The 72,089-nt window shown below is 39.7% G+C and overlaps 2 protein-coding genes across 2 annotated transcripts; both read right to left on the bottom strand.

The window, feature by feature from the left end:
* Positions 1 to 37,826: 37,826 nt before the first annotated feature.
* On the bottom strand, positions 37,827 to 42,693 carry HSP89.1 (HEAT SHOCK PROTEIN 89.1). Its single transcript, XM_079019106.1, has 19 exons — positions 42,441 to 42,693; positions 41,791 to 41,976; positions 41,594 to 41,667; positions 41,363 to 41,488; positions 41,197 to 41,290; positions 41,024 to 41,107; positions 40,801 to 40,944; positions 40,526 to 40,699; positions 40,387 to 40,461; positions 40,205 to 40,309; positions 39,974 to 40,114; positions 39,784 to 39,876; positions 39,615 to 39,692; positions 39,285 to 39,539; positions 39,104 to 39,206; positions 38,847 to 39,021; positions 38,664 to 38,769; positions 38,488 to 38,577; positions 37,827 to 38,183 (listed from the first exon to the last, which is right to left on the bottom strand). Exons 1-19 carry the CDS (start codon positions 42,549 to 42,551, stop codon positions 38,013 to 38,015), a joined length of 2,385 nt encoding a protein of 794 aa, XP_078875232.1. The 5' UTR covers positions 42,552 to 42,693; the 3' UTR covers positions 37,827 to 38,012.
* Positions 42,694 to 44,258: 1,565 nt separating this feature from the next.
* LOC145072855 (uncharacterized) lies at positions 44,259 to 48,081 on the bottom strand. The gene is made up of 3 exons (XM_079019336.1): positions 44,911 to 48,081; positions 44,742 to 44,829; positions 44,259 to 44,640 (listed from the first exon to the last, which is right to left on the bottom strand). Exon 1 carries the CDS (start codon positions 47,739 to 47,741, stop codon positions 44,985 to 44,987), a length of 2,757 nt encoding a protein of 918 aa, XP_078875462.1. The 5' UTR covers positions 47,742 to 48,081; the 3' UTR covers positions 44,259 to 44,640; positions 44,742 to 44,829; positions 44,911 to 44,984.
* Between the last annotated feature and the right edge of the window lie 24,008 nt (positions 48,082 to 72,089).

Raw genomic sequence — 72,089 nt, forward strand, 5'->3', positions numbered from 1 at the left:
ACACAGCAACTGCTACGGCTGCTATGAAGGCTGCCTGGAACATGGTAGCGTCGAAAGGAGGAGGTGGTTGAGAAGGCTGAGGTGGTGGTATCGGCGTTTCGTTATTTGGGTTACGCCTTGGATTTCTGCATGGCGGCATCTTTTAACTATACGTTTAAAAATATGGCAACATGGATAAGAATAAATGAATAATGAGAGTGACCCATGGACTAACTCTCCATAGTCCAACAGCACAATGAATAGTATGTTTGAATGAAGATGATAGCATTTGGATAATAACTTCCATATGATTAGATATCTATCAATAATACTGGAATTACAGATGTAATAAGTTTGGGAAAAGTGGCCTAGAAGTAGGCCTTACATCAACCAAAATAGGAAAATTTTGATAGAACTATGACTATATCAAGATCCAACGGGTCTAAGATTTACAAGGATAGGAAATTAAACCAAAGTTTTTACATAAACTAGCTTATATCCAAAAGATGAGTCGATGAGATTCTATCGGCGACGAGAACTACCAGCATGAGTTCTTGATCCCGACAGTAGGCGTTCTATGTCCCTTATACGCCTGTCAGCTCTCACTTGCTGAGCTCGAAGTTCCCTAACTTCAGCTTGGGTTCCAACAAGCTCTCTCTGTAGAGCTGCATTGTAGACCAGAGTCCTTTCCTGAGCAGACTCTAGTTGGCGAATGCAGACAGTGTTAACGCCAATATTGGCGTCAATCTCCAAGACTCGATTGATAGTTGATTGACCCAGTATCGTGTTTCGAGAAATCCTACGAACCATGATGGGTAGGACCCTGTCAGCAGAACCTCCATCAGTGAGGTTGTAGAAGCTTCTATCTCCATTGTAGGAGATAGGTTGGCCCTGTTCCTGGCTCCATGTATTCAAGTTTGTGGCCCACAGGGGTGTGGGTCCTTGAAATGCGGGACGGGGGTTCAGGTTTGGGTTTTGAGTAGCTGGAGGTAGGTTGTTGACTTCAGGATCCGAGTCAGAACTATCAGAAAAACCCTCAGCATGGTGATCATCCAAAGGGATTGGGTGATCATCTTCTGGTTCTTCCTCTAGCAATCCAGTGTTGCCTTGGTTTGGGAAGTACGAGTCGCCGTGGTGAAATCCAGCCATTAAAATCTATGCGAGAAAAGGGATATAAGAAATAACTAAATATACGAACTAACTAAGATAATTATAAGATGATCTTTATCAGTTGCTTCAATACTTGTTTAGTGCATACCAGTTATATGTAGTTAGGATAGGATAGACCTTCGAATAAGTGACCCTAACCCTAAGCCCCCAACCCAACGAGGACAGGACATAAGGCAAAGATTTCACAGATTCTAAGTCTATAACATCCTAGTACATATAACTTTTGTGTATCCACTAAACAACTATTGACATATTAATAAAAATCTATTTAGTTCTCAAATAGGTAATTACCGTAAGACCAAATACCCCTATGGTATTTCTTTGTAGTTGTGTTGGTAAGTTTTTAGACTTGTTGCCACATCACAACCATTCTTGGGCATATGTTAATCACTCCTCAGACCAGCATAGTTGATCAGGCTATGCCACTCCCAAGACTGACCATACATCCCCAAGCTTACTTGTGATATTCAACAATCATAATACTTCTGTTCTTGTCATTGTGACACTGATTTTAGTATGAATGCAGGCAAGTATACTTACTTAAATATTTTATTATTTAAAAGTATAAACTCTTAGTCAGAGTATTTTAATCCCAATGTATTTGTAGTTAGTATATCTTTTATGGGTTGATATACTATATTCACTATAAACAATGCTCTGATACCAATCTGTCACACCCTAAAACCAAGAACGGCAGAAACGTTCAGGGGTGGAGGACGTCATGTGAAGTATCATAACAGTGTAAAGTAGTAAACAAGAAACAACACCATCCATTGCATTAAAAGTAAAGTTTTAATACATATGTGTTCTTTAATAGTAATAAGACACCAAAATATGTAATCAAAATAAAAGAAGAGTCTTGTATGTGCTCCGTCTTGTCAAAACCTGGTCATCGTACCTGTCTATTGGTGACCTGAGAATACAAGTTATTTTGAAAGAGTAGATCAGCATAAAGCTGGTGAATTCATAAGTATTTAAGTGTCATTACTCTGTTTTGGAAAGCTGTTATGAATGTCATGTAAATCTTTGAATGATACATTTGATATAAGTGTGAAAAACCCTAGAAAATCCCATATTTCCTACTAGTATAAAAGTAGTCTTCTACCAAGACTTGAATGTTTTGAAAGTAGTCTTCTACCAAGACTTGAATGTTTTGAGAGTAGTCTTCTACCAAGACTTGAATGTTTTGCTGTAACAAAGATGGTTTTTCTCATGTATGACTACTATTAGCAATATATAGTCTACCTCATCGTTTATGTGAACGTATCACAAAATAAAAGTAATAGGGAAAATATAGCCATATAAGTATTATCCTTTTGCATTAGGGAAAATATAGCCATATAAGTATTATCCTAATCTTTTGATCATTTGATGGTTTGAAGCCTTACATGTCCCTTAGAAGTATTTCTACTTGATGGTTTAGTCCTTGGAAGAGATTAGGGCACCATTTTCCTCCTTTGAGGAGTTCACGGCCCTAGGACCAATTCCCTTTGTGTTTGCGGCCGTAATCTCATATGGACCATGGTATTTTTGTGCTTTCAAGTCCCATACACATTAAGGTATGATTCTAGGCTAGTTTCACAAGGAAAGGAAGGGACTAGGGCACACTTTTGGCCCTTAAAGAAGGGTTTATGGTCCAAGGTGTTCTTGGGCCGCAAACTATTTGATCTTGTTGTTTCCTCGTGATTTCTTGATGTATAGACATATAACAAGCCCTATTATACTCTAAGATGGAAGCACTTACAATTTGGGACGAAAGGCTGAAGATCCTTGAGAGAGAATCGGGTTTTTCTCTAGTTGAAAATGGAACAAATGAATAAAAATGGCTAAGGGCCATATATATACTCCATGGGGTTTACGACCGCAAACTCAATGTTTGGGTCGTAAACTCCAATTTCTTGGAGTATGGAAAGTTATTGTTGCACAATAAACCCTAGGTCATCCTCTCTCCTCGTATTTGTTTAAGTGTTAATCATAGAATACTCAAACTTATTCCAAATAGTATGAAAATTAACAGTAACTGATCTGATTTCTATTGACTTGATATGTTGTACAGAATGGAAATTTCTGGTTGTCACAAGCACCAACTCACCGAGTCCAGCCGCCGACTCGTCGAGTTGGTCATTTAACACGTGGCCAGATCGCGACTCGACTCGCCGAGTCTACCCATCGACTCGCTGAGTCGACCTTCCTTATTTACACTAAGAACCCTGAACTTGCACTTCTGAACTCGGGGTGTTACAATTCTCCCCCACTTAAATTAGGCTTTGTCCTCGAAGCCTGTAGCAACACATTTCCAGATAATACTCCCACATTACAGCTCCTGGTCTCAACCGACTCAGGTTCCTTCAAATACTATTAACAAATCTCAATAAAACCCAACTCTTCCGTTACAGAGTCATGAAACTTGCTTCAAACCAACCACCGACTTCTTCCTTTTAATGATAAACACATCAACTAAGTATCAGCCGATGATACTTCCATCATTCTAATTCACCCAATCACTTGCTTCTTACAAAAGTTGGGCATCACTATAGACCACCGGGTCGTGACCCGGTACCAAACTGCTATCCCTTTCCTCGACTGACATAACTTTTATCGAATTTCACTGCTAGGACTCATTCCGCTTCCTTTATGAATCCTACTCTTTCCTTCCCACGCTGACAGGATGATACATCCTACCGCCCCTGAGCAGCTCCCATGAGCTCCCATCTACACTCTCATGCCCATATTGTACCTGATCCAACATCCTCGAGCTGGAAAACCCGACACACTGACGATACCTCCATACATCCCTATGATGAATTACCACTACATACATAACCTCCTGATCACAACCATACAGAAAATCCAAGGCTCCATCCTTGCATCACTTCCGAACTCCTCTGGTTCTACACTACCTAAAATTCTTCCGCAACCTCAACAGACACCCAATCCGGATGTGCTTCCATACCACTGGGACGATCACGGTGCTCGACAACCATAATTGAAATACTCTCAATCATCCATTCTCACTTCTGCTTTCACTTCTGTGAACCAACACTCCCTCCCGAAGTTACATACCTTTCCCTCTCCTTATCCAAGGAAGTCTACTTGAACACCTCGTTACTTCAACAAGTGCCACAATGCTCACACCCCACTCTACACTATTCCCTTGTAGAGTAACCGCTATTCCATGCATCACACACACTCTGAATCTGCTCGCAAGGACTCTCGGGTCCATGTACTGCCTTCCACTAACATGATCAATACTCGGGGCCAGACCTACTGTTTGCTATTGCATCGCAACATACTCAATCCATCTCCTCATATAGATCTATCAACACATACAGAGTCTTCAGCATGACTGGACCGCCTTACCATGCCTTCAGCCAATCTGGACCACTCTCAGAACCTTCAGCATGTATGGATCGCCCTCCAGGGCCTTCAGCCTGTCTGGACCGTTCTCCGAGCCTTCGACCTGACTGGTACGCCCACCGGCCTTCAGTCTCCCCGGACCGCTCAGACTATCATACATCATCCCGAACTATCCTTCCTGGGAATCTCTCCCGTATATACTGTTATAGCCTTCTAGGGGTTCCAAACTCTAACTCCATTCCATCTACTCAGATCTCGGCCTAATCCTAGGCCTCACAACAACCAATCACCTTTTCCGAAAACCTTGGTCTGTATCCCGCCCCATTTGTCTGTCACTTACTCATACCAGCCCACACTCTTGGCTGAGTGAAACACTGCTGAATCCCAAACAGCTAATCAACCTCGAATGCTTGTCGATCCTCCTGAGAATTTTCCAATTCTCCCCACTTAGAGCACTGATTACCAACCACCGGTGACTCAACCGACATAAATCAATCATCCCTACTCAACATACTCCTCTTATCCATGAACTGATTTCTTCTGAAACGAGCAACCTCCACAAAATCACTTCCCGGCATCGCACATCACGAACTCTAAGGGAGTTCGACTCTCCGCTAAACACTTCTCAAATCACAATTGCTATACCCAACAACAAGACCATACAACCAAATTCTGACCATCAATTCCTTAGATGCTAACCGCCTACAACTCCTAGTTACTAACACTCCCAACCAAACCATGAAACACGCAAAATGGCAAATAAAATACAACACCACATAAATAATCAGACAACAACGAAATGAAAACATACCCGCAACTGCATCCGGCTCTGCCCTGACCTCCTTTGATGTGAGCTAAAAAGCTCGCCGCTGAGTCCACGGAGGCTCCGCTCCACCCTGACCCCCACCAGTAATCCTCACAGTAGACGGTGCTGGAACCTGCACCAATCTGGAAACAAGTTGTGGACAGTTGGCCCTCAAGTGACTAACCTGATGGCAATGATAACAAATCCTCAAATCCTGAACCGGGGCTGACTGACGGCAATCCCTCGCATAATACCCCTCTTTCCCACACTTGCGGCACGCACCACCAGACCTACAAACTCCGATATGACCCTTCCCGCACTTCTCGCAAGTGCGGCTGCTCTGACTTCCCAAACTAGAATCAACTGTCTTGGACCGTTTCGGCGCCGGCTGTAACTGCGTCGAGGCCTACCTCTGCTCTTTCAACTGCAACTCAATCTTCAACTCACGCCGTCAAGCGGCCTCCTGCAACTCCAGTAAGGTCTCGCACCTCTGCGTAGACACAAACTGCTTGATATCCCTCTTGAGCATACTCATATATCAGGACATCTGAGCCTACTCCGAAGCAAACTCAAGGCAAAACATCGCCCTCTCAGTGAACATCCTGGTGATCTCCATCACCGACTCCGAATCCTGCTTCAGTTCCAAGAACTCCTGAGCCAACCTCTCCCTCTCAACCCGTGGAACATAACGGGTATCGAACATCTCCCGGAACTGATCCCATGTAACCACAGCCCGCTGTGCATCCGAATAAAATCCCATTGTCAACCTCCACCAATCCTTCGCCCCGAGCCTCAAAAGGTTCAAAGCACACCTCACTCTATGATCTGCAGGGCATGAACACGTAAAGAAACACCCCTCCACGTCCGACAACCACCTCATAGCAACGATCGGATCCTGAACCCCATCAAAAGTAGTGTTGGATAAGGTGTCTAAGTCCATAACTATTTCTGGTCAGTACTTGACCCGACCCGGCATGGTCCATTTGGGTTGCATGGCACCATGCAATTGGATAGACTAAATAAGAGAAATAACACTTGGAGATTATTAATATATTATAAGTTCTAATATATTAATAATATTATTTGATTAGTTTGATCAAAGAAATAATTTAGAATTAATTAAGTGATCAAAAGATAACTAATTAAATATATGGGTTGATTATGTAAATCATTCATATCTTGTATAGTGGGCTAAGAGGCTCCATGGATTATCAAGTTGGGTTCCACCCATAGGATGCTCCATGGATGCTCCATGGGAGTTACAAACCCATGGGTCATGGAAATGAAGAGTCATGACACATTAGGGTTTACATGGTGTAACCCTAGATGTGTCAACACTATATAAGAATCCTATTCTCCACCAAAATCGGCTACACATATGAAACAAGAGGGCTAGGCCGATTTCAAGAAGTGTGTATTCTCTTAAAAGTCTTTCCAAGAGCATTTAGTGTTGTGTGAAGCATTTGAGGCATCACACTTGGGGTGCTAGGCTCACAAGGTTTCAAGGAACATAAGCAACAACAAGGTAAGTTATTCTATCTTTCATTCAAGTTAGAAATTGTTCCCCATGTATGCTAGATAGGAATATAACCTTGGAATTCAACTTTGCATGATAATTAGACAAACATAGATCCAAGGTTATTAGGGTTGCATGTACACTTAGGAAGTGTTAGAATGCTCAAAACCCATCAGTGGTATCAGAGCCTAGGCTTGTTTGTTTGTTATTTGTGCTTAAAAGTTGAAAAAAGTCGAAAAGCTTGCTGTCTGCCTGATGAACTCGCCGAGTTCACTTGTATCTTCAACCTACTCGCCGAGTAGGTTCATGCACTCGGCGAGTAGGAGCCACAGAGTGCAGATTTTCGACTTTAGTTGCTAGAAATGGACTAGAAACATTACCCTAAACTGTTTTGGTACTTGAAAACTTGTTTTAGATGGTGTAATGTCTTTGCTAATCCATCTACAACAACTAGTTATCAAAATTACAAAGTTTGAAGTGTAGTTTTGATTCATGAAAGTGTTCATGTTCATGTTCTTCATCTTATGATGTTTAGATGATCATAGGAATTATTTATAACCTATGTGGTAGTTTAATTCTTGATCATAATGTGTTTTAATGGAGTCCATAACTTGTCCTCAAGTTATGGAAAACCAAAAGTCACTTGAGTTAAAACCATTAAAAGAACACAAGAGTTAGAAAAATGAAGAGTCTTCATTTTTATTACTCTAATAAACTCATAAGTTACAAGAAATGAAAAGTTTTGAAAGTTTACAAAACTTGCCCTCAAGTTTTGGAACAAGTAAAGTCATGCTAAAACTTCAGTTCCAACCCTTAGAATTTTAAAAGTTAAAATTCTACCCTTATACTTATAATATTATAAGTTAATATATATATATATATATATATAAGATTAAAGTCGTCTTACCGCTAGTACGCCTCATTCACGAAGCCGATCTATAAGGTGGGTATAAGGTTGTTGCCTATAAAATGGCAACTTAATGGGTGTCCACTCTCACCCACCGCTTGCTTGACTGGTGGAGGGTCGTTAGCCGAACGGGTAGGACAAGGACTTATAAATTCTCATTAAAAGTATGATGAATATTATAAAGTAACTAAATGTTTTATTAAATTCCCAATCTTAGTTACTTTAGGAAAAATGTGAATACGGTGCTAATCCATGAAATTACACTTTACACTTTGTTTAAGTCGTTGGTGGAGCGTGTATGGTTAACCGGAACACTAACTTGGACTTAACAAGGTAGGTAAAGGGGGACTTAAGGTTTATTATAGTATCGGTGGAGCGTTTGTGGTTTACCGGTACATCGATTGAGTGATAAACTTTAAGGGTACCAAGTGATTTGCATGGTTACTTCACACCTCGTTTTGTGATCCTCGGTATCCCAGTCACAAAACTTGGAGGGCACACTCGAGATTGAAACATGCCTTTGAAAAGTTCATTGAATCTCAAAGAATCTAGGAATTTCTAAGAACCAATCAAAAACCTAATATTTAATATTTCGTTTTTCGTGGTGGAAATTTGTGAATCGTCATTCACCTACCTTTCAAATATGTTATAGCTTGGATTACGGCATACCTCTTCTAAGTTATAATATATTGTGATTGAATCCTAGCCTTAATATTACATTTGGGTGTTTTATTAAGGACTCTCTTAATATCTAAACTAATATTGTCCTCTTCCTTCAGATGTCTTCAAACAATGCTGCTTCTGGCTCTAATCCTAATGGCTCCTTTACCCTTATGAACTTGTGTGGGAAAGTCACTTTTGATGGATCCAACTTCAATTAATGGATCAGAAACATCAGGATGATTACCCGCTACGAGGACAAAGAATATGTCCTTGACAAGGAGCTTAAGGAGATTGATGAGACCACTGCAACTCCCCAGGAGATCGCTGACTTTCAGGCACATGAAAGGGATGCTACCAAGGTGGCATGCATCATGATGGCCACGATGACAGTAGAACTCCAAAAGTCTTATGAGCATTTCTACCCTTATGAAATGCACCAAGATCTGATGGAAATATACCATCAAAGTGCACGACAAGAGAGGTATGAAAACATCTGCTCCATGATAACAACCATGATGAAGGACGGGGAATCCGTCACTAGCCACATGCAGAAAATCCAAAGGTATGTGGATCGATTGTTGAAGCTTAATGTGAACTTCCCTGAGGAGCTTGCAATAGATATCATTTTGCACTCCTTACCATCGTGCTATGATCAATTCCGCATGACATATCACATGAATAAGGAAGAGGTCACACTCAACAAACTTCAGGGACTTCTCAAGACCGCAGAAACAGGTCTTAAGGGGAAGTCGGTTGTTAACACTCCTACTACAAACTCTACTTCGGTTTTGGCAATCGGGAAAAGTTGAGGGAAGAAGAGAAAGAGCTCTTCAAAGGGTACCAAGGCTCGAACCCTTGATGGCTCTTCTTCAAGTGGAACCAAGAAAGGTTTCATCACTCCTTCTTCTGACCCAAAAGAGGCTGAATGCTTCTATTGCCATGAAAAATCACATTGGAAGCGGAACTGCCCAAAACACCAGCAAAATGTGAAGGATGGGAAAGTTAAACCCAACCATGCAGGTATTTACACTATCATTTCTAATAACTCACCCCATTCTAAATCTTGGGTCCTTGATACCGGTTGTGGTATTCATATTTGTTGTGACTTGCAGGGACTAAGAAGAAGTGAGAATGTGGAGCAAGGAAGAATAAACCTAATCATGGGGAATAGGAAAGCTTTACCTGTCACCAAGATTGGAGTTTATACTTTATCGCTAAGTAGTGGGTTTAGTTTAGATTTGAATAAGTGTTGTTATTCGCCAGAAATGGCAAGATATATTATTTCCTTTCATGCATTATATAAACAAGGTTTCACATTTTCATTTGATAATGAAGTTGGTTCGATTAATGCTTTCTTTAATAATGTTCTTTATTTTAAAGCATTACCTTGTGATGGCGTGTATGAAACAGTATCTGTGGTTGATAACTTAGGAAATAATGTATTGTGTATTGATTCCATTAATAATAACTTGGATAAAGCATCATTATGGCATTGTCGTCTTGGACATATAAGCAAGAAACGCATAGGACCAACTCCAAAAGGATGGAGTCTTGGAGTCATTTGACCTAAAGTCAGATGATAGTTGCGAGTCATGCTTACTTGGAAAAATGACAAAGTCACCCTTCACAGGTTCTTGTGAGAGGGGTGAAGGTTTGTTGGACCTTGTACACACAGATGTGTGTGGACCATTCAAACATGCCACAAGGGATGCTAATCGTTATTATTCGACTTTTACTGATGATTACAGTAGATATGGATATGTCTACTTGATCAAGCATAAGTCAGAGACTTTCGAAAGGTTTAAGGAATTTAAACAGGAAGTCGAGAATCAATTGGGCAGGAACATTAAGATGCTTCGATCCAATCGTGGTGGTAGGAATTTAAACAGGAAGTCGAGAATCAATTGGGCAGGAACATTAAGATGCTTCGATCCGATCGTGGTGGTGAGTATCTTAGTTCAGAGTTCCTTGACTATCTAAGGGAATGTGGGATAGTCTCACAATTGACACCTCCCAGGACACCACAGTTGAATGGTGTGGCTGAGAGGCGTAATCGAACCTTGTTGGATATTGTTCGTTCCATGATGAGTCGAGCTTCGCTACCAATCTCATTTTGGGGGTATGCCTTAGAGACTGCCGCCCATATCCTTAATCTAGTCCTTACAAAGAAAGTTGCCAAAACTCCTCACGAGATGTGGACTGGTAAAGTGCCTAAACTAGACCACATCCAAATTTGGGGTTGCGAGACTTTCGTGAGACGCGAGACTCATGATAAGCTCGAACCTCGAAGCGAGAGGTGTATTTTCATCGGCTACCCACAGCAATCCTTTGGTTACCTCTTCTACAGACCTAGTGAAAATGTGGTCTTTGTAGCTAGGAGGGCTTTCTTTAGAGAGAGAGAGAGAGTTCATAAGCCAAGGAAACAGTGGGAGGCAAGTTGATCTTGAAGAAATTCAAGAGTCAAGCGGTGAAGGAACTTCATACCCTAGCACTCAACTTGAGGAGGAAACTCTTGTTGAGCTAATTGACAAGTCTGTATCTCTGAGGCGGTCCACAAGGGTCAGGAATGCTCCTGAGCATTACTATGGATTCCACATTACTGCAGAAGGTGATACGCTTATCAGTGATGAGACACTGATAGGTCTGGATGAACCTAACAGTTACGCGGAAGCCATGGCAGGCCCTAAGTCAGCCAAGTGGAAAGAGGCAATGGACAGCGAAATACAGTCCATGTATGACAATCAAGTTTGGAACTTGGTTGAGAATGTATCTGGTCGTAAGACAGTAGGGTGCAAATGGGTCTTCAAGAAGAAGACCGACATGGATGGTAAAGTACACACTTATAAGGCTCGACTGGTTGCAAAGGGCTTCTCTCAAATTCCTGGAGTGGACTATGATGAGACCTTTTCTCCAGTAGCCAAGATTAAGTCTATTAGGGTTCTGTTAACCATAGTTGCATTTCATGACTATGAAATATGGCAAATAGATGTCAAAACCGCTTTCCTTAATGGAAAGTTGGCTGAAGATGTTTACATGAGTCAGCCAGAGGGTTTTGTTAGCAACGAGTACCCTAATAGAGTGTGTAAGCTTGAGAAATCCATTTATGGATTGAAGCAAGCACCTCGCAGATGGAATCTTTGCTTTGATGAAAAGGTCAAGGAATTTGGCTTTTCTAGGAGTGAAGATGAGTCTTGCGTGTATGTCAAGGCCAGTGGGAGTATAATTAGTTTTTTTGGTTTTGTATGTGGATGACATACTACTCATAGGAAATGACATCCCAACTCTACAGGAAGTCAAGTGCTGGCTTGGGAAGTGTTTCTCTATGAAGGACCTAGGAGAAGTTACCTATATTCTAGGGATAAGGATCTTGAGAGATCGGAGTAAAAGACTAATTGGACTTAGTCAGAGTACCTACTTGGATAAGGTGCTGAAGAGATTCAGCATGCATGACTCCAAGAAAGGAGAGTTACCCATCCAGAGTAACGCCAGATTGAGTAAGACACAAAGCCCTAGCACTGAGGCTGAGATAGCAGAAATGAGTCGAATACCTTATGCTTCTGCTGTAGGATCGATCATGTATGCAATGACGTGTACTCGACCTGATGTAGCCTTTGCACTGAGCATGGTTAGCAGGTATCAGGGGAACCCTGGCAAGGCACACTGGACTGCGGTAAAGAATATCCTCAAGTACCTACGGAGGACTAAGGACTGGGTCCTTACCCTCGGTGGGAGTGATGACTTGAGAGTTGTAGGGTTTAGTGATATTTGCTTCCAGACTGATAGGGATAATTTCCGCTCTCAGTCGGGCTGGGTCTTTACCCTAAACAAAGGAGCAATTTCTTGGAAGAGTTCCAAGCAAGAGACAGTGGCTGATTCAACTTGTGAATCAGAGTATATTGCATCTAGCGAGGCGGCAAAAGAGGCGATATGGCTGAAGAACTTCATTGGAGACCTTGGAGTTGTACCAGCTATTAAAGAGCCAATGGAAATTTTCTGTGATAGTGAAAGTGTTGTTGCCTTAGCCAAGGAACCAAGGGATCACGGGAGATCCAGACACATCGACAGAACATACCATTTTATCAGACATCGGATAGAAGAAGGACTCCTTGTGGCAAAGAGGGTATCATCGGATGAGAACCCAGCAGATCCCCTCACGAAGGGACTGACTCGGGTTAAGCATCTCCAGCATGCTCGGAGCATAGGGCTGAAGGATGATATTAGATTTAGTAGTTAGATAACGTAGAAATTTGTAAAGTGTAATTGACATTAGATGATGAATAAAAGGTGTTTTATTTATGAGTAAAGTGTTGCTATCTCTTGTCGATCGTTTACTATATTTCTTTTGCATGTTTTGACTTCCAGAATAATTTTGTTTGGTATAACATATTATTCAAACCTCCAGAGTCGTTCATATGTCGGAAGTAGGTATGAATCAAGACTATCATGATTGGTTGCAGAGGTCTAAGGTGTTGGACAAGGCTACAACAATCATGAGTGCTCATAAGTTCTGAGCATTGGACTCAACCCACGCTCACTGGTATCACTTCATGGAATTTATCTCGAGTGATCGTGAGACGGTAATATCATATAAGTCTTCAAACCTAGAGATATGATTTGTTACTTACAAGTTGGTTATGCATTGATTGTACGAAAACGCATTGGTAACTCGATGTTATAAAACGTGCTTTTGTGTATAATTCAATGAGTGGTAGAACAAACATAAGAGTCGAAGTTTATCTGTTCCTTCTTGGATTAGAAGCTGATATATGGTCCCCTCGATGATTTTGTTTTGACCTATGTACCGGGCCCGGTCAGAACTAAGTTGATGTGTTCAATTAAGTTCTTTGTCAAACAAATCGGAAATCGGGAAACAAACTGTCGGACAATAAGTAATACATTGTTCCATGTATTTGTTCGGCTGATATCTAGAACAAAGGATTATATGATCACTTATCTTAAATGGCGTATCAACATCTTCTGAGTTCCGAGAGACCTTGAAAGAGCTACGATTGCTGGTCGGTTCCTGAAGTACTGGAGTTATAGTTATTAGACTTATCCAAGTGGGAGACTGTTGGATAAGGTGTCTAAGTCCATAACTATTTCTGGTCAGTACTTGACCCGACCCGGCATGGTCCATTTGGGTTGCATGGCACCATGCAATTGGATAGACTAAATAAGAGAAATAACACTTGGAGATTATTAATATATTATAAGTTCTAATATATTAATAATATTATTTGATTAGTTTGATCAAAGAATTAATTAGAATTAATTAAGTGATCAAAAGATAACTAATTAAATATATTGGTTGATTATGTAAATCATTCATATCTTGTATAGTGGGCTAAGAGGCTCCATGGATTATCAAGTTGGGTTCCACCCATAGGATGCTCCATGGATGCTCCATGGGAGTTACAAACCCATGGGTCATGGAAATGAAGAGTCATGACACATTAGGGTTGATGGGTTTTAGCCATAAGAACTTTCCTATGTGCGCATGCAAAACCCTAATGCTCGGATCTAGGCTTTCTAATTAAACATGCTTTGAATCCAAGACTTCTAATAACTATTTAGGCTGAATAAAAACATTGAAAAAGATCTAGAATCATACCTTTGAATTCCTTGTTGACCTTGTTGTCTTGGAGCTTCTAGAGTCACAAATGTCACTCCTCTAATGGCTTACAAACACCAAAGCAAGAAGGATGATTTAAGAGAGAGGAGAGGGAAGGAATTTCAATCAGAGGTTCCTTACTTTAGGTCAAGTGTCGAATTCCATCAGCCATAGGGTCTATTTATACTTGTAGACTCCTTAAGGGTTACAACCTAAACCCTAATTGGATAATCTTCTCTTAAGGCTATCCAAATCCATTCCTAGATAACCCATATGGACGATTTTAGCTATCCTATATCTCTTAGAATTCGTCCAAAGCATATCCCAATGGATTTTCAGTCTAAAGTTTAACTATCAAACAATTGACAGTTTATACCCCTTTATTTAATTAACTTCTTTAAGTCACCAAATTAATTCTAATTAATTCTATGACTTATATTAATCAAATAACAACATATTATTCATTATATTATTCCCATAATATATTAATAATATTTACTCTCTCTTATTAAATCATCCTATCAAGTTGCTATGGCGAAGGCAACCCAAAAGGACCATGCACAACCGGATCAAATACTTGCCTAATATAGTTACAGCCTTAGACACTATTCCAACAGTCTCCCACTTGGATAAGTCTAGTAACTATACAAGTACAATTCGGTTTGCAATCGTAGCTCTCAAAGACGCTGTCAAACTCTGATCTAATCAATCTTGTCCTTTAGATAAGGGATCGTACAGTCCTCTGTTAGATATCATGCTGACAATCCTATGGAATGGTTAGTCAAGCATTTAGGTTTCTCGATCTCTGATTTATTTGACATAGAACTTAATCGAACACATCAATTCAGTTCTGACCGGGCCCGGCACATAAGTCAAATCAAATCATCGAGCGGCCGAGATATCGCTTTTACCTTCTTAGATAAAAGTTACAGATAAACTTCGACTTATATGCATTTACTTATTCATTAACCAGCTATTCACAACAATGCGTTTTATAACACCGAGTTACTAATGCGTTTTCGCATTATCAATGTACAACCAATTAACAAATAACAAACCATATATCTAGGTTTTAAGACTATATGATATTATCGTCTTGCGATCACCCATTTATATCTTATTCCATAAGGTGATTCCAGCAAGCGCGGGTTTGTTCCAATGCTCAAAACTAGTTCATAATCACTCATGAACGTTGTAGCAACCCTTTGCTATGTCTAACACCATTTAGACAATCTACACACCAATTCATGACAATCTTCATTCATATCTACTTCCAACATATGAACGATTGTGGACAATTTGAACAATTCTATTATTCCTAATAATTTCAATTATTCTGGAAGTCAAAACATGCAAAGTGAAACAATAGTTAAACAATTAACATAAGACAATAACATTACTCATAAATAAAACTCCTTTATTTAATCATCAAATGTTAATTACATTTATCTATTACACGTTTCTATTACTATCTAATCTATGCTAATATCATCCTTCAGCCCAATACTCCTAGCATGCTGTAAGTGCTTAACCCTACTCAGTCCCTTCGTAAGCGGATCTGCTGGGTTATCTTCTGATGATATCCTCTTTACTACGAGTTGTCCTTCTTCTACACGATGTCTAATGAAGCGATATTTTCTGTCGATATGTCTTGATCTACCATGATCCCTCGGTTCCTTGGTCAAGGCAACCGCGCCTTCGTTATCACAAAAAATCTCCATGGGCTCCTTTATGGCAGGTACGACTCCAAGATCACCGATGAAGTTCTTTAGCCATATTGCCTCCTTCGACGCTTCACTCGCTGCAATGTACTCTGATTCGCACATTGAATCAGCTACGGTCTCCTGCTTGGAACTCTTCCATGTCACTGCTCCTCCATTTAGGGTAAAGACCCAGCCCGACTGTGAACGATAAATGTCCCTGTCGGTCTGAAAACTGGCGTCACTATACCCTCGCACCTTCAAGTCATCACTCCCTCCGAGGACTAAGAACCATTCCTTCGTCCTCCAAAGGTACTTAAGGATATTCTTCACCGCAATCCAATGTGCTTTGCCAGGATTCCCTTGATATCTGCTAACCATGCTCAAAGCGAAGGCTACATCAGGGCGAGTACAAGTCATAGCGTACATGATTGAGCCAACTGCGGAAGCGTATGGTACTCGGCTCATTTCTGCTATCTCAGCTTCGGTACTCGGACTTTGAGTCTTACTCAACTTGGCATTACTTTGTATTGGTAATTCTCCCTTCTTTGAGTTTTCCATACTAAAACGTTTCAGTACCTTCTCCAAGTAAGTGTTCTGACTAAGTCCAATTAGTCTCTTACTTCTTTCTCTCACTATCCTTATTCCCAAAATGTAAGAAGCCTCTCCGAGGTCCTTCATAGCGAAGCACTTCCCGAGCCAGGACTTAACTTCCTGCAGAGTCGGGATGTCGTTTCCTATGAGTAATATGTCATCGACATATAGAACGAGGAAGCTTACTATACTCCCACTGGCTTTGACATATACACAAGACTACAAATCCAAACTCTTTGAGTTTCTCATCGAAGCAAAGATTCCATCTGCGAGATGCTTGCTTAAGTCCATAAATGGACTTCTCAAGCTTACACACTCTATTCGGATGCTTCGGATCCACAAACCCCTCGGGCTGAGCCATGTAAACATCCTCAGCCAACTTTCCGTTAAGGAAAGCGGTCTTGACATCCATTTGCCAAATCTCATAATCATGAAATGCGGCAATAGCTAGCATCACTCTAATAGATTTAATCTTCGCAACTGGTGAGAAGGTCTCATCATAGTCGACTCCAGGAGTTTGAGTAAAGCCCTTCGCAACCAATCGCGCTTCATATGTGTGCACGTTTCCATCCACGTCGGTCTTCTTCTTGAAGATCCATTTGCACCCAACGGTCTTACGTCTGGGCACATAATCAACCAAATTCCAAACTTGGTTATCATACATGGATTGGATCTCGCTATCCATTGCCTCTTTCCATTTCGCAGACTCCGGGCCTGCCATGGCTTCCTTATAGCTATTAGGTTCATCAAGATTTATTAGTGTACTATCACTAATATACGTGTCCCCTTCGGTAGTAATATGAAGGCCATAAAACTGGGGATGAACTCTAACTCTATCGGAACGTCTAAGAGGTAAGGATTCGTCAATTGGTTCAACCGGAGTTTCCTCCTCGGGTTGAGTGTCAGCGGTAGAGGTTCCTTCATCTATCGATTCTTGAATCTTTTCAAGTTCGATTTGCCTCCCACTGTCTCCTTGGCTTATGAGTTCTCGCTCTCGGAAAACTCCTCTCCTCGCAACGAAGACAACATTGTCCTTCGGTCTATACAAGAGATATCCAAAGGATGTCTGCGGGTAGCCGATGAAAATACATCGCTCACTTCGAGGTTCAAGCTTGTCGTGAGTATCTCGTCTTACGAAAGCCTCGCAACCCCAAACCTTGATATGTGCCAACGAGGGAGCTTTCCCTGTCCACATCTCGTGAGGTGTTTTGGCAACCTTCTTGGTAGGGACTCGGTTAAGGATATGGGCGGTAGTCTCTAAGGCATACCCCCAAAAAGAGATAGGTAGTGAAGCACGACTCATCATAGAGCGAACCATATCCAATAAGGTTCGATTACGCCTTTCTGCCACACCATTCAACTGCGGTGTCCTAGGAGGCGTCAATTGCGAAACTATTCCACACTCCTTGAGATAATCGTGGAATTCAAGACTTAGGTACTCTCCTCCTCGATCGGATCGAAGCATCTTGATTTTCCTGCCCAATTGATTCTCCACTTCATTCTTGAACTCTTTGAACTTTTCAAAGGTTTCTGACTTTTGCTTGATTAAGTAGATATACCCATATCTACTATAGTCATCGGTAAAAGTCACGTAGAAGCGGTTCCCATCCTTCGTGGTTGATCTAAACGGTCCACATACATCGGTATGTATTAGGTCCAATAGACCTTCGCCCCTTTCACATGTACTCGTGAAGGGTGATTTAGTCATCTTCCCAAGTAAACAAGACTCGCATGTGTCATCTTCCCTAAGGTCGAATGATTCCAACACTCCATCCTTTTGGAGTTGGGCTATGCCTTTCTTGTTGACATGTCCAAGACGACAATGCCACAAGGATGCTTTATCCATACTAGTGGAAGAATCAATATTCGAAACATCATTTTCTAAGTTATCAACAATCATAACAGTTTCATATATTCCATTACATGGTATAGCTTCAAAGTAAAAGACACCATTTAGATAAGCCAAAATAGAACCATTCTCATTATTAAAAGAAAATCTAAATCCTTGTATATATAAACCATGAAATGAAATGATGTTTCTTGCCATTTCTGGCGAATAGCAACAATTGTTCAAATCTAAAACCAAACTATTCCTAAGCACTAAAGAATACACTCCAATCTTGGTTACAGGCGACGATCTTCTGTTCCCCATGATTAGATTGATCCTTCCTTGCTCCACATCCCTACTTCTTTTTAGTCCCTGCACATTAGAACAAATGTGATAACCACAACCGGTATCAAGGACCCAAGAAATAGCATGATTAGAATCGTTAGATTTAATTGCGTATATACCTGCGAAAGATGGCTTGATCTTTCCTTCTTTGATTGCTTGCAGGTACTCTGGGCAGCTTCTCTTCCAATGTCCTATCTTGTGGTAGTGGTGGCACTCTGCCTCCTTCGGGTTAGGACAGAGCTTAGCGGGATCAACTTTGGTCCCACTAGAAGAGGCACCATCTCGGGCTTTGACCTTGCGATAGTTCTTCGATGGAGCCTTCCTCTTCTTTCCCTTTCCTTGACCAATAGCCAAGACAGGAGCAGCAGGTGGATTGGGAGTCGGTGCAGCAGACTTGTCTTTGAAGTTGCTCTCAGCAACCCTCAAGAGACCTTGGAGCTTGCTTAGGGTGACCTCCTCTTTGTTCATGTGGTAGGTCATCCTAAACTGGTTGTACATCGGAGGCAAAGAGTGAAGCACCATGTCGATCGCCAAGTCTTCCCCGAAGTCAACATTTAACTTGCGAAGGCGGTCGACATACCTTTGCATCTTTTGCAAGTGCACGGTAAGAGATTCTCCATGACCCATCTTCGCGGAAATCATGTTAGTGAAAATCTCATACCGCTCTTGTCTCGCGTTTTGGTGGTACCTCTCCAATAAGTCTTGGTGCATCTCGTACGGGTACATGTCCTCGTAGGACTTTTGGAATTCGGAGTTCATGGTAGCAATCATGATGCAATGTACCTTCGTTGCATCTCGCTCATGAGTTTCAAAGGCGGTGATTTCGGCTGGAGTAGCGATTTCGGTGTTGATTTTCTCGAGCTTCTCATCAAGGACATACTCCTTGTCCTCATAGCGAGCAATGGTGCGAATGTATCTTATCCATTCGCTAAAGTTCGTTCCATCGAAAGTGACCTTTTGGCAAAGGCTCATCAACATGAAAGAACTAGCAGCAGCGTTGTTTGCGTTCGACATCTATAATTAGAAAAGGACGAAGATAGATTAGAATATGAATCCCTAATTATCACCCAATAAGAAAAATTAGGGCTAGGATCCAACATTGACATTTACATATTAGAAAAGGGATGCCGTAATCTAACATGCAAATAAATTGAAGGTAAGTGAATGACGATTCAATAATTCTCCATCACAAAAACCTAAACTATTAGTCCTAAGTGTTTTTGAGAATTCCTAGGTTCGGATGAGATTCATTGAAACTATTTAATGGCATGTTTAAATCTCGATATGCCCCTCTTGTTTGTGACTGGGATATCGAGGATCACAAAGCGGGTGTGAATAACCATGCAAATTCACATGGTGCCTTCATTGTAACGATCACCTATTCGATGTGCCGGTAAACCACACACGCTCCATCGAACTATGATATACAATGAATCACCCTTTGCCACCTTCGCTTAGAACCAATTAGTGTGCCGGTAAACCACACACGCTCCACTAACTTCTTAGCAAGGTGCAAAGTGTAATTTCATGGGATTGCATCAATTCACTTTTCCTAAAGTAACTAAGATTGGGAATTTTAAAAATATGTGTAGTTACTTTATATTTCTTATTATACTTTTAATGAGAGGATGAGGTTGCACTATCCTACCCGTTCGGCTAACGACCCTCCACCAATCAAGCAAGCGGTGGGTGTGAGTGTACACCCATTAAGCGCCATTTTATAGGCCGCAACCTTATACCCACCTTATAGATCGGCTTCGTGAATGAGGCCTACTAACGGTAAGACTAGCATTTAGTTATATATATATATATATATATATATATATATATATATATATATATATATATATATATATATATTATACTAGTAATATCATATTAGTATAGGGTTGTATTTTAAACCTTTTAAAATCTAGGGTTTTGAAATTTAAGTTGTCTAAATTAAAACTTTTAATCATAAATATAAATTTCAAAACTTGAGGGCAAGTTTTAAACATTTAAAACATGGAGGATCAAATAACAAATAATTCCAATTAACAATTAATATCCTAATTATCTATATTTGATTTATTCAAGATTTCTTTTAAGATAATTACCAAAATAATCAAAATAATTAATTAATTATCATATAAGGAAATTAAATATTTAATTAGTTGATAATTACCTTTTAATAGATCAAGATAATTGTTATATTTATCAAAAAATCGGATTTATGTTGATCTATTATGATTAAGGTAAGTTTCCATAAGATAATTACAAAGAAATCTCAAATCTGGTCATTCCTGACGCCTGGACTCGCCGAGTGCACAAAGGGACTCGCCGAGTCCACTTTGAGACTCGCCGAGTCCATGACTCAGAAACCAAAAATCGAATTTTGCAGGTTTGTTTCAGTTAATCAAGCAACAATTTAAAGAAAACCAAGCTAGGCTCTGATACCACTGATGGGTTTTAGCCATAAGAACTTTCCTATGTGCGCATGCAAAACCCTAATGCTCGGATCTAGGCTTTCTAATTAAACATGCTTTGAATCCAAGATTTCTAATAACTATTTAGGCTAAATAACAACATTGAAACAGATCTAGAATCATACCTTTGAATTCCTTGTTGACCTTGTTGTCTTGGAGCTTCTAGAGTCACAAATGTCACTCCTCTAATGGCTTACAAACACCAAAGCAAGAAGGATGATTTAAGAGAGAGGAGAGGGAAGGAATTTCGATCAGAGGTTCCTTACTTTAGGTCAAGTGTCGAATTCCATCAGCCATAGGGTCTATTTATACTTGTAGACTCCTTAAGGGTTACAACCTAAACCCTAATTGGATAATCTTCTCTTAAGGCTATCCAAATCCATTCCTAGATAACCCATATGGACGATTTTAGCTATCCTATATCTCTTAGAATTCGTCCAAATCATATCCCAATGGATTTTCAGTCTAAAGTTTAACTATCAAACAATTGACAGTTTATACCCCTTTATTTAATTAACTTCTTTAAGTCACCAAATTAATTTTAATTAATTCTATGACTTATATTAATCAAATAACAACATATTATTCATTATATTATTCCCATAATATATTAATAATATTTACTCTCTCTTATTAAATCATCCTATCAAGTTGCTATGGTGAAGGCAACCCAAAAGGACCATGCACAACTGGATCAAATACTTGCCTAATATAGTTACAGCCTTAGACACTATTCCAACAAGGGTTTACATGGTGTAACCCTAGATGTGTCAACACTATATAAGAATCTCATTCTCCACCAAAATCGGCTAGACATATGAAACAAGAGGGCTAGGCCGATTTCAAGAAGTGTGTATTCTCTCAAAAGTCTTTCCAAGAGCATTTGGTGTTGTGTGAAGCATTTGAGGCATCACACTTGGGGTGCTAGGATCACAAGGTTTCAAGGAACATAAGCAACAACAAGGTAAGTTATTTTATCTTTCATTCAAGTTAGAAATTGTTCCCCATGTATGCTAGATAGGAATATAACCTTGGAATTCAACTTTGCATGATAATTAGACAAACATAGATCCAAGGTTATTAGGGTTGCATGTACACTTAGGAAGTGTTAGAATGCTCAAAACCCATCAAGTAGGGGGATTTGTATTATCGAAGTCCCGATACTGAAGACCCCGACCGACTCCTCCACCTGTCGCTGCTACAGCCGCGGCAGCCGTCTCTGCAAGAGCCTCATAGTGCTCATCAAAGTACTCAACCATGGCGGTCTTGATCGACCTAAACATCTCCGGCATCTCCGACCTGAACATAGCAACAATCTCATCATGCAGGATCTAACGAATTCTGGCATCCAACTCATCCGTACTCATCTGACCAATGACCTCAGGTGGTGCTGATCTACCCTGACCGCCCTCTCCTGATCCCGATCCTGACCCGGATCCACCCCCGACATGCCTCTTAACCACCATACTTAAAATACACCGCAAGAAAATAAGATGCTTCCCCAGTAACCCTGGAACCAACTCCCAACCCGACCCTAGGGGTTGTGACTTCCTTGATACGCGTATGGGTCCTGTGCTTTCAGTAGTACGGGCCCATACTACCTTCCACATCTACCCATATTTATATCAAGTATCACCACAACACCCTAACGATAAACATATACATGGCAACACTCAATCCTTACCTCTAGAGGAACTGCTAACTACCTCACATAACAGGGAATCCTAGGCTAGCAGGCATCATATAATCAGGCAATTCTATCATGCAATTCCTGAAGACCCCTAGCCTAGTACTAGCATGATGTTCTAACATATCACATAATCAAATAACATGTATGGTATTTTGGGGTCTACTTATTGGCTCTGGCTGATCGTACCTCCGCATCCTCCTCTACTTATTTTTGAAAACCATTTCAATTTCACTTTGAAAACTTTCCTTGATTTGAGACTAGATTCACACGAATGTTCCTCCAATTCACTCAAACCAAGGCTCTGATACCAACTTGTAACACCGTGAAAATTTACAACCAATTTAAACTTTTCAAAAACAACCTATATTCATTAAGTTATTACAAAAAGGTTTTCAATTCTTTAATTATCAGAGTATCCCAGAACATCAACATAAAACTGAGGAGTGGTACGATCACGCCTTCGCCTTGCCACGGTCTCCTAAAGTACCTGAAACAATACACTGAAACTGTAAGTCCGAAAGCTTAGTGAGTTACCCCCAAAATACCAACCACAATACCATACACATATCATATAATATCATAAACAGAACAGCCATGCATATCGAGTCTACAGTGTGACTGGTCCGCCTGCACCAGGCCTTTAGTCCACTCGGTCCACTCTCTCTCCGAGTCTACAGTATGACTGGTCCGCCCGCACCGGGCCTTCAGTCTGTCTGTTCCACTCTCCGAGCCTCGGCACGTCTGGTCCGCCCTCTTGGGGCCTTCAGCCTATCCGGACCGCTCGCCGGGCCTTCGGTCTAACCGGTCCGCCTTGGGTATGTTGGCCTACAATACAAAGTAGGACCAGCCTCAACCAAACCCCAGTCCAACAACCATGTGCACATAAACATATAATCGTATAGCAATTCACAACTAATTAACCGATCTAGCAGATCACATAACATAGTAACATCCTAACCAGGATACCGACCTAACCAGTCACTAACATAGCATCATTGTCACACCCCAAAACCAAGAACGGTGAAAACGTTCTGGGGCGGAGGACGTCATGTACAGTATCACAACAATGAAAAGTAGTAAACAAGCAACAACATCATCCATTGCATTAATAATATAATTATTATACAATTGTGTTCTGTCAAATTTTGATAAACACTAAAGCATAAATCAAAATGAAAGATGATTCTTCAACGAGCTCCATCTTCCCTAATCCTTGCATCGGTACCTGTCTAAGATGACCTGAGGATACAAGTAATTTTGAAAACGAGTATCAGCTTTGAAGCTGGTGAGATCATAAGTATTTTAGTGTCTTAATTTGTATGTGAGAATTTGTATGTATATGAACTGTAAGTATGGAAAAATGTATATGAATTGTAAGTATTGAAAATGTATATGAATTGTAAATGTAAAAATGTTTTTAAAACAACTGTAAACGTTTGAAAAACCCTAGAAATCCCTATGATTCTTACTATTATATAAAGTGTGTCTTCTACCAAGACCTAACTATTCTCAATGTAGTCTTCTACCAAGACTTAACTATTCTAAATGTTCGTTTCTTGTAAAAGTGTGTAATTTTCCCAAGTGTAACTATCATTATCAAAATATAGTTTTTACATTAAATGTTTAAGTGAAATGATCACTAAATATATGAAAAGGGGAAATTAATGTAGTACTGTAGTGTTGTATTATAGGAACTACTGTTGTATTAACTACCTTAAACCGGATTTATATTAAGGCATCATGTGATTAATTGCACCATACTATCGACTGGTAACAACGACATACGAATGGTCGTAAAACGGAATGACGTTTGGCACCCACAGACCTGCAGGTCCGGCTGTAGCTAGCAGCAAGGTGTAGGATAGTCAATCCAGTATAGATCTATACGCAAACTCACACTCTCCCTCCAAGAGAATTCTGGCTACAACTCGGGCCATGACATTTAAGGCATGCTCCGATACAGTGGATCACAATTATTTACGTATTCATATATATGTAATGTAATGAACTGTTCTAGCTGTAATGTACGTGCTCTCTACCTAGCAAGTATAGTAATGTACTCATTCTAGTATCGTTGTATATGTTTTCTTTCTAGTATAGTTGTATATGTTCTCTTTCTAGTATAGTTGTATATGTTCTCTTTCTAGTATAGTTGTATATGTTCTTCTCTAGTATAGTTGTATATGTTCTCATAGTAGTAAGTATTGACTCATGAATGAACTAACTCATATTATGATATGGTGTTCTAGTAATAGTTCTAGTATCTTCCTAAACCACCCCTATGGTAGTTTACTAGTAATCTAACTGGTACGTATGGACATGGATGTATACCCTTGCTACCCAAGGGCATGGGATGAACTGGAAGGGCCTTTATGACTATATATGTACATATGTTATATAACTAATATTTAAACGACCTTCGGACGAGTACCTGATATCCCACCAGACCACATCTCAAGCGCGAAAAGGAAATAGGGTGGATAGCCTTCCTAAGTCTTTTAAACATTTCTTATATAACTATACATATAGAGGCATGCAATTTATAATATTAAAAGCATAAAATAAGTTTTGTAAAATCTTAGAACATAATTATTATCTAAGAAAAGAACGACTTGATGTCAATCGATAAAACAGTTTGAAGTGAAAACAGTTTGAAGTAAAACAATTTGGTAATAGCTTGGAGTAAAACGGATCGGAGTAAAATGGTTTGAAAAGGATCATACAAAGTGTAATGAATAGTTTAATAAGGATTTTTAAACATATAAAACATTTAAGAAAATCATTTGAAGAACCTGTTTGGTAAAACGGTTAATGTGTAGTAAATCATTTGAATGTTGCATATTAATCACGTGTGATTGATATAATAACTAGCATAATTCTACTTATTAATCACATGTGATTGATATAATAACTAGCATGATTCTACTTGTATCCCCCCCCCCCATAAAACATTTAAAAGCAGTTTGAAACATTAATTAAGGGGTATGAACTCACCTGCAGTAAGTGATTGGAATTGAACGGACTGTTATCGTAAGGAAGGATCGGACAAGTGTTTGGTGTCAAGTGAAGACTTTAGACACACACAATGATCCTGATTACATATGAAGACATATGTATATAAATAATTAGTGATTAAAACACTAATTATACAAGTATAAGCATTTTAATGCGAGGAAAACACTTTTGGTCAAGTGCTAGGAGACAAATGGGTTGCAACAAAGGAGTGCAAAGCCTCTTATGGGAGTTTATGGTCAAATTACCATATGCTTTGGTGTTTACGGCCCAGGGGAGTAAACTCCTGGCCGTAAACTCTCAACAAGGTCTCTAAATGAAGTCTATCATTTATACAACTAGTTTGGTGAATTGTTTCAAGGCTTAATCAAGTGTTTGGGTGACATTTGCCCCCTTTATAGGGGTTTACGGCCCTGGTACCATATCCCATGGAGATTATGGCCGTAATCTCCTTTGGGGGAAGGTTTATTGTGCTTTCAAGTCTCTAAATTAACTAGGAACTAAACTAGGCTTTTGTACTTGGCTTTAGAAGAGTTTATGGCACCATTTGGCACCATTTTATGGAGTTCACGGCCCTAGAACCTTTTGGGCCGTGAACACCTTACTCTTGGTGTTCTAAGTATGTTAACTAGTCCTAAACTCATTAAGGTACATGTCTCAATTCAAGCCTAAGCCTTAGGAAGTGTTTGTGGCATCAAAACACCCCTAACTAGAGTTTTCGGCCCATGAACCATTTGGCCATGTGTTTGCGGCCGTGAACACCCATAGGTGTTGTTATTTTGATTGTTTTAGGTCCTAGACACATCAAGGTAATGTGCTATGCTAGTCTCTTGGCTCAATGAAGGCATTTAGGGCATTTTGGCAACCTAAAATGGAGTTCACGGCCCAAGAACTTCCTTGGCCGTGAACTCACTTTCACCCTTGATTCTTAATTGTTTTGTGGACTAAACATTGTAATGAAGGATTCTAGTTAGATTTCTAAGGCTTTCAGGGTCATTGGGACTCTTTTGGCCCTTAAAATGGAGTTTACTCCCCAAGTGTTCTTGGGAGGTAAACTCCCAAATCTTGGGGTTTTGGTCCGTTTTTTATGTTTCTAAACACAATCTAAGCTATATAATATAACTAGATCGAAGTACTCACAATTTGGGATAAAAACCCGAAGATCCGTGAGAGAGAATTTGACTTTTCTCTAAATGGAAATGTAACTAATGAACCAATATGGTTTAGTTTTTCTATATATAGTCCTGGGATTTTTGGCAGAAAATATTTTTATTCCCAGAATAAACTCTAATATCATAGAGTATCAGAATAACAGTGTTGCACGAAACCCTAGTGCATCCACTCTCCTGATATTTCCTTATGTGTAAATCCTGAAAAACTGCCAAACTTATACTCGAAGTCTGGAATTTCACTGTAACTGTTCTACTTCTATTGGCTTCCAATGGTTTGTACAGAATGGAAATTTCGGGTTGTCACAATCATCCTATATACCAGGATACCGACCTTAACCATGTCTCTATCATATACCATCCTAACTACCAGGATGCAGACATAGCAAAGCAATAACATAACAAACAACTACCCGGATTCCCACCTGATAAAGGGCCGGCCTTGGTGCCTTAGACCCTGTCGATATAGTGAGGATAACTCACCTGCAACTGCTGAATTGAAGAAATAAGACCACGCTGCTCCGACCACCAGCACGAACTCCACCACTGATCATTACCAAATAACCAAAACCAATAAACACCAATAATTACCAAAGTACCCTTGGAAGTCAAACTGGTCAACCCTTGGTCCAAGCCAAAGTCCTCAATCAAAGTCAACCTTCCTGGTTGACCCTACTCGCCGAGTCAACCCGTTGACTCGTCGAGTTCCTATGCTCAGAAACTCCCATGCCACGACTCAACTCGCCGAGTCTCCCCAAGACTCGTCGAGTCCAACAAGCTCTAAGTCCCTTCCTGCTCAACTCACCGAGTCATCCCTTGACTCACCAATTCACAGCTCAACCAGAAAAGGTTAGGACTTCACGACCAGACTCGTCGAGTCCAAGCATATACTCGCCGAGTCCAAGGCAATCTTCAACAGACTCGCCGAGTTGTTCTTCCAACTCGCCGAGTCCATGCATGTAACGCCCGTGTTTCTGGGCTAGGCATTAATATTGACATGATATTCTAGGTTAACCATTGTGACTCATTTTGAAGAAATGAAAAGGAATTATGTGAATATTATGTGTTTTATGTGTTTTATGCTTAATTATTAGGGTTTAATTAATTAAGAATAAAAATGAGCGTCGAAAATAAATATTAGATAAAGCCGGTATTTATTAAGAAAGTGGTAGTGGTCGTGACAAGGATTACGGATATATAAAGAATGCTAAAATCCAAGTTATAACGAAGAAGTTATGACATGTCGAAGTTTCGCGACAAAACCGGCATGGTACCAAATGTCGTAAAAAGTGAGTTTATGATAAACTACTTTTTAGCCTAGGTGATCTAAACAAAATTCATAGTGTTCGTTAAACCAAGAGTATGTATAAAAAGAACGCCCAAATCTGACTTCGTATGAGGAAGTTATGGTTTTTCTAAGTTTCAGCTTAGCAGTAGACAGCTAAAAACTCGAATTATAGATCGAGTGATTTTTAGCCGACACAACCTAAACGAGAATTGAAGGTCTCGTCAATAGTAGCACAACGATAAAAAGTCTGACAAAAACGGACGTCGGATGAAGAAGTTATGAATTTTTAACGGATTTCATGTCCCGGTCTGTTAAAAATAATAATATAAAAATTAAAGTCAAAATTAGCCGACAAAGTCTAAACGAAAGTTGTAGAGAGTAATTTTACCTATGCGTGCATATAAATAACATCAAAAACGGAGCTCGTATGCAAAAGTTATGAATTTTAGAAGATTTTGGCACAAAATTCGAGAAATTTCGCATGGATGAGCTTCACCCGGAAATGCCATGTCACCTTCGCTCGTAGCACGCCACGTGTCCGAATTGCTGAATCACCCGAGGCCAGATGGCGAGGCGTGTCGCTTCCTGATTCGAACGAAGTCTCATCCCCCGCACATCCGACGCGTGTGCACCCCCGTGTCCGAGCTCGGTGAGTCATCCAAAGCAGGTGAGTGATCCGGAGTTGGACCAATCCGAAGACAACACCTGTTCGAGCCTCGCACCGCCTTTAGCCTCCGAACCTCGTAGACTGCGACGCGTGTCTTCTTCTCACTGCTTCGAGTCCGAACCTCGATCCTATATATATAGAAGGCTTGCGAGCCTTCCAGGGTACTTTTGGAAAATTGGCAATCTTGGCCCCTTTTTCAATATTTTGGCTATTTTCACATCCCCCGAAGCCCCAAAATCATTTCCAACGCCCGGAACACGTCCCAGAGTTCCCGAGAAGCCCGGGAAATTTATTTTTTCGGTTTCGAAGCCCAACCCTCGTAGAGCCCGGTTTCTCAATAAAACTCCCGGTTTTATTAGAAACGATCGTTTTAGGCAACGAAGTGCTGCCTGGTTATCGTTAAATCATGTGAGTGTATAGTCACTTTCACCTTACACATATATATGAAGTATTTTCTTTAAAATACGTGCTATGTGTAATTATATTAATTGTTTAATTAAGGTGACTGTTGAATAGATGTTTTATACAAGTTTTAAACTGTATATGTATTTTTATCTACAAATATGTTGGGTAAAAAATGGGTAGATGAATTAGATGATGTGTGATGAAATAAAGGTGATGAGAGGTATCGATGTTTAAGATGATCTAGTCATCTAGCAGAGTATAGACAACGGCCACAGACTATTTTAGATAGTCCAATGGAACGTTAGCAAACTTGTAATCGGTAGGTATGTTTGAGCTATATGTTCATAAGGTGTTCTCGAACTATATGTTCATTAGGTGTTTTTGAACTATGTGTTCATCCGTTAGTTCTTCTTTTTTGACACTATTACGTGTCGGGGTACGGGAGCGTCTGGGAGTACTTTATTAGTATTTTCCCTATACCTTTATTTTGAAGAGCTTTGGAGTCTTTGTTTCTTTTATGAAGTGATCGGACGAGCTTCATGAATCAGCGTCTCCGATGTCGGATAGGGTGAGTCTGGGGGTTCAGACCACAGCCTAGGCATTATTCAGTGTTTCCATTCTCGATGCCGGATAGGATTAATTCTGGGGGTTCAGACCACAGCCTAGGCATTAGTCAGTGTTTCCATTCTCGATGTCGGATAGGAGTAAGTCTGGGGGTTCAGACCACAGCCTAGGCATTAGTCGGTGTTTCCATTCTCGATGTCGGATAGGAGTAAGTTTGGGAGTTCATACCACAGCCTAGGCATTAGTCAGTGTTTCCATTCTCGATGTCGGATAGGAGTGAGTCTGGAGGTTATATACCTCATGATATTCAGACCACAGCCTAGGCATTAGCCAGTGTTTACATTGCCAGATAGGGTGCGTCTGGGGGTTATATACCTCATGATATTCAGACCACGGCCTAGGCATTGATAACTACCCCTGACTTAATTGTCATGTGGTTCTTTCTTTTAAGAACGAAGGTTCGTGGTTAAACTTATTCCATTCATTTGATGTCTTCTTCGATCCTCGTTTGCTGCTAGGGAATTTCCGAAGCAGTTTCGTTAGTTGGTTGTTCATATCGATCCTTTAGGCTAGATCTAGTAAGATCACTGTATAGGATCAGTATGTGGGGATCGACGTTGTTAGTACTTGTAATATAAACCTTGGGCAGCGATGGACTTCGTGCCTATTCCTTAGGATGAATCCTTAGGAATGAGTGATAGTTGATTCTTAGGGTAAATCCTTAAGAAATGAATAAGATAATGGGGATTGGGTAATTGGGTTGATTGTTTGATGTTTAAGCATAATAAATTTATTTATTGTGGGGTGAAAACCCTATATGCTCACCAGGCTCCCAAGCCTGACCCACTCAGTTTAATTGTATCACAGGTATCGATACGAAGTTGCTTTACACTGAGAGATTAAAAGAGAAGTAGATCACTAATGTAAATGAATGTAAGTTTTGTTTATGCTTATGTTTTTGTATTGACAATGACATCCCAATGGTTTAAGTGAATAAAATACATTTCTTCAGAAATGATTTGATAACATATTTATCATGTTTATCTAGGAACAAATTTCGCAACACTTTTAATCAAATGATTACTCTGAAATTATTTTAAAAGCATAAATTAAACCGGTCTTTTCTGGCCGTAAAATTGGGGATGTCACAATGCACATAATCATACAACTCTTCGAGCACACCCATGTGACTCGTCGAGTCTCTTCAGTTCTCATTCCATACAGAGGCTTTTTCATCCATGCAGGGACTCCAATCCATAGATCCACTCTTCTACAGCCTAACCCTCACATAAAGTTGCAAACTTTACGTGAAAGCAAGGAGATATAAGCCCAAAACACTTCTAGGGCTAGGGTTAAAGACAAAGGGCTTCACCAATAACTCTTAGACATGAACTTTATGACCTTTTGGGCCATCACAAGTCTAGATCTGAAGTAGCAACTTCAGATCTAAGCCTCAAACTCGAGATAGCTCCCAAACAAGCTAATGAATCCCAAATCAAACACCATTCATGAATCAATAATGAAATAGATTAAGGAGGAGGTTCCTTACCCCTGAAATGTGCCCAAATAGAAGTAGATTCCAGATCTACCCAAGCCCCTTGATGATGGCCTCCAAATCCCCAAGCTTCTTACACCAAATTTCTCTTCCAAGCTCTAATTCTTCATCAATGGAGTCACACACACGAGATGAGGGTTTCTGGATCTCAAATAGGTAGCAAAGAGGCTAAAGGTGGGTTATAATGTGCTTTATATAGGGCACAATCCCCGGATTAGGGTTTTCTCCCTTCAGCACCAACTCGCCGAGTCTAGCCGCCGACTCACCGAGTTGGTCACTTAACACGTGACAAGAACCGCGACTCGACTCGCCGAGTCTACCCATCGACTCGCCGAGTCGACCTTCCTTATTTACACTAAGAACCCTGAACTTGCAATTCTGAACTCGGGGTGTTACATGTGTACAAATCGAAAAATATATTACCCTTTTAAGTCATTATCCCCAGCCAGAAATCCTTAGACATACAAGCCTCTAAAAGAAATCTTCGAGTACGGAGGGTAGGACCATTTTAACATATAGTCATTTTGAAATTCAACAACCCAAGCGATAGTTCAAACTAGTCACCTCTCCCGTAAGTAGTAAAGAGTAGTGTAATTAATACTAATACTTATTTTAATTTATTAGGCTTAAATGGTAAAACCTAATTAGAGTGTAACCCTAGATTATAGTTGTATTTCCTAAGGAATTACCATTTCACTATAATTGGAAGCTCTGATACCAATCTGTCACACCCCCGGCCGACAGTGGAAACGTCGGGCTGTGCGACATTAGAATGTTGGATTTCAGGTCATAGACATACATTGATATATTAAACAACATTGTCATTTATTCATTAAATAAAATATATTACAAAGTTGTTCGAGGTATGAATAGGTCACAAAAGCAAAGTACATAAAGTAAATCACATATACTTTGGGTTGCATCATCGAGGTTACCTCCCTCTTCAACCGAGTTCATTCTCCTGAGAATACATGTGGTTTTTGAAAGGTCGACATAATGTTGGTGACTTCACATGTTTTATTGTTATGAAACAGTGCATAGTTATTTTAGTTATCTTGTTTATCCTAAACTTACTTCCACGACACATGGCAGCCCCCCCCCCCCCCCCCGGGGGAATATGTTTGGAAATTAAGGGCATGAACTCATCTGTGAGTTATGATACTATTGTTGTAGGGTGGAAACCGAAAGTCCAAACTTCAAGAGGTGCTCGAGGGCAGTGGCATACTGATCGAGAAAGAAAGAAAGAAAGAGAGAGAGAGAGAGAGAGAGAGAGAGAGAGAGAGAGAGTCTGAGAGGTATAGAATGGAGACTGCCGAAGCCTACTATTTATAGCAAGTTTTGGCGTGCACGTTGTAAAATGTGTATCGCACATTTACATGTGAGCCACAAGGGGGGGCTGTCATGTTTCGTGCTCTCCTGGTGCCATGTCACCCCGTATCCAAAAGTATCGGGTGTTAGATTGTGCGAAGGCACACGTGACGATAAAAATCAAATTTTTAATTTCGTAACTCTCGCATATGAACTCCATTTTCAACGACTCTTATATATCCGTGTAGGTATCGATGTACTCTACAACTTTCCTTTTGGACATTTTGGCTAGCTTTGAATTTCATTTTTCAACTAGTTTTTATTACCGTTATGATTTTATAAAAATCATAACTCTCTTATATGGTTTCCGTTTTAAGCATTCTTCGTCTCACAATTCCTACTTTGAGTAATACTATGATTGTCTTGATGGTGACTTTCTCCAAAGGTCAACCATTCTCCTTGTAATTTTCACCGTTGTAAATTCTTGTGTATGGCATATATTTATTTACTATAAAAGTCATATCTTACTCATACTGAGTCGGATTTTTGCGAAATTTACATTTCTGGGATCGTGATAGATTATATAATCTAAAAATGCTAACCTGCTCTCAAAGTGATGCGACTTTTCATGCACTCATTTGTGAGCCTAAAGGTTGACGTAATTAAGGACAAAAATTTGAATATATTGAAATATATAGGATGGTTACAAGATTGTCCTTATTACATTGTTGTGTTTTATCGTTAATTATAAACAGCGGTCGATGAAGTATTTTCTAGGTTGTCACATAGGGAAACTCAGTGATCAGTGGGTTGGATTTGTATGGTAGGTAGGATAGGGTAGCCTTTATCAGTTAGAGTATCAGTTAGACTCTGGGGCGGAGTCTCACTATGCGACCGTGCATGATATTTTTGGTCTCAATGAATGGTTAAGGATTTTGCATCCCAATTTATTAGAAGGTCTGCGTGGAATCAGGAGATCTTAGATAGATCAAATATGTATTTTTTTTTTGTTATCATGATGTGAGTTATGTATTGGTTTGGCACCAATGATTGAGACTTGTGTTGGGAGTCGCCTTTCTTTTAGGGTTCAAGGTTTCGACAATGATGAATGGTAGCGGATTCTGTTTTTCCAGTTATCAGCAAGATAATTCAGGGTTGGAGGTGTTAGTTCGGTTCGGGTTGCGAAATGGAGTCATTATGGGTGTGGTATGGCATGGTTCTGTTTGTCTAGAAGTCAGATATAGTATAGGGTTTTCAGTTTTTGGGCAGAGTAGTTGGATCTTCTTTTGTTGGTTGAGGATAGCATGTTAAGGTTCATTCTTCGGCAGGGTATGTGATTTTCTGCTAGATTGGGATTAGATAGTAGTGTTGGTAGGCGGTCGTCGGTGTGAGATGACTTCTCAGTTCTAATCGGGGTTCAGGGAGTTCTGTCAGGGTCGATTGTTGTGGCTAGAAAGTTGTATAGAATGATTTCGAGGATGAAATCTAATATAAGTAGGGAAGAGTTGTAACACTCGTTTTTCAAATCGGGTTGGTATAGGGCACCAATGAGTCAGACATGATTTTTGGGGAAAAAATCATGTGTCACGTCATGATGAGCCAAATTAAGAATGCATGCATTTGAGAAGTGCCACAACATGGCGGCAATATGGCCATAACGTGGCATCTGTTTTGGCTCAATCCCATTATCTTGAATCTATGGTTCCTTATCAGCCTCCATCACCCTCAAATCCGAGAAAACCCTAACCCTAAACCCTCTTGGTGGTTCTTGGATCATATTGGTGTTTTTGGTAGCTTGAAGAAGAAGAAGAAGAATGTGTCTAGTGTGTTGATCCAACAAGGGAGCATCATCATCCTCTTGTACATTCTCTGGACGTTTGTAAGTGTTCAAGATCCAAGATTTTTGTTCCAAGCTTCTAGATCTAGGTTTTGTCCTATTTCTTCAAGATTATGGAAGTTTGGATGGAAGGATTCCATAAAGTTGGCAACTTTATGGATCCTTAAGGTCCCTTTGGGGTTATATGTTGTAGATTTATGGCTCCTTGGAGTTTTTGGCCTCATACTCAAAGTTTGAGCTCATTTTCTCATGATTATGAACTAAATTAGGAAGGGCATGCATGTCCATAAAGCTGCGATTTTTATGGTCCGTTAGGTGTAGGAAATTCTTCTGAAAACTTTGGTGAAATGGCTTTTATGATTAAGTGCTTAATGGTTGAGTCATACCTTAAGTTGCCAATAGGACCTAGGATCTGAGATCTTTGTGTATGGGGATGTCCTAAGTGATAAAGTTGGAAACTTTATTCATCAAGACCTTAGGAAGAAGTAGACCTGAGCTTTGGAGCCCTTGGTGTGGTTGGAAGCATCTTAACGCATTAAGTTACCAAAGATCCAGTTCCCACGACGTGACAACTAAAGTGAGCCCCGACTGTTTTGTCTTCTTGCTTCCACGATGTGGCTAATGGAAGGGATGTGTATGGGGCGGTTTGGTTCGGTTATTGGTCAAGACCGAACCATAACCATTATGATTGGTTAATGCATTTTGGTAGCCATTGGGTATGGTTAATATTGGTTATGGTTAATGGTTTTTGTCTGTTAACGGTTTTGGTTAATGGTTAATATTGGTTAACCACAAATGTTCAAATTAATATAAATGGAAAAAGTATATTGGCATAAAAAATGAAAAGAGAATACAAAAAATTCATCGACGCCAATGTTTATAACCTAGCTTATAGTAATAGAAAAAATGTGTGCATTTGATACTCAGAGTGAGATAACACATGGTCACATACAAAATAAAAAACATTCAATAAAAAATATAAAACATTAAAAAATAAATTGACATTAATAATTTCATATATTAATAATCGATATTAACATTAAAATAAAGCCAAATATTCATACATGTTCAATGCGATTAAATCAAAAACTATAAAATAAAATAATCAAACATTCATATTATGTGTTATCTAGATTAAAAAAAAAAAAGGTCAATCACTCATATATATTCAATGTAATTAAGTAAAAAATAGTAAATAAAAAAGCCAAAAAAAATACATTCTTAATATATCACAACGTCAAAAATAACCAAAAACTTAACTTATCTAGAATTCTTGATTGTAAAGTCAAAAAATCCTTTGAATAAGTCTATAAAGTCTCCGATTAGGATTATGAGTGTGAAGATTAAACTAATTGTGAATAATGTTTACAAATTGTAGAATTAGCCAATTAGGAATTACAACATTAATCAATAATCTAACTTAATGCATGATCGGAAGATTGTGTGTGTCTGCATGATCAGCCTTTGATCGCTTGATTGTTGGTTCGTCTCATAATAAGTGAGGATTAGTGAATTATATTTTGAAAGTTTAATGGGTCTTAAATAAGTTTAACTATATTATTTTATATATACTCTATCATTTTTATATATTAAAATATAAAGTTAGCGGTTTGGCTAATAATGGTTCGGTTGACCTATAAAACCATAACCGAACCGTTAGTTATTGGTTAACAAAAATCAGAAACCGAACCAACAGTTTTTTAAATGGTTTGGTTATTATGGTTCGGTTATATTGGTTAATTTGGTTTTGGTTCGGTTTTTTTGTTAATATTCTCACCCCTATGGAAGGCCACGACATGGCGATTCGCTGAAGTGCTTTTGGTTGTTTGGCTTTGGACCATTGACTTTAACTTGTTCACTTGGGTTGAATTTTGGTTAAAATTGTTGGTTTTAATATGTAAACTAAGGTTGGACCTTATATGTTTCAATAGGAGTGTTGTAGCATCTTTTTCGGGGTTTTGAGTTGTGGTTTAGTTGGTTTCGTGAGCCAGGTGAGTCTTCTCACTATATTGTGTAGGATGCTAGTTGTCTTTGTGACTCTTGCATTGTGTGTTAGGTAGGGCCCGTTTGTATGCTGGGTTGAGCCCATTATGTATGTTGGGTGGGGCCCATTATGCATGTTAGGCGAGACCCGTTTGTATGTTGTTTAGGCCCCGTGATAATTGACGGGGCCTGATATGTGGGTAGGGCCCGAGGTTATGGATGGTATGTGGTATTTTGGAAAACTCGCTAAACTTCATCCTTACGGTTTATGGTTTAATATTTTCAGGTAATTCCAGTTCCAAAGGAAGGGTCCGACTTAACTACACAACATCCCCTGATAGCTTTTTCACACTAATTATATTGTTTTACTATGATGTTTAGAAAATACAATTCACTTTGATTGGTTTTGGAACAAATGGTTGTATGAAATTAATGGTTTAAAAATGAAATTGTGTTAGTATTTTGGAGACGTTATAGTTGTTGACCATTGACTTTTTAACCAATTTGAATTTTGGTTACACTTTGATGTATTTGAGTATGAGTCTGGGGTGTGATCTTTATTTGGTAATAGGTAGTTTGTGCTAGGTGTTGCATATGTGGTGACCACTTTGGAGTTTGTAGTCGTTAGATTTATATGAGTTTTTTCACCATAATATGCGTGACATCTTATATCCTCTGCGTTATAAGATGTACTTATATTGTTAGAGTAAGGATATGTGGTTAGAATATAATAGTCTTCTATTATAATAGGAGGATGTGTAGGAGTCTATTGGTCAGTTAGGATGTTGACCCATTAAGGTATTGAATGAAAGTCTACAAGTTAGGTGGGATAATGGTTATGTGCTCATTGGCCCACTAAGATGTCACTGAGATGTTGATTACGAGCCTACTATTGTTATATTGTATGTGTGATGAAAGATGTGTAGTGGAAAACTCACCAATCCTTGTGTTTGCTTTTTAAAGTTAAATGTTTTCAGGTTGTTCCGGTGAGAAATGAAAGAACACGACATGACTATACTTGGATAGATGTTTCACTTTTTTTGAGACTTTCATTGTTCTCACCATACAACTTTGATTTGAAATTATGTTTTTATGATATTTCAACAAATGAATTTCTTATGTCCTTTTGAAAATATGATTTTGGAATTGTCTATTTATAAATTTTTTTTTAAATTGCCTCAAAATTTGGGATATTACAACTTGCATCGGCACAACACCCCCAAAACCCCAAAAGTGGGCATGGTCATTGGTCGGAGGACACCAACAATCCTAGCGACGGTCTTGGCGGTTGCCCGGGTAACACCTTGATGCAATGATAATATTCAGTGATGGAAATATCACTAAGCGTCTAAGTCAAATAGTGTGCAAGTCTTAACCAAAATCCAAGATTACTCACTGGAAAACTGTATTAAATAAGTACGTCGGAAATCACCTTGTGAAATACTCCCAAAAAATGTGTAGCTCATTGAAAGTTTAACCAAAATCCATGACTCACTCTGGTAAAAAGTATCACTACATATTCATAATTTCTTATCGCTTTCAAACACTAGAAAGAAAAAAAAAAATAGAGTAGTCCCAATTGATTTCAACCAACTCATTTCTGAGAAGTTGTCTGAACAGGTTCAACCACCTCTGCTTCCAACGTCTGTTGTGGTTCAGACACTACTACTTCAGCCTCTTGTGTTTCCGGAAGCTTCCATTTGTTTGATAAGGCCATGTTCATCATCTCATAAATCTTTCCCCCAAAATGCGACGGGCTCTCAGGCTATGCATATATAAAAATAGAAATCAAATCAAAAACCATAAACCATCTACCAAAATTATTTCAGTAATTTACAAATTTAGTACCCAAAGTTTCTAACTTTTACCATGTTTACTCCAAACTTAAATTTCTTTCAAAATTAGCTAGCTCCTTGTGTTATTGTTTCATATCAATTTTGGTCCTTAGAACCTTGAACCAAGTTGTACCAAAATCAATATGAAACTTACTCCAATTTCGGACCAAAACGGTAAATTTCAAAAAGCACAGGGATCATTTTTAACAAATCAACCAAAATTAAATCACTTACAGTGAAACCACTGGAAATCAAGGCAGTATCATATAAAAGGTCAATAGCTCTCATTGCCTCATCATCCTCAGCATTACTCCTGCAAGCCTCCTGCATAATTTTTAATAAACAAAAAAATATATAATTATATTCCAATTTTAAATTTAAAAAAAAAAAACATTTTTAAAAAATCATACAGTCAATGTCTGAATGATTGGATGTTCCGGATTAATCTCAAACACCCTCCTACTTCTCATGAAGTCCAAGCTAGACGAGTCTCCAACCGTCTGTGCCTTCATCAACCTAGGATTTCACAAAAACATTTAAAAAAAATCTCGGAGGTTATTTTTTTATAAAAAAAAATAAATAAAAAATCATACCTTTCCATGTTGGCAGACCAACCGAACTTTCCAGAAACAAGTACACAAGGGGAAGCTTTTAACCGATTTGATATTTGTACACTTGCAACCTTGTCACCCAAACGTTTTTTCATCCAATCACAAACATGTCCAAATTCTTGTTTCATTTCTTTTTCCTTTTCCTCATTTTTGTCACCTAAAAAAATAAAATAACAACTTTATCAATAAATAAAAATAATGATTCTCATCTAGGTTTTGAGTTTTCAAGACTAACTAACCAATATCCAAGTCTTCCTTGCTGATGTCAACAAAGTTCTTTTCTTTATATGATTTAAGATTTGTAACAGCAACTTCATCGATAGGGTCAACTAAAAACAACACCTGTAAAAAGAATCAAATGATTATTAAATAAGTAGTAAACGACAATCTCAAAGATATTTTTTTTTTTTGGAAACTTACTTCGAGATCTTTCTCATAGAGTCTTTCAAGGAAAGGTGTGTTTTTTGCACTTGTGACACTATCAGCAGCAATGTAGTAAATATCTTTTTGTTCAGGTTTCATGTTTTCAACATATTCATCTAAACTTATCATTTCTTCTTCACTTTGTGAAGAGAAAAATCGAAGCAATGGAGCAAGTCTTTTGTGGTTTTCACGATCTTCAATGCATCCTAATTTCAAATGCTTCCCGAAATTCTCCCAGAATTTTTCATAATCCTGAAATAAAAAATTATAATTTTTTTTTTTAAAAATGAACTTTATAAAAGAATGAAAAAGAAAATATAAAACTACCTCTCGGTTTTCACTCATGGATATGCCAAGAATCATGTCAAACGCCTTTCGAACCAATCGTTTCCTCATTATCCGTACCTTTTATTTAAAAAAAAAAAATAATTTAATAATCGATTTTATTTTTAAAATCAAAATAAATTTAAAGGGAAAGAATATTAAATGCACTTACAACTCGGCTTTCTTGGAGGATTTCACGTGATACATTCAAGGGAAGATCATTGGAGTCAACAACACCTTTCACAAAGCTTAGGTATCGTGGAAACTAAATCAAATATATAAAAAAGAAAAAGAAAAAGAAAAAAGGTTAAAACCAAAAATATAAAAAAATTTACGTATTTGTCCCCATAAAGTAATCTTACCAATTCTCCATCAAAGTCATCTGAAATGAAGACACGTTTGACATAGAGTCTTATGTTCTTGGTTTTTGGATTGGCAATGTCTTCTTTCCCCATGGGAGTGACAGCTGGCACATACAAAATGGATCTGAACTCCACCTCTCCCTGTAATTTATCAAATATTATTTATTTACATGTAATATAAAATGTTTCATACTTTCAGAAAAAAGGACACAAAAAGATTGCAATTTTCACCTCTGTTGTGAAGTGGGAAGAAGCTAAAGGCTCTACATATTCATTAAATGTCTTCTTGTAGAATTCATTATATTCCTCTGTTGTAACTTCCTTAGGGTTCCTAAGCTGCAAAACAAAAAATTAAATAAATAAATAACATTTTCACAAAATTATTTAAAAAACATAAACTTTTAAAAACTTACCCATATGGGTTGTGTCTCATTAGTCAGATCCCACTCCCAGTATTTCTCAACAACTTTCTTGGTTTTCTTCTTTTTCTGTTACAAAAAATAACATTAGATTGAATTTATTTATTAATAAATAAATAAATAAAATCCTTACAGCAACATTGTCATCAGTCTCATCTTTTTTGGATTCAGAAGGATCTTCATCAACTTCAATCTCTTTTGTGTATCCCTTTTCTTGCCATGTGTAAATTGGAAATGACACAAATTGTGAATAATTTTTAATAAGCCTCTCGATTTTTTCTGGATGAGCAAACCCTTTATCATCACGCTAATAAAAAAAGAAGAAGAATTGTGTCATTATTGAATTGATAATGAGATATTAGTCAAATTACATAAAAAAAAAAAGGTTTTTTACTTTTATATAAATACCTTGAGATGTAATGTGATGCAAGATCCTCTAGGAATGAACTTTTCAGGATCAGTCTCTTCTCTGATAATATAAGAGTCAGAATTTGCTTCTCCTTCCCAAACGTATTGCTTATCAGACTTTGGACTTTTTGTTGACACAACCACCTGTTTTTATTATTATTATATAAATTAATTCATGGTGTTTTATAAAAAGAAGTAAATAAAGAGATGAAAGATGACATACTTTATCAGCAACTAAGAAAGCAGAATAAAATCCCACACCAAATTGACCAATCAAATTGCTATCTGAGCCAGCTTCTTTGCTATCCTGTGATTTGTGTTACTATATTATTTATAATTCTCAAAATAAAATATTTATATATGTTGACAAAATCATAAAATGATAAAAGCATATACCTTTAAGGCTTTGAGAAACTTTGCAGTTCCACTATGGGCAATTGTTCCAAGAGAGTCAACTAGTTCTTGGTGAGTCATACCAATACCAGAGTCCCTGAATAAAGGGATAAAAATTAGCAACTTTTAATTTAAAATTTTAATTTTTAATTAAGATTCTTTAACTTACTGTATGGTGATTATTCCATTTTCTTGATCGGTTTTAATACGTATGTCAAGTTCTGAAGCACCCTCCAAAAGCTGTTGATCAGTAACACTAAGGAATCGAAGCTTGTCCAATGCATCACTTGCATTGCTGAAAGTATGAAAGTTTTTGATTTATGTAATTGTTAGATGAATAGATGATCAACATAAGGGCTTAAAAGTAAATTAGAAATTTGCAAAAAAGTTTGAAACTTGCCTGATAAGTTCACGAAGGAAGACCTCTTTGTTGCTGTATAGACTGTTAACTATAAGGTCCATAAGACGACTTACCTGCAACATAAACATGAGCATCATGATGATTGATGATTGATGATACTCAACTTTGTATTATAAAAAAATAAATAAATAAATAAAGTAGGTCATAAAGACATAAGGTTTTTCCATTTAACACACCTCTGCTTGATATTCATACTTTTCCACAGGTGGATCTGGTGTTTGAAAGTCAGATACTGTTGACTCATAACGTATCCCAGTTGAAAGCATGTTTCCTAGTTTCAAAGGCTTTGTGGAAGCAGGCCCACTGCTTGTTGCAGTTGATGAAACAGAGTACCATCTGTCATTGGCATTCCTCTCTCCACTCTGTTCATGTCAAGTATATCAAGAAAATAAGTGACAAATACTTTTTGAGCTAATTGATGATATAAAATCATTTGCAAAATAATCGTCAGGGGATCCATAAGATAGACAATATGCGCCACTAGGTAAGCTTTCCATTACACCATTAACTTTGTGTAAGAAGCTGAAGGGATTTACGGAACTATGATAGAAAAACTCATCAAACTCCAAAGGTGATCCTGTTACAGGAATACCTTCAGCTAGCCTTCACCCATGTTATTTAAAAAAAAAAAAAGTCTTTTTTGAACGGATACAGTGTCATATGGAAGCAAACAAATCGATCCAATGAAATGAAGAAGCCACATCACTCACTTTGTGATCACGAAAAAAGTTACACGGCTTAACAGCAATGACGACTAACAATACAAACAGACATACAGAAAGTTGATGCTGGTAGGAGATGAAAACGGATTTAAGAAAAATCATACCGATTCGTTGATATTAAAAGAACCAATGGATGCCCCAGCCACTGCATCACGGCGGAGATGGCCACCGTAACGGAGGAGAGAGTTCACAGAACGCCTAGATAGCCTGTGCATATTTGTGGAATCGAATCTAACAGAAACGAAATGGAAAGGTTCTCCGAGACTGCGCGAGGGTTTTGATAGGGTTTCAGGGGAAATAGGGGTTTAAGGAAGCTTCTGGAGATGGGCGTTCTTGTAAAGCCGACGGCTATGGACTCGGATATTTTATTTTATTTTCTATATCTCGAATAACAACATATTTCTAATTCCTTATATAATATTTTACTAAATACAAAACGAATATATTCATACAAAAATGTGCAAAAATTAAATAATAATATTTTACTATTTTAAATTATTTGTAAAAAATACGAATATCAACCCTAACATGGATAAAAGTAAATCACTTTCAAATTATAATGAAAAAAATTTAAACACCTTATATTCATTTCTAAATATATTGATATTTTAACTCGTTCTTGCTTAGCTCGGATTGGTCAAAATTGCCATTCACACTTTCAATTTACAAAAAGTTATATTGAACCTCAAATTCTCTCCCGATGTGATTATGGATACAAGCAACGAGTTGTTTACATCTCTTAGGGCTGTTTGACATGATCTGAACTTTTAAGTTCTGAATTTTTAAGAGGTCTGAATTTTTAATATGTTGTTTTGTTGGAACCTCTGAATTGCTATGCTGAATTGACCATTTTACCCTTTGTATTACTTTTTGTTGAATTCAATGTTTATGTTTATAAAATACAATTCTCTAATAGGAAAATGTGAAAGTAATGATGCTATAATAGAGAAATTAATAAAAATACATTGCTATTTCTTATATTTAACACCATATAAAATCCAAATTAAACACAAATCCAAAATACAAAATAAATTCTTTCAAATCCATGAAATGTTATAAGGGGCAAAAGGGAATATGTGTTTTTTTTATTTCAGACATGGTTTCACATCTGAAAAATTAAGAGGTTTTTAATAAATTAAGAGGGTGTTATTCAGATGCTACCAAACATACTGAATCTGAAAAATTAAGAGATTACCTCTTAATTTTCTAATGAAGAGGCAAACAAACAGTTCCTTAGTTTAATTTTTTTGAAGTGCTCGAATTAAAGAAAATATTTTGTGAGTATCAATTTTTAATAGTTTTAAAACAATTTTGAATCCAAAAACTACTTCAACTAATTTATTCCTTTTAGTTTTATATTTTATGTTACTTTGACATATTATAAAAGCTTTTAAATAAATTTACCTAACAAATTTATACAAATAAAATATATAGCTTCTATTCTAGCTAGTTCTTTCAAACATATTTTGTCTTTTATGAAATAAGTGTTGTTAAAACCATTTTTAGAGATCATTTGCTAAAATGATTATATGGAGGAGAACTAAAATGGTGTTTCTAATTCTATATATGATCCAAAAGAGAGAATCGAGATCAAAATGAATGTTTGGGAATAATGAATGACATACTCAGAATCAAGATCATAATGAATCACACATCTTTACATGAAAATTAAAACCAAACAACAAAATTGGAATAGAACATTAGGTATAGTGAAAATACTAAATACATGAAAAATCAAATCGACCAAGATCCAAAATTGGACTTTTATTGCTCCTCCCTTTACAAGCATGTATTATTATGGCATCACCACTTTTATATATACTTTTCATGAGGTCAAATGTACACTTTTATATACACTTTTATATATGAGAAAAAAAATTTGGTGCCAAATTTGCAACCAACCCTGTATTTGTATCTTCTCAAAAATAAAAATGTTTTGACCTTATAAGTCAACAAAAGAACTTTATAACATTTGATGCATCAACAGCAGAAGATCAAAACATGGGTGTAAGCTATTACCCAAATCTTTACAATGCATGATTGAGCATCATGGCTGATAAATCTATGTATAAAGATGATAAATTATCGTTGAATAACATCTAATGTGGCTTCTAAATGTATTTAAGAACTTGTTGGAATCATTGCTAAATGGATTTACTAAACCAGAAATCTGAGAAACTTGCTTCATGTTGTCATAAATAGCAAGAAAGCCTCATTTTGATGCAAAAATAAAACATGATCATGTTTTTTATTTTGATTTGACACCAAGTTTTCTCTTGCCTTCTAGAAGCAAATACTTGAATCCTGCAAAAAAAAGATCAAATAAAGCTGATGAGATTGGCAAAAGATGTAATATTCACAAATCAATCAGAATCAAGAAAATCAATAACTTCAGTATTTACTACCTTCTAATGATCATGTTTTATCTGTAGGCCCCACGCTACCACATCTTTCCAAAAAAAAATCAGATGCTACAAATTTGGTGCAGGTTTTCTGTAAAAATTGACCACATAATTAGTCAATGCACTTTTAAAAATCATAAAACTAAGACACTGTAATTAACCAATTTTATACCTATTCCATGGCTGGATTGCACCTCATATTTATCTACAGAGGGCAAAGATGTCATTTTTCATGTAGAAAAAACTTCAACTAATTGTCTTCCCTCTACAAAGCTTCAATCTTTCAACAACCTCATGAATATCACAACTCCCATCAACTGCTGACAATTCTTTTGCCAACATTACATATGTCTGAAAATTAGGAACTCTGTTTTTTAATTCCATTATATGGATAAAACATAAGCAAGTGTCCACGTCAGCATCCTTAAAAACCCCATCAATCAAAACAGTCCACACAATCTCATCAGTGTCCCATTGTCTATCAAGCATGTCTTCAAATAACACACGAGCTTTACTCACTTGTCTTTCTTTACATAAAGCAGAAATAAGAACTTTATACGTTTTCATATCAGGTTCAAACCCTTTTACCTTAATCAAATCAAAAAACTCTAAAGCAGTTTCCACTTTTGAGTTTTTACAGAGTGTGTTTATGAGAGAGAGATAAATATTTCGATCAGGATTCATGGAATTTTCTTCCATGTTCTTGAACAACTCAACTGCTTCTTTACTCTTTCCTTCTTTACACAAACCAACAATCATGGTGCTATAGGTGTCAACTGTGGGCCCACATCCGTATTCAGACATTTTAACTAAAAGATTAGTAAAGGTTGGATCTTTTTCATGTGGGCCCGTGTTTTTTTCAAAAAGCAACTGACTTTCTGTTTCTAACCCTTTTAACAAGACTTGAAAAGTTCTGTAATTCGGTTTGCATCCTTTATCAATCATCTTTTTATAAACTGAAAATGAATGACTTATTTGATTTAGTGACACATATCCATTGATCAATGAAGTATATGTCACATAATCAGGAGTGATTCCTTTCTTCTCCATTTCTTCAAGTAATATTTCTGCTTCATTTGCTTTTCCTTCCAAACATAACCCGTAGATCAATGAACTATAAGTGAACAAATTTGGTGTGCAATTTTTCTTTTCCATTTCTTGGAAAATCTTGAAAGCAAGATGAACACTACCATTTCTACACAACCCATCGATTAAAGTTGTGTAGGTAATCACATTTGGAATCACATCTTTTTCCACCATTTTCTCACATAATCTTTCTGCTTCATGTAATCGATTCCTTTTTGACAAACAAGATATGATTGCATTGTAGGTTTCAACCTCAGCCTTGCAATTATCTGCTTCCATCTTTTCCAATAACATAATTGCAGATTCTACTTCCCCTTTTTTGCAATAACCGTTTATTAAAATGGTATAATGGACTTTATTGGGTGTCAATTTTTGCTTTACCATTTCATGAAAAAGATTCAAACCTCCATCAAGATCCCCTGTTTCACAGAACCCTGAAATAAGTTCACCATAAGTCCACTCATCTGGTTTACACCCGTTTGCTTTCATCAAACTCAATAACCTCATTGCATTCTTTAAATCATTCTGTTTCAAGAATCCAATAATTAGTGTGTTATATGAAACAACAGTTGGAAAAGGGCCTACTTTGGTCATTTTACTCAAAAGAACCATACCCTTTTGGAAATTCTTCATCAAACACAAAATGGTAATCATTTGATTGTATGTTTCGGTATTTGGCATACCATTTCTCTCCATCCAATCAAAGATCATAAACAAATCATCAAACCTCCCTATTTGACCTAACTCATATATCAAAGCATTATAAGTAACCACATTTGGAATCAAACCCTCTCTCAACATCTTATGGTAGAATCCAAGTGCCACCTCAGCTTGTCCTATACGAAACAAACCACTGATAAGAGCTGTGTAGTTTTGCACATTTAGAACACAACCCGTTTTCGTCATCATAACTACAAGATCAATGGCCTTTTTTACTTGACCAAATGCACATAGTGAGGAAATTGGAACAGTGAATGTATAAACAGTGGGTTCGATGTTTTTGTCCATCATTTCTTTAAGCATGTCCAATGCCTCATCAATCCTTCCCTCTTTGCATAATCCGTTTATAAGATTTGTATATGTTGCTGAATTTGGTTCACAATCTTCTTTTATCATGCGATCAAATACCCTAAAAGCAGTTTCTAAATCTCTATTCCTACAATAACCAAGAATCATAGAACTGAAGGTGAATACATCTGGATACAAATCATGCTGACTCATCTGATCTAAGAAAGATTCTGCCTCTTGAACTTTACCCTTTTTACACAACATGTTAATCATGGTGTTGAATGTCAACAAATTAGGTTGAATCCCAGAACTCATCATCTGTGTAAAGAGATCCCTAGCAGCATCGACCATTTGGAACTTTCCCATCTGAATCAATAATGTGTTAGAGCTATATAAACTATAAGCAAGACCTTTACTTCTAAGTTCATTCAAGTAATCAACAACCCCCATAAGCTCTTCTTGTGTTCTACACTCTTTCACCATTAGAACCCTAATATGATCTGTATCTGCTAATCGGCCTTCACGAACTAACCTGGTTAACATCGCCTTGTAGGAACTCAAATCATGTTTATAAGAATAGTTCTTTGAGATCCAATAGAAGAATCGGATAACTACATCTATGTCTTTATGGGAACTTACAATTCTGGCAACATGGATATGCTGGAGTTTATGACTAACATGCTTGAGTTCTTTGTTTTCATACCAACGAGGATCACACAGGATTTTGGAAACGTTATTGACTAAATTAGGGTACGCACACTTGTTATTCTCGGCAGAAATGTTGGGTAGGGATGAAAATCTGAGAAATGTGTGAGAACCCAGCAAGGGGCAGTGCTTTCGGAGATCAAATAGAGATTTGGGTTTAAAGGGTTTTACCATTTCGTGTTGAAAGATTGAGAATTCATTCATGAGCTGGCTGCTGCTGATATTGAGAAATTGTCAGCAGTTGCATTGATGAAAATCGATTCAGGTACCGATTTTTCAAGCAAATGGTAACGGTGGCATGATTTGATGCGAGAACGTGGTCACTTGAAGACCATGTCTAAAGAAATTGGGTGGTAGAATAGATGGGCGAACAAAAATTGGGAATCGAATGCGAGATATACCTGAAATAGATAATTTTCTTTATCTTTTCTTCTCGTAATTCTTGCCTTCACGGCTGGTAAAACCCAATGACCTAGGGTTTATTACGGAATTAGGGCAGACGATGGCCCGGTATCTGGCTAGTTCGCTTGTTTGGGATGTTCTAGTTTTCTAATGCAACAAATTAGGACAAGTGTAGAAGAAATAAAAACCCTATGATTTTCGAAAGAAAAAATGATTTTACCTTTAACAACTTTTTTTTTGTTGCGTTATAACTAGAAGTTTGTAAGATTTTTGCCATTAAAATCATTTAACAGGTTTTGCACACTCTACTCGGTTACCACGTTATATGGTTGCTTCGTTGGTAACTAACTATTGTACATAGCTTACGTGACTTTTCACGCAAATAGCTTGCATGTCTACCCTCTCGCCCCATACCTTTTATCTTCTCTACCGACTCTTTATTTTCTCCGTTTGCAGAAGTGAAATCTTTTTCCTTTTGGTATGTTACACTCTGACAAATTAATATAAAATACATCCATTTTTACAAACGACTGTGTACATCCATATTAATATGTAACATACAAGAAGTTATCATAAAATCTTGTATACGAACAAACATCCAAGGATCAAAATGGATATTACAAATCTTTTACAGCAAACCGCAAAACTATACAAGCTACTTAAGATCATCTATCTCTTTGTTATGCCACATCAACAAACAACTGGTAAGCTACAAAAGCTTAATGAGTAACCTTAACAATGACCACACGTAATATCCACAAATCAGACATATTAATTAAACCAACAATTCATAATATGTTTTGCCATGATGGTTCGCCACAACAAATAGATCTTGTTATGAGGGCTCACCAGTCACCACAACCAATAAATATTTGCTACAAGGGTTCACCACGACCAATGAATCTCGCCTTTAACTCTTTTCTCACTACAAATTTCATTTACATCCATCGTAAGTATATATGTTTGATTCTATGTTACTAGCAACTTTTTCTAAGTTAGGTTTTAACCCATCATCCTAAAATACACTATAACAAGAATTTCAAGCTTTTTACTTGGAAGTTTAAAGCTAGGAATGTTGTGCCCACTTTACACGATTAGTTTTGTGCGAAATATAAGTATCAATAAGATAATCGTGTATGAGCAACGATGAACATAAACATGTGACTAAACTGACTGTATAGATAGATAGATACAACATATTACATGAAGAACACTCATGGCTAGGGAGAATTCCCCAACCAACTCTTTCTTTCTCTCTCTCTATCTCTCTTTGTCACATCCCCAAACCGGATGGCGGAAACGTCCGGGGGTAGAACGATGATCACAATATCACAATAATTGTATACATTGAAACACAAGCACATAAACAACCATCATATCATATGATTATATCAGTTACATGACCCAAATGTTACTTAGTATCAAAATACATTACAAGGTTTGCATGTTATCAACTAAAGTAGTTATCGTAATGATATTTGGTGTCTTGCCTTCAAAAGTAGCTCCACTGACCCGAGCTTAATTGTTTCCTGAGATTACATGTCATTTTAAAAGTCAATATAAAGTTGGTGAGTTCATAAGAGTTCAGTTGTAGAAAATTCTGATATTTTTCCTTGTATGAAAAATCGTATCTCTGCCTTGTAAAAAGTTTTGTATTTGTACGCCTTCATCGTAAAAGAGGAATGTATGTGTGTAGTATGTATCCAAAAGCATTTATAAAATAAAAGTTCCCATAACTTCTAAACTTGTAAAAAGTGTGACTTGTGATGTTATTTTATTATCTAAAAATCGAGTGTATAAGTAAATAACCATACTAATAAATGTAGTATATAAGTAAATAATCATACTTATAAATGTAGTGTATAAGTAAATAACCATACTTATAAATGTTGTGTATAAGTAAATAACCATACTTATAAATGTTGTGTATAAGTAAATAACCTTACTTATAAATGTAGCGTATAAGTAAATAACTATACTTAAAAATGTAATGTTTGTTCCCAGAAAATCCAATATTTCCTTTAAAATGAGTTGTAATCTTAAAAACCCTAAGACCAAAAATCTATAAGTATTTCTATACTTAAAGTAGTATTACGTAGTTATATTCTTATATAAAACCATTTGAACGCATGTTACCCCGTAAACTAAATGTATCGTTGATTTCCCATGTGAGTTATTACTACCATGTTAAAATCAAAGTTGGTTTGCTGCAGCGTTCTTCAGGTGTCAGAATGTTAGACATTTGTCGCCCCAGACCTGTCGGTCTAGCTATAGCTAGCAACTTAGGTGCGGGATTGTCAGTCCCGTATAGATCTATACACAAGTATCACGTTCTCTTACCAAGATTCTGGTTTTAATTTAGGAGTTTAGTGTGTACTCTGGCAGGTACGGTGAAAACTTTGTCTCATATAATTGTTTCAATAAGTTTACATTTTGGTGTAATGAAAACCCTTTGTATGTGTAAATATCACTTTTACATAGTATCATATATAGTGTACAATAGTATTACCCAACGGATAATGGTATTATCCAAGGGGTAATGGTTTATCTAATGTGTAAACACAAAGTTTTAATATTTCAAAACTAGACTTTTGGTAAAAATGTTAGTTTGTGTTTATCTAATGTGTAATAATATTATCCAATGGATAAAGGTATTAATATTATCTATCATATAATAGATCTAATACTAGAAACTTGTACATATAAGGGAACGAGACTTGTATAATTTATTTGAAAATATGAATATATGTATATATCTTCATAAAAAGAACATAAACAAACATGTAATGGTATTACCCAAAGGTTAAAAGTTTTATCCAACATATATTAGATCTAGGACCTTTTTGTAAAGTTATTGTCCAAAATGTATTTTGTCTGCATGACATGTGAAACAACCCAAAATACACCCAAAAATTTTTGTTTTAATATTATTAAAAATCAAATCATTGAATATCATATATAATAAAAACCATGGAATGAGTAACTCAAATGTCATAGTAATTGTGTCAAAATAGAACTATATCAATCATAACAATATCCGAAATAAACTCCCAGGATAAACTGAAGCTATGCTATGTGCGATGTCATCATCTCGAGCTCTTCCCTTTACTAGCGGAAGTACCTGAAACCAAAACTGAAAACTATAAGCACGAAGCTTAGTGAGCTCCCCCAAACTACCACATACCATACAATAACATATAAAGCACATATTGGGCCTTGCCCACTGCATCAGACCGAAATCTGAAAACTGCATCAGACCGAAGTCCGGAAACTGCATCGGACCGAAGTCCGAAAACTAACCAGGGCCTTGCCCTCTGCATCGGACCGAAGTCCGGAAACTAACCAGGGCCTTGCCCTCTGCATCGGACCGAAGTCCGGAAACTGCATCAGACCGAAGTATGGAAACTAACCAGGGCCTTGCCCTCTACATCGTACCGAAGTACGGAAACTGCATCGGACCGAAGTCCGGAACTGACTGCATCGGACCGAAGTCCGGAACTGACTGCATCGGAGCGAAGTCCGAAACTGACTGGGACCTTGTCCCCTGCATCGGACCAAAGTCCGGAACTGACTGAACATAACATAGCATAAACATATCAACTAGCATGAATACGTATACTACATACTGCATCGGACCAGGGTATGGAACACATAACACAAAACATGCTTGAATCATAAAGACATCAAGCAATCTAACTACTGCATCGGACCGAGGTCCGGAACTACTGCTAACTAAATGAGCCGGCATTGTGGTCGCAGACCTGTTCCTACTGGAAGGAAACTCACCTCATAACACTGGCTGTTGAGATGCTAACTCTAAAACTGGCTGACTGTTGCTCCGGAACTGCCCGACTACAAATCCCAAAAACACTAGATCAGGCACTGATAAATGCCCTTAGGGTAAAATGACTATTTTACCCCTAGTTAAAGTCAACTCCCTGGTCAAAGTCAATTTTCAGTTGACCGGACTCATCGAGTCAGGGCGTAGACTCGCCGAGTCCTTCCATCACTAGATCTGACTCTAACTCACCGAGTCCCTTCCCCCACTCACTGATTCACCCTAAACTCTCAAATCGGGGAAAAACGGGGACTCGCGACTCGACTCGTCGAGTCTGAAGAACAACTCGCCGAGTCCCAAGCATGCAAATTCCATACAGTCGATTCTAATCCATTTCAGAGCATCTAACTTGTAGATCTAAGCTCCTAGGACTATCTGAACACGTAAAGTTGCAAACTTTACGTGTAACCAAGAAGAAATGAAGCTATTTCACTCAAACTTTACTATTATGGGGTTAATAAGCCAAAACAAAACCATTGGCTTATATTCATAACCTCAAATATAATTATGTACGATATTAATTATAATATCATAAGTTTATAAAAAAAATAGATATCAAATTCCTATATAATATTTCATGTCGTCACTTCCAAAAATATGTATATATGTAGTGTATATATATAAAGGGTTCTAGAAGAAAAGAGATTTTATGTCATATATTTGAGTATAAGCACAATTTAATTACGAACATAGGACTAAATATAAATTTAATAAATTTGCATCCACCTGTTTGTAAGTAGTATGTTTTTTTTAAATAATTATATAAACTTGAACGAGCATAAGGCAATTTATGTACTATCACTTGTTGTGTGTATTCCCCCCCCCCCCCCCCCATAAATGTTTAAACAAAACGATAAAAGGGGCCGTAGATACTCACTTTTGTCGCGTGACGGTATTTGGTTCGAGGAAGTTGGGATGTTTTCGGTTCCACCGAGGCTTGAAATTTGAATGCTTTTGGGGAAGTATGTGGCTTGAAAATCACAACAATTATAAAAAAAGAGTACTTTGACAACTGTTTTGAATACTTATTTTAGTGCAACAAATTAACTAACTTTTAGAGGTATTTTAGAAAATATTAAGCAAAAAGAATGTGAAAGGGGGTTGGAATAGTAGCTGGAAATGGAGGGATAACACCCTCTTTTTGGCTTCTGTTTTGCTGTTTCATAAAGTGAGGAAAAGTGCAGAATTTTGGCTGAGTTTTAATGGCTATTTGAGTGTAATATATAGGACATTTAGCTGCACTTGTAAGGGAGAAATTATAAGGGAGAAATGAGGGGGAAGTATCGACATATATAGGGGAAAGAGGGAGGGTGAGAAGATTGCTAAATTTCTATTAGACCGTATAGGATAAAATTTTTATATGATTTTTTTGTTTACCTTGCAATTTGCAAGTTCCACCATCCCACTTGCTAGTTCTAGTTGCTTTTCAAATGATTTAGTTAGAAAAATAAATAAATAAAAGGATTGTGAGGGAGGAGAGGGTAACGAATGGAAGGGGAAGCAAAAGAAAAGATTTAAATATTACATCAGGTGATTTCTTTCTTCTAACTTATAATCATCCTAACCTATTTTAAAATTTATATTTCCTTATCTCTTTAGATGTACATGAATCATGCTCCTGTAACTTCTTCATGTTTGGCATTTTTATTTACTCATTCTTTTATTTATTTATTTTATTTTTATTGCATGACAACTCATATAAATAACAATAGTGATTACATGTATTTATTATTTAAATACTTATACTAGTGTGTATGTTTAATGGACGTTAAAATATTTTTCATTACTCCTTGTATGATACCGCATCATATTTTTATAAAATAATAGTAATGTTTATGGTCTAAAGCGCAATTGTGTGCGTCTAAGTGTTTCGTAGAGATGTTATTTGTTTTCCGTCGTGTTTGTTCATGAATGACTTAATTTAATTAAATTTCAATTTCGTATATAAGTTTGTTGATGGTATCACTTATAACCATTGTAAGTAAGTTTACAAGATCAACATTTTCCGTTATCTGGAGTCGTGTAAATGTAATAATTTGAACAAACGGTTTTTATTCTATTGTTTTCATGGAACCGTTTCTAGTCAAGACAATTTATTATATATATATATATATATATATATATATATATATATATATATATATATATATATATATATATATATATATATATATATATAAAGGTAGACTCCATTATTAGTGGTAATCTTAGATATTTAGGAAAATTTCTCAAGTTATTATCTAAATTGCACCACATTCTCTCCGAGTCCTTGGATAATACAATATTCGTTATTAAATATCAATATATATTATCTTACCAAAGTCTATATTTTTGCCAATTGTTACATGAAAGTAGCGCATCGGTCTCACTGCTGAACAGAGAATCGGTCCGGACTGTTGCCTCTCACCCTGAATCACTAACTCTCCCCCACTGGGAGTGTGAACCCTCACTAATTGCAGTTCACAATCAATCACTGCCCCATTGGGGCTCAGGCAATCCATGCCTACTATAACCTTGTTCCCTCGCAGAGGAATATGAACCAGGTCTACCGAAAACTGTTGATACACTCTCGCGACCCTGACGGTCCTGTCATCAACTATCTCGACCTCAAGTGAACAATCCAGCTCCCCAGAGCTCTGCTAAACCTCTTGCTAAGCGCAAGCGAACAAATGATCAGGTAGCCCCCGAATCAAACAAGACTGTAGTTGATATGACGTTCACTAAGAACGAACCTATATAAAACATATAACCATAAGAAACAATCAACATTAATAAAAAGATGAAGGGAAGATACATACCCGTCACCACATCAGGAGTCGCTCGCGCCTCCTCTGCTGTCATCTAAAAAGCTCTACTCTTCGCCACTGGCACCTCACTCCAGCCCTGATGGCCGTCTGTAATCCTCAATGTTGTAGGGGCAGGTGCTACCACCTTCCCTGTGGCTGACAAACTCGGACACTGGGACTTTTTATGTCCCCTCTGATTGCAATGGAAGCAAACCAGATCAGATGCAGTGATGGTGGTAGGAGTTGTGAAATATCTACTCATGTGTCCGGTCCGGCCGCACTTGTAGCAGCCAGCACTACCTGCCTTACACTCCCCATCGTGCAATCTCCCACACTTCCCACACCGACTGTGGCTCTGCTGTCCTCTAGATCTATGATCGGATACCTTGGGCTTTTTGCCCGAACTCCCAGTGCCAGATACTGCCTCTGGCTTCCTCTTCTTCTCCATCTCTAAATTAATCTCTCTCTCTCTCTCACGAGCCCTAGCAATCATGTCATCCAGCGTTTTACAGCTGGATCGGCTCACAAACTGGCGGATATCACTCTGCAACATCTCATAATAATGAGCTTTCTTCATTTCCTCGTTAGCTACATACTGAGGAACAAGAAGAGCTCTCTCCCTGAACTTGGCGGTAATCTCCACCACTGTCTCTGTAGTTTGAGTAAGATCTTGAAACTCCTGGCTAACTGCTGCACCTCAATAACCGGTGCAAACTCAGCTCTGAACCTGTGTAACGACCCAATTTTCAAGTCCAAAAATTTCATTTTTGTTTAGCTGACTCATAAAACAATCATAAGAAAATACTGTGAAATTACATCATTTCATAAAACAATGTATCATGTCTGAAAACCCAAGTCACAAAAGTAGTAACATGTCAGAGTACATGTAACATCCAAAAATACGACCCAAAAATTTTTGTTTAATAATTACTAAAAACACCATATTAATATCATAAAGTAAAACTCGTACGTCAATATCTCAAAATAATAGCAAAGTATTACGAGGAAACTGTATCAAGACTGTATCAACCACATCTATGAAAAGCTAAAACAACTCCCAGGACAAACTGAAGTTGTGGTGTGTGCGATGCCATCAACCCAAGCTCTTCCCTTTACTTGCGGAAATACCTGAAACCAAAACTAAAACTGTAAGCACAAAGCTTAGTGAGCTCCCACAAACTACCACATACCACACAATAACATATAAACACATACTAGGCCTTGCCCATTGCATCGGACCGAAGTCCGGAAACTGCATCAGACCGAAGTCCGGAACTAACCAGGGCCTTGCCCTCTGCATCGGACAGAAGTCTGGAAACTGCATCGGACCGAAATCCGGAACTGATTGGGACCTTGTCCCCTGCATCAAACCGAAGTCCGGAACTAATTGCATCGGACCGAAATCCGGAATCTGATTGAGCACATCATAGCATAGCATAAACATATCAACTAGCATAAACACATAAACCGCATACTGCATCGGGCTGGGGCCCGGAACACAAAGCACATAGATCCTATCTGAGCCACGAAGGCATCAAACGTACTAAAACTGCATCGGACCGAAGTCCGGAAACTACTACTAGCTAAACGGGCCAGCATTGTGGCCTTAGACCCGTTCCTACTGGAAGGAAACTCACCTCATGACGCTGACTGCTGTAATCCTGAATAATAAAATCCCTGACGGCTGCTCCGGCTGCTTCCCAGCTATAACGGGAAATAAATACTAAATCATAATAGGGATTCCTCTATGGGTAAAATGACCATTATACCCCTACTATGGTGTGGGACACAACATGGTCCAAACCTCAATTCCTTCTAAGTCCATCTATGGCCCCACTATAGGCCCACTGATGGCCCAATTTGCTATATTGGGCCTAGAATCCTTTTATTGGGCCTTACTCAAGCCCAATACCAAATCTTTGGTCCTTAGCATCTGAATTCTGATGGGCCATAAAGGCTCAAGGGCCCTAAGCCTGAAACCCAGCCCACACTGAGGCCCAACACTCGAAGCCCAAACTGGTGGCGTACGCGGGGCGTACACCAAGGTACGCTAAGCGTACTGGTTGGTGGCTTGTACGCGGCGCGTATTTCCTTGTACGCCCAACGTACAACCTTGTTAAGCCAACATTTCATTAAGTGCTTAATAATTCGATCCAGAAGCTACAAATCCAGATCCTAAGCTTATTCAACGACTTAAGCCATAAAGTTGCTTACTTGATGGCTTACAAGTCTCATAAAGGCTCAAACTCTCACAAATAACATTCTACTTCCATAAAACCAACTAGATCTCATGCATGGTTCCAAATAAGCCTCAAAGATCGAAACTTTACTGCTATGGGGACACTTAAGCTTCAAGGATAGCAATCCTAAGCTCCAAAAACGAAGTTGTAAGATAAAGGTCCCTCCTTTGGACCTAAAAAGGTCCAAACTTCCAAAACTCCTAGATCTAAACTCACAAGAGGAAAGTTGAAAGCTTTATACCTCTTTTGAATGCCAAATGAAGGAATGATCCCAGATCTATGAGCTCAAGGTACTCAAGTTCTCCTTCTTCCACTTCTCTTCTTCTTCTTCTTCACAAAAATAAGCTCAAAGATCAAACACACACAAGTAAGGAGCAAAGGGGACGAACTAGGGTTTCTCTGGGGTGAGTGACAAGTGAGGAGGCCAAATGGGAGGCTATAATGGGGTTTAAATACATCTCAAACCCTAAAATTAGGGTTTTTCCCCTGGCCGCGTACGTTGGGCGTACACTATGGTACGTTGCGCGTATGCCTCTCATCCACGCGTTTCATTTAAACCTTACGCCCAACGTACAGTGGGTTACGCCCCGCGTACGGCTTATGGGCCAACTACATCTTGGCCCAACAAAAGGCCCACTCTCATAATTAAATCTATTATAGTCCAAAATAAAACTTGAGAATTAAATAAACTTATACCTCGAGAAAACGATCGCTACAAATCTCCCCACTTGAATCAGACTTCGTCCTCGAAGTCCGCTGCTACTAAATCTGAAAATAACTCTGGGTAATGTTCCTGCATCTCCTCTTCTGATTCCCACGTCCACTCTGAATCCTTCCGGTGCTGCCATTGCACCTTCACTAGCTGAATTACCTTGTTCCTAAAGACCCTTGCCTTCCGATCCAGAATCGCGACCGGCCTCTCAATATAATTCAGGATGCTATCAACCTGAATGTCCTCTAAGGAAACAACTGCTGACTCATCCACCAAACACTTCCTTAACTGGGCATGGAAATTGTTGTGGATCTGGCTAAGCTTTGCCGGAAGATCCAACCGATAAGCAACTCGGCCCACCCGTGCCAAAACCCTAAAAGAACCAATGAACCTGGGGCCCAGCTTGCCCCTCTTCCGAAATATAATAACACCCTTCCAGGGTGACACCTTCAGGAGGACCATATCACCCACCTGAAACTCCAAGTCTGAACGCCTCCTATCGGCGTAACTTTTATGCCGAATCTGCGCAGTCTGCAGTCTGCTACGAACCTGCTGAATAAACTTTGTCGTCTTGAGCACCACTTCGGTGCTCCCAATGACTCGCTGGCCGACCTCGCCCCAACAAATCGGGGTCCTGCATTTCCTCCCATAGAGCATTTCGAAGGGAGGTCAATCAATACTCACATGGTAACTATTGTTATACGAAAATTCTGCTAACGGAAGATACGTATCCCATCTGCCACCGAAGTCTAGAACACATGCCTACAGCATGTCTTCGAGAGTCTGAATCGTCCTCTCGCTCTGCTCGTCCGTTTAAGGATGGAAAGCGGTTCTGAAATGGAGACGAGTACCCATCTCGTCGTGAAACTGCTTCCAGAATTTGGAGGTAAAACGGACATCTCGGTCTGACACCACTGAAACAGGCACTCCATGCCGTGCCACCACCTCTCTCATGTAAATATCGGCTAGCTTCTCGGCCGATATACTCTCCTAGATCGGTATGAAATGAGCACTCTTCGTCAATCGATCCACTATAACCCATATGGAATCCACCCCACGCGTGGTCCTGGAAAGCTTAGTGATGAAATCCATGGTGATATCCTCCCATTTCCACACTGGAATGTTTAGCGGCTGCATCTTGCCATGAGGCCTCTGGTGCTCTGCCTTGACCTTCCTGCAGGTCAGGCATCTTTCTATGTACCAGGCGACATCCCGCTTCATGCAGGGCCACCAATAGTCGGGTCGAAGATCTCTATACATCTTCGTTGCCCCCTGGATGGATGGAAAACCGAGACTTATGAGCCTCATCCATCAACACTTGCCGTACTCCGCCCCAGTACGGCACCCAAACTCTCCCATGAAGGGTCAACAATCCTCTACTATCATAGTCAAAAGAAGCTACTCGGCCCACGATCCTCTCACACTTTTGTCTCTCCTCCTTGAGGCCCTCTACCTGCGCCACCTTGATTTGCTCCAATAATGGAGTAATCGCCGTCATCCTCAAACAAATGTCTCTGATCGGGGCCGCTACTGCCTTGCGGCTCAGGGCATCGGCCACTACGTTGGCCTTCCCTGGGTGAGAAAGGATCTCACAGTCATAATACTTCAACACATCTAGCCACCGTCTCTGTCTCATATTCAGATTCGACTGATCCATGAGGTACCTCAAGCTCTTGTGATCCGTGAAAATGGTACACCGGACCCCATAGAGGTAATGTCTCCAAATCTTGAGAGCAAAGTTAGCCTCGTGGGGCTTCAACTGTCTCGAGGCGTAAGCTATCACACGGCCTCGCTGCATCAGCACTGCTCTCATAGCTGTGATCGAGGCGTCACAGTAGACTACAAAATCCTCTACAACCTCTGGCAGGGTAAGGATCGGTGCCTCGCACAATCTCTGCCTGAGGGTCTCAAACGCTACCTGCTGCTCAGGCCCCCAACGAAACACCACCGACTTCTTGGTCAGTCGAGTGAGCGGTACTGCTATCTTGGAGAAATCCTAAATGAACCTCCTGTAGTACCCTGCCAAACCTAGGAAGCTCCGAATCTCAGATGGAGATCTCGGGACCTCCCACTGCATCACGACCTCTATCTTGGCTAGATCTACCAAAATACCCTTATGGTTGACGAGGTGTCCAAGGAACTGCACCTCGCGCAACCAGAACTCGCACTTGGAGAACTTCGCAAAAAGTCTCTCTTTCCTCAAAATCTCTAGCACCTCCCTCAGGTGCTCCTCATGCTGCTCCTGAGTCTTGGAATAAACCAAGATGTCATCAATGAATACTATCACCGACCGATCCAGCAACGGCCTTCATACGCGGTTCATGAGGTCCATGAACGCGGCTGGGGCGTTGGTGAGCCCAAACGGCATCACCACGAACTCATAATGACCGTACTAGGTCCTGAAAGCAGTTTTCTGCACATCCTCATCCCTGACTCTCATCTGATGATACCCGGAGCGTAAATCGATCTTGGAAAACCAAGACGCTCCCTGCAGCTGATAAAAAAAATCATCTATCCTTGGGAGTGGGTAACGGTTCTTCACTGTTACCTTATTCAACTCCCGATAATCAATACACATACGGTGCGACCCGTCCTTCTTCTTCACAAACAAAATCGGTGCTCCCCAGGGAGAACTGCTCGGCTTGATAAAACCCTTGTCTAACAGCTCGCACAGCTGCGTAGACAACTCCTGCATTTCTGAGGGAGCCAATCGATACGGTGCCTTGGCTATCGGAGCCGCACCAGGGATTAGGTTAATCCCGAACTCGATCTGCCTCTCGGGAGGTATTCCAGGCAAATCCTCTGGAAATACGTCCGGGTAGTCTCGCACTATCGGAACATCATTAACTGTTATCTTGCCCTTCTCCCAAGCATCTGAAACATAGTCAACATAACCGATACAACCCTACTGAAAATAGCGTCTCGCTCTCGCCGCTGAACATAGAACTGGTCCGCACTGTGGCCTCTTGCCCTGAATCACCAATTCCCCCCCACTGGGAGTGCGAACCCTCACTAACTGCAACTCATAATCTATCACCGCCCCATTGGGGCTTAGCCAATCCATACCTACTATAACCTTATTCCCTCGCAAGGGAATAGGGACCAAGTCCACTGGAAACTGCTCATCAAATAACTGTAGGGAACACCCTCTGTGCACCCTTGCAACCCTAACGGTCCTATCAGCTGCTATCTCAACCTCAAGTGGACAATCTAGCTCCCCTAGAGCTCTGCTAAACCTCTTGCTAAGTGCAAGAGAGACGAATGATCGGGTAGCCCCCAAATCAAACAATATTGTAGCTGAGATGCCATTCATTGAGAACGACCCTATATAAAACATATAACCATAAGAAATAGTCAATAACAAATGCAGAGATAAAGGGAAAAATACATACCCGTCACCACGTCAGGAGTCGCTCGTGCCTCCTCTGTCGTCAGCTGAAAAGCCCTACTCTTTGCCACTGGCGTCTCAGATCGGCCCTGACGCCCATCTGTAATCCTCAAAGTAGCAGGAGTAGGTGTTGACACCTTTCCTGCAGCAGGTAAACTCGGACACTGGGACTTTTTATGTCCCCTCTGATTGCAATGGAAGCAAATCAGATCTGATGCTGCAACGGTGGCAGTAGTGGCTATATAATCTCTGCTCATATGCCCAGTCCGACCGCACTTGTAGCAGCCGGCACTCCCTGCCTTGCACGCCCCATCGTGCAATCTCCCACACCGAGCGTGGCTCTGCTGACTCCTAGCTCTGTGATCTGAACCCTTGGGCTTTTTGCCTGCATTCCCTATACCTGGAGCCGCCTCCGGCTTCCTTTTTCTCTCCATCTCAAGGTCAATCTCTCTCTCTCTCTCTCGAGCCCTAGCAATCATGTCATCCAGCGTTTTACAGCTGGACCGACTCACGAACTGGCGGATATCACTCCGCAGCATCTCATGATAACGAGCCTTCTTCATTTCCTCATCAGCCGCGTACTGAGGAACAAGAAGAGCCCTCTCCCTGAATTTAGCGGTAATCTCCGCCACTGTCTCTGTAGTCTGGGTAAGATCCTGAAACTCGCGTGCTAATTGCTACACCTCAATAACCAGTCCGAACTCGGCTCTGAATCTGGTAGTAAAGTTTGCCCAAGTCATGGCATCCAAAGCCGCGTCATTCCCAATGGCATGACCAACCTTCTCCCACCAATCCCGTGCCCTGTCCTTCAGAAGACAGGACGCCAATCTGACCTTGTCCCCCTCGGGACACCTGCTCGAGCGGAATGCGTTGGCCACGTCCGCCAACCATCTGGTACTCGCTATGGGGTCTCGCGCCCCGTGGTATTCTGGAGCTCCACATGCCTGGAACTCCCTGAAAGTAAGAGTGCACGACCCCATCATGGCTGCCACCTCAGCACGAAAGGTGCCTAGCTTTTCCTCCATCAACTCAAGTATACCCTCCTTGATCGAACCAAGGATCACTGGAGTCTGCTCAAGAATGATACGAGTGACTTCCGAAGTGAAGAACTCTCTAGTCTGCTCATCCAATTGTTCGGCTCCTGAGCCTGATCCCGATCCTCCTCCGGCACCTGAACTGCCGCCTGCTGGTCTAGAGTGTAAAACCACCATTCTGAAAACACATTATGATAGATGTCAGAAACACTGATATACCTCAATGGATCACTACTACAGACCCTCCGGTCTCATCTTGGCCTTCCTTGATTCGAGTACGGATCCTCTGCTTCCAGTAGTATGGGCCCCTACTACCTTCCACATCTATCTGTACTTTCCTCAAGAACTGCCTCGACTCCACCCGACCACTACTGCTGCTGATCTCTACTACACTCATCCTACGCTTGCCCTAGGGAAATATCTGACCCACTCTTCGCCATCAGCTGCATAAGAAGTCCCTGCTTCCTTCCCTTAACTAGTTTGCAAATACTATTACGTATTACTCAGACCAGATAATTCTTTGAATGAGAGATCCTACTCTACAACGGTTGGATTCATACAAGAGCTGCGAAATAGAGCTAGACTTAACCTTCTAAAATTATTTAGTCCTTGCAATATGCAACGTATCATATTCGTTTACTACTTAGTGAAAGATAACTAAGACTCCTAAAAGCAAAAAGCAAGCAGCATTCGAGCATCGAGTACACATAATCAAACATCTACTACTCTGGCTATCATACTGACTAATCTGTACTAGCATACAATGTGAAGCTCATACTACCAGGCATAACCTAAACATGCTATCCTACTACTGTAATGAATACTAGCATGCAATTCTCATAAAGCTGAGAAACATATAACAGACACATAAGGCATCCTCCTAAATCCTTAGTCCTATTCTAGCATGTTGTTCTACTGAAACTGAAACTGATACTCATAACATAAACTTGTATGGGTAATTTGGGAGTACTTACTTGAGCTCGGCTGATCGCATGCACCACACCCTTTTCTCTTTATCAAAACTCTTTTCTTTCTAAGTTTTTTTTTCAAAAATGCTTTTCTTTTGAAAACCTTTTTCCATTTCCTTAGTTTGAGTTCAGATGCACCCGAGAGTGTATCTGAATCCCTCAAACCAAGGCTCTGATACCAACTTGTAACATCCAAAAATACGACCCAAAAATTTTTGTTTAATAATTACTAAAAACGCCATATTAATATCATAAAGTAAAACTCGTACGTCAATATCTCAAAATAATAGCAAAGTATTACGAGGAAACTGTATCAAGACTGTATCAACCACATCTATGAAAAGCTAAAACAACTCCCAGGACAAACTGAAGCTGTGGTGTGTGCGATGCCATCAACCCAAGCTCTTCCCTTTACTTGCGGAAATACCTGAAACCAAAACTAAAACTGTAAGCACAAAGCTTAGTGAGCTCCCCCAAACTACCACATACCACACAATAACATATAAACACATACTAGGCCTTGCCCATTGCATCGGACCGAAGTCCGGAAACTGCATCGGACCGAAGTCCGGAACTAACCAGGGCCTTGCCCTCTGCATCGGACAGAAGTCCGGAACTGACTGGGACCTTGTCCCCTACATCAGACCGAAGTCTGGAACTAATTGCATCGGACCGAAATCCGGAATCTGACTGAGCACATCATAGAATAGCATAAACATATCAACTAGCATAAACACATAAACTGTATACTGCATCGGGCTGGGGCCCGGAACACATAGCACATAGATCCTGTCTGAGCCACGTAGGCATCAAACGTACTAAAACTGCATCAGACCGAAGTCCGGAAACTACTACTAGCTAAACGGGTCGGCATTGTGGCCTTAGACCCGTTCCTACTGGAAGGAAACTCACCTCGTGACGCTGACTGCTGTAATCCTGAATAATAAAATCCATGACGGCTGCTCCGGCTGCTTCCCAGCTATAACGGGAAATAAATACTAAATCATAATAGGGATTCCTCTATGGGTAAAATGACCATTCTACCCCTACTATGGTGTGGGACACAACATGGTCCAAACCTCAATGCCTTCTAAGTCCATCTATGGCCCCACTATAGGCCCACTAATGGCCCAATTTGCTATATTGGGCCTAGAATCCTTTTATTGGGCCTTACTCAAGCCCAATACCAAATCTTTGGTCCTTAGCATCTGAATTCTGATGGGCCATAAAGGCTCAAGGGCCCTAAGCCTGAAACCCAGCCCACACCGAGGCCCAACACTCGAAGCCCAAACTGGTGGCGTACGCGGGGCGTACACCAAGGTACGCTAAGCGTACTGGTTGGTGGCCTGTACGCGGTGCGTACTTCCTTGTACGCCCAACGTACAACCTTGTTAATCCAACATTTCATTAAGTGCTTAATAATCCGATCCAGAAGCTACAAATCCAGATCCTAAGCTTATTCAACGACTTAAGCCATAAAGTTGCTTACTTGATGGTTTACAAGTCTCATAAAGGCTCAAACTCTCACAAATAACATTCTACTTCCATAAAACCAACTAGATCTCATGCATGGTTCCAAATAAGCCTCAAAGATCGAAACTTTACTGCTATGGGGACACTTGAGCTTCAAGGATAGCAATCCTAAGCTCCAAAAACGAAGTTGTAAGATAAAGGTCCCTCCTTTGGACCTAAAAAGGTCCAAACTTCCAAAACTCCTAGATCTAAACTCACAAGAGGAAAGTTGAAAGCTTTATACCTCTTTTGAATGCCAAATGAAGGAATGATCCCAGATCTATGAGCTCAAGGTACTCAAGTTCTCCTTCTTCCACTTCTCTTCTTCTTCTTCTTCACAAAAATAAGCTCAAAGATCAAACACACACAAGCAAGGAGCAAAGGGGGCGAACTAGGGTTTCTCTGGGGTGAGTGACAAGTGAGGATGCCAAATGGGAGGCTATAATGGGGTTTAAATACATCTCAAACCCTAAAATTAGGGTTTTTCCCCTGGCCGCGTACGTTGGGCGTACACTATGGTACGCTGCGCGGACGCCTCTCATCCACGCGTTTCATTTAAACCTTACGCCCAGCGTACAGTGGGTTACGCCCCGCGTACGGCTTATGGGCCAACTACATCTTGGCCCAACAAAAGGCCCGCTCTCATAATTAAATTTATTATAGTCCAAAATAAAACTTGAGAATTAAATAAACTTATACCTCGAGAAAATGATCGCCACAGTACAATCCTAGAATATCCATAATGCGGAAAAAAAAGAGTGTGTGTATGATATGCCGTTACCGTGCCGACTCCTTCCCCTTTGCTGAAGAGGTACCTGAAACCAAAACTGTAAACTGTAAGCACAAAGCTTAGTGAGTTCCCCCATTGTACCACATACCATACAATCACATAGCATATATACTGCCGGGCAATTCTGGAGTGCCCGACCTACCCGGTACGACCATTTTGGGGTGTCGACCTACCCGTACGGCCATTCTAGGGTGCTGACCTACCCATGTGGCCATTATGAGGTGCCGTCCTACTCATGTCAAGCCATTCTGGGGTGTTGACCTACCCGTCGGTCCTAATAACCGACCCTCGGGGACTATTCCACCCCTACTGCCACTATCACATATATCATAACATAAAAATACTATCATACATATCTGGGGTGTCCGAACTACCTTTCGGTCCTAACAACCGAACTTGAGGACTATTCCCTTCCTACTACCACTATCACATAACATAACATGCCAACATATAAACATATCATCATATACTGTCAGACATATCTAGGGTGTCTGACCTACCCTTTTGGTCCTGACAACCGAACTCTACTACTATCACATATAACATATCATGTCAGCATATAACATACCAGGTAGTAGCAAACCTAGATGATATCACAAAAACAATCATCTAACATACAACTCCTACTGGTGGGCCGGCATTGTGGCCGTAGACCCACCGCTACTGGAAGGTAACTCACCTCGAACAAGTAGCTGTTGATAATCTGTGCGGGAAGCCTCTGCCTGCTGCTGCTCCGGAAGTCCTCCGGCTATAATCCCCACAAAACAATCAGTCAGAAACTGATATCTACTATTGGGGTAAAAAGACTATTTTACCCCCAACCAAGTCCAAGTCAAAGTCAACTTCCAGTTGATCCGACTCGCCGAGTTGGGCCGTCAACTCGTTGAGTCCCTTTCCTTTACTCGTCCTTTTCCACGACTCGACTCGTCGAGTTTGGCATCGACTCGATGAGTTCCCCTTCTTTACGAACATCAATGAACCTTCATACGAATCGCCAAGTCGGATGAACACTCGTCAAGTTCACCTTCATCTGATGAACACGTCCTGACCCCGACTCGCCGAGTTGTATGAACAACTCGTCGAGTTCATCTTCATCCATAAGAAGATTGCCTTGGACTCTCCGAGTTTGTTCTAGCACTCGTCAAGTCCCATGAACTCCAGGTCTAAAACTAAGTCCATTGCGTTGGGTCACTCTCTCTGTCCTGCTAAAACCCTTCTAACACCCAACTGAGTCCTTTAACCCTCAACATATATAGGACTCAAAGCCTTAGACTCGTCGAGTCCCAAGAACGGACTCGCCGAGTCGATAATGTCCATGCTCTATTTCCTCGATTTCTGATGTACAACCTTTGACCAAATGATAGATCCAAGCCCGTAAGCTCGATCAAGCACGTAAAGTTTCAAACTTTACGTCAATGCACGGGACGTTTGAGCCAAAAAGGCTCTAAAATGACTCTTATGTTGCATGAGACCTTCCTTGGGTGCAAAAGCAACCCAAATCTGCTTTGTGTAACAACCCGAAATATGACCCAAAATTTTTTGTTTTAATATTACTAAAAATCGCAACATCAACTATTAGATAATAAAACCATGAATCGTATGTCTCAAAATGCCATAGTAAATGTATCAATTCAAAACTGAAGTTAATATCATATCAAAATATCAATAAAACTCCCAGGAATAAACTGCAACTGTGGTGTTTGCCATGCCATCAATCCGAGCTCTTCCCCTTGCTTGCGGAAGGACCTGAAACCAAAACTGAAACTGTAAGCACAAAGATTAGTGAGCTCCCCCAAACTACCACATACCATACAATAACATATAAAGCACATACCGGGCCTTGCCCACTGCATTGGACCAAAGTCTGGACTAACCGGGGCCTTGCCCCCTACATCGGACCGAAGTCCGGAAACTGCATCAGGCCGAAGCCCGGACTAACTGGGGCCTTGCCCCCTGCATCGGACCGTAGTCTGGACTAACTGGGGCCTTGCCCCCTGCATCAGACCGAAGTCCGGCTAACTGCATCGGACCGAAGTCCGGACTAACTGGCTGAACATGTCATAGCATAATCATAACTACTAGCATAAACACATATACTGCATACTGCATCGGACCGAAGTCCGGAACACATAACGCAAAAACATGCTTGAATCACAAAGACATCAAGCACACTGAACTACTGCATCAGACCGAAGTCCGAAAATTACTGCTAACTAGACGGGTCGGCATTATGGCCGTAGACCCGTTCCTACTGGAAGGAAAACTCACCTAAACTGCTGAACTCGGCCGATAACCCTCCGGATGCTAACCGACAACTCTCCGAAATGCTGCTCCTCTAGCTCCCTGAGCAACCAATACCAATAACTACACTTAGACTAAATTGTCTTCCCGGGGTCAATTAAGTCAACTTTGGTCAAAGTCCTGGTCAAAGTCAACCTTCCGGATTGACCCTACTCGTCGAGTCAACCCGTCGACTCGTCGAGTTCTTATACTCAGAAAACTCCCATAAAACGACTCAACCCGCCGAGTCGCCCCAGGACTCGTCGAGTTGAACGATCTCAAAATTCCGTCTTGACCAACTCACTGAGTCGCCAACCGACTCACAGATCTGAAGCTTAACCAAAAGAGGTTGGGGTTCTGTGACCTGACTCGCCGAGTCCAAGAACAGACTCGCTGACTCCAAGGCAATCTTCAACAGACTCGCCGAGTTGTTCTTCCAACTCGTCGAGTTCCTACCCATCTTCATACAACTCGCCGAGTCCACCCATGTGACTCGCTGAGTCGCTTCAGATCTTAATCCATACAGTGGCTTTTCGAGCCATGCAGGGGCTCTAAACTGAAGATCCACTCTTCTAAGGCCCACCCTTCACGTAAAGTTGCAAACTTTACGTGAAACCAAGGAGCTATAGGCTTAAAACACTTTAGGGCTAGGGTTTAAGATAAACATGCTTCACCAACACACCAATGGTTGATACTTTATGAGTTTTTGGACCAAGACAAGCCGAGATCTGAAGTAGCAACCTCAGATCTGGACTTCTAACTCGAAATGGCTCCTTAACATGCCAAAATGGCCCCAAAACATCATCCAAGAAAAGATCTAGAAGCAACAAAGGCAAAGTGACAGATTGTTACCTTCAAACTGATGCTCACAACCAAAGAGTTGAATCCTCCAGCTCCTTAGTGGTCAAATCCTCCAAATCTTTCTCTTGTAAAAGCCCCAAGCTCGCTTTTCTCCTTCTCTTACTCAAATTAGGGTTTGGAATCGCTTAAAGAAGCTTTTGGCCGACAAGGGGGCTGAGGAGAGGACATAAGGTCCTTTAAATAGGGTGCAAACCCTAAGATTAGGGTTTTTCTCGTCCAGACCAGACTCGACGAGTCCACTCGTCAGCTCGCCGAGTCGGTCACTTATTCTATAACCCGGATCCAGCTCCAACTCGGCGAGTAAGTATACCTACTCGTCAAGTCCCTTCTTTAATCTACACTTTAAGCTCTTAACTCAATCTTCTGAAATTTGGGATGTTACACTTTGTGACTCCTTCCAAGACTTAGATCCGAAGTCTTGACCCCCAACCATGTTTTCAATCATGGTTGGCCACCTCATTTGGCTTAAAAAGCCGTAAATCTTCCCCAAAAAGGGATCTAATAAACGAACAAGCAAGGCACAAACTTTATACCTTTTCAAGGACTGGAAATGATGCACCAAACTTGAATCCTTTAGTCTCCTCTTGATCCTTCTATGCTCTTCCTTCTTCCTTGAGGTCAAAACCCACAAAAATCACTCAAAAGCCTTAGATCTTGCACCAAAACACTTAGGGTTTACTAGGGAGGGTTTCTGGGAGCATAAAAGGTGATGGAGGCTGTATAAGGTTGTTTAAATAGGGTGCAAACCCTCATATTAGGTTTTTGCCCAGTCAGAGCCTACTCGTCGAGTCCGGGACCCAACTCGACGAGACCATCACTTAAATCTCGTGCCTTATCCCGCTTCTACTCGGCGAGTTGGGCCTTCAACTTGCCGAGTCCCAAGACAAAAATGCAAAATTACACCAATAAGATACATACCAGGAATCAGGAGAAACAACCTGGTAGTAAAATCAGCCCAAGTCATCACATCAAGAGTTGCGTCATCCCCAATGACATGTCCAATCTCCTCCCACCAATCTCGTGCCCTGTCCTTCAAAAGACAGGACGCTAGTCTGACCTTGTCCCCCTCGGGGCATCTTCTGGTGCGGAAAGCATTGGCGACATCTGCCAACCACCTAGTACTCGCTATGGGGTCCCGCGCCCTATGATAGTCTGGAGCTCCACAAGCCCAGAACTCCCTGAAGGTGAGTGTGCGCGACCCCATCATGGCCGCCACCTCAGCATGGAATGTGCTCATTCTCTCGTCCATCAGCTCTAGAATACCCTCCTTGATCGAACCAAAGATTACAGGAGTCTGCTCAAGTATGGTGCTAGTAACCTCTGAGGTGAGGAACTCTTTGGTCTGCTCATCTAGATGCTCGACCCTCGAGCTTGATCCTAATCCTTCACCGACTCCTGAACTGCCGACTGCTGACCTAGGGCGTAAAACCACCATTCTGAAAACACATCATGATAAACGTCAGAAACACTGATATATCTCGAGGGATCACTTATTAATACGAGTTTCATGGTCTCATCTCAGCCTTCCTTGATTCAAGTATGGATCCTCTGCTTTCAGTAGTACGGGCCCATAATACCTTCCACATCTATCCGTACTTTCCTCAAGAACTGCCTCGACTCCACCAAGTCACTACTACTGCTACTGATCTTTGCTACTCTCATCATAGGCTTGCCCTATGGAAATCTTTGACTCAACCAAAACTAGTCCTTAGCTGCTGAAGGCCTCCTTTTAATGCCAATTAGTCATCACCTGAATACCATCACATGTGACGAGGCTCAGAAAATCCTTCGAGTAAAAGACTCGTTCCTAAAACGGTTAGAGTCAAACAAGAGTTGCGCAGTAGGGCCAAATCCAACACTCTAGGATTATTCAACCTTGATCACATGTGATGTGACGTATTCAACTAATGGCTAACTCCCATTACTCGGAGTCCCACAAAGCACAAAGCAAGCAGCATTCGGGCACATGAAACTACTCAAAAAATTCTATCCTCATAACGAGAAACTGTACTAGCATACAATGCTAAGCTCATACTATCAGGCATAACCTAAACAGGCTATCCTACTACTGTCTACTCAATACTAGCATGCAATTCTCATAAAGCTGAAACACATATAGTAGGCACATAAGGCATCCTCCTAGATCCTTAATCCTATTCTAGCATGCTGTTCTACTGAAACCGAAACAGATAATCATAATATAAACTTGTATGGGTAATTTGGGAGTACTTACTTGAGCTCGACTGATCGCATGCACCACACCCTTTTTAAGAAAATTCTTTTTATTTCTAAGTTCTTTTTCAAAAATTCTTTTCAAATATGTTTCTCTTTTGAAAATCTTTTACCATTTCCTTAGTTTGATTTCAGACACACTCGAAAGCGTGTTCAAATCCCTCAAACCAAGGCTCTGATACCAACTTGAAACAACCCAAAATACGACCCAAAATTTTTTGTTTTAATATTACTAAAAATCAAATCATCCAATATCATATATAATAAAAACCATGGAATGAGTAACTCAAATGTCATAGTAACCGTGTCAAAACAGAACTATATCAATCATAACAATATCTGAAATAAACTCCCAGGATAAACTGAAGTTGTGGTGTGTGCGATGCCATCATCCCGAGCTCTTCCTTTTGCTAGCAGAAGTACCTGAAACCAAAACTGAAAACTGTAAGCACGAAGCTTAGTGAGCTTCCCCAAACTACCACATACCATATAATAACATATAAAGCACATACTGGGCCTTGCCCACTACATCAGACCGAAATCCAGAAACTACATCGGACCGAAGTCCAGAAACTGCATCGGACCGAAGTCTGGAAACTAACCAGGGCCTTGCCCTCTGCATCGGACCGAAGTCCGGAAACTGCATCGGACCGAAGTCCGGAAACTAACCAGGGCCTTGCCCTCTGCATCGGACCGAAGTCCGGAACTGACTGCATCAGACCGAAGTCTGAAACTGACTGGGACCTTGTCTCCTGCATCGGACCGAAGTCCGGAACTGACTGAACATAACATAGCATAACCATATCAACTAGCATGCATACGTATACTACATACTGCATCGGACCAGGGTCCGGAACACATAACACAAAACATGCTTGAATCACAAAGACATCAAGCAATCTAACTACTGCATCGGACCGAGGTCCAGAACTACTGCTAACTAAACGAGCCTACATTGTGGCTGTAGACCCGTTCCTACTGGAAGGAAACTCACCTTGTAACGCTGGCTGCTGAGATGCTAACTCTAAAATTGGTTGACTGCTGCTCCAGAACCGCCCGACTACAAATCCCAAAAACACTAGATCAGGCACTGATAAATGCCCTTAGGGTAAAATGACTATTTTACCCCTGGTTAAAGTCAACTCCCTGGTCAAAGTCAACTTTCAGTTGACCGGACTCGCCGAGTCAGGGCGTAGATCGCCGAGTCCCTCCATCACTAGATCTGACTCTAACTCACCGAGTCCTTTCCCCCACTCACTGATTCACCCTAAACTTTCAAATCGGGGAAAAACGGGGACTCGCGACTCGACTCGTTGAGTCTGAAGAACAACACGCCGAGTCCCAAGCATGCAGATTCCACACAATCGATTCTAATCCATTTCAGAGCATCTAACTCGTAGATCTAAGCTCCTGGGACTATCTGAACACGTAAAGTTGCTAACTTTACGTGTAACCAAGAAGAAATGAAGCTATTTCACTCAAACTCTACTATTATGGGGTTAATAAGTC

The sequence above is a fragment of the Lactuca serriola genome, chromosome 9 (assembly GCF_051521515.1).
Source record: "Lactuca serriola cultivar US96UC23 chromosome 9, Lser_US96UC23_V15, whole genome shotgun sequence".
NCBI lineage: Eukaryota > Viridiplantae > Streptophyta > Magnoliopsida > Asterales > Asteraceae > Lactuca > Lactuca serriola.

Bases quoted from the DNA above. Each gene is read 5' to 3' on its own strand.
- LOC145072855 (XM_079019336.1), bottom strand. From the start codon at position 47,741: ATGAATGAATTCTCAATCTTTCAACACGAAATGGTAAAACCCTTTAAA.
- HSP89.1 (XM_079019106.1), bottom strand. From the start codon at position 42,551: ATGCACAGGCTATCTAGGCGTTCTGTGAACTCTCTCCTCCGTTACGGT. The intron at 39,022-39,103 runs GTTAGTTAGTCT...TTATTTTTTTAG, and splicing joins CAAGGAAGACTTGGATATTG to GTGACAAAAATGAGGAAAAG. The intron at 38,770-38,846 runs GTATGATTTTTT...GTGAAATCCTAG, and splicing joins TGGTCTGCCAACATGGAAAG to GTTGATGAAGGCACAGACGG.